The sequence below is a fragment of the Molothrus aeneus genome, chromosome 6 (assembly GCF_037042795.1).
Source record: "Molothrus aeneus isolate 106 chromosome 6, BPBGC_Maene_1.0, whole genome shotgun sequence".
NCBI lineage: Eukaryota > Metazoa > Chordata > Aves > Passeriformes > Icteridae > Molothrus > Molothrus aeneus.
Genome location: NC_089651.1, coordinates 6,762,314 through 6,826,073, shown reverse-complemented (window position 1 = coordinate 6,826,073; position 63,760 = coordinate 6,762,314). Strand labels below are relative to the sequence as shown.

Below are 63,760 nucleotides of genomic sequence, written 5' to 3'. Positions count from 1 at the left end.
GAGGAGGTTCTCCTCTCCCTGCCTTGGGCAGAGCATGGCTGTGCTGACAGATGCCTGTGCCTGCATGTGTCAGGCAAGGGCTGCTGCTTGCTTCCAATGGTTCCTTGATATGGCATCCCCAAAGAGCCTGTAATCCTTGTCTGCTTTGTTCTGCATTGCTTAATATCCAGTGACTCAGCAGCATTCCCTGCCACCCACTGGCACATCTTCCCTGTTATTTTATGCATTGTGAAACAGCCACTGATTTCATTTCATGGGTGAGGAATGAGCCTGCCACTCGTAATCCCCCAGCACCTTATGTGGGATCTTAGTAGGGAACTTCACAGCCCCAGGAGAAGTTCAGCTGGCATCTCAGTAAAGGCTCTGCTCTGTGGAAAGCCCGTTTTCAAGTGTTTATCCCAGTGATCATCCAGGGCCCAGGAAGCCAAGGAAATGGCAGGGAAAGCACCAAGGGATACTTACTGCAGGAGTGATGAGCAGATGCTCCAGGAGAGGCACTGAACCAGCTATGGAGCTGCACTGCCACAGCCTAGAAACTTCTCTGGGAACAGCAGCTGCAGGAATATCCCTGCTCTGTGGGATAGAGAGACCCACCTGATCCACCTTCAGCACTGAGGGACTCCAGAAGGTTCATAATGCTCTGCTTGCTTTGCTCCATGGGATTTTGAAGACTTGCTTGGTGTATTCAGCTGTAACTCTCTCCTGCTGTTTGGAAATAAATTAAAACCTTTGAAGAACTACCTCTCTTACCAACACTTGTGTATGGATGTAGCTCCCTGCTCCAGCCATTAGGATTGTCCCCTGGGAGGAGCTAGCCTTGATAGCTTGCTAGTTTGAGTTAAATGACTTAAAAGATAAGTGGCATTTTGTTCTCATTACACTAAGAAAAGCCAATCAATATAAAGCCCATCAATGCATTAATATAAAAGCAGAAACCAAAGAAAACTGATATTAAATGGAAATTCAGGATCCATTAGATTGAACACTACAACTCAGTTTCCTGAACTAGAGTTGACAAACCAGCAGTAAGTGTCCAGCAGGGAGTAGTTCTGCTTGATTATACTGACTAGATGATTTAATAGGTCTCTTTCCTCTCTAATACCTAGGACCATATGGAAATCAATGGCAGCACACTTAGTGGAAGTACCTTCCCTCCCCTGCTCCAGGTGCATGGCTGGAGCTGCCTGTGCAGAGCAGAGATGCCAGCTGGGTGGCACCTCTTCACACAGAAACTCTAGGCCAAAACCCAAACGATTTCTGCTCAACTCTGAAAACACCACCTCCTTTCCTTTGTAGAACCTGAGGCAGAACCCTGCCCCAGGAGAGGAGAGAGTGCCTGCTGGAACCCAGGAAATTCCTCTGGCTGCCCTGGAGGACTTGAGATCCTGTCAGGGGGCTCAGAGACCTTGGCAGAGCCCAAGACCCCTGTGCCTTTGACCTTGACCCATGAAAAAACAATTAGCCACCTTTATATGAAGAATTACAAGTCAAGTGAGTTTAAGTAGAATGATAGTGCATTTATCACATGGAGAAAAAATAGATTTTTTTGGGTTTTTAGAATGGGGGTTCAGGGGGCAAGATGGAGGGATCTGGGCATGTCCAGCCTCTCTCCTACTTCTTCTTCTTGGCCTCCATCTTCTGCTGTGATGTTGGCACTTACAGATTGGTTGAAGGTAGAAGCTCACTGTCTAACAGAGGTGATAGGTATTGGGAAGGTAATGTAAATAATGTACACATAATTTTTAGTATAAAAAGACAACACCACCCCAAGGACGGGCAGTGTGCCTCTGTCTGACCTGCTGAATGAACCTCGGCTGGACAGGAGAAAATTTTATAGATAAAAACCAATAAACAACCTTGAGAATGAGAAGAGTTCTAACTCCTTTTACTGCTGGGCTGGGAAAAGAGACTTCCTAACACATCTCAGGGTCACTCTGAGCAGCAGGGATTCTGAGAAGTGTCAGCTGTCTGTGGAAGGGCAAGGTGGGCAGCAGCTGGCAGCAGAGTGAGCTCTCTGCCCTGCACCTGTCCCCTTCCAGGACACAGGCCAGGGGACAGACAGCCGTGCAGCTGGGAACAGACACTGAGGCGTCCCCTGCAGGCTTCCCCCCATGTCACAGCCCTGGGAACACCCACCTGAGCCATGTGCCAAGCAGCCCAGCCAGGAGCACTTCCCCAGAGCGAATTCGCTGTGGAAATGCCGTGTCTGAGGCGTGGAAGCAGCTGCGCCCTGGGTATTGCCGAGGTTTCGTGGCGCTTTCCGTTTCTGAGCTGTCATTTCCGCCCATTCCTAGCAGATACCACTCTACTCTAGAGGCTTGCTAACCAGAAATGGCTCTTTACCCAAATGCCAGACCTCGACAGAAACATTTCTTGGTGTATTTTCAGAATACAGGCAAACAGTCTTAATCCATCAAAAGTTGATCAATAGCATAACACATCCAATTAACAAGCAAAAAGGAAGGAGCAAGGCCGTGCCTACCCAGTGAAGCCCATGGCGATAAGCAGAACCAAGCTCAATAAATTAAAAATATTTTAGTACACAGTGGCAGACCTATGAGAGATCACATTATATATCAGCAGTGCTGGTAAAAAGCATAGATGTAGGAGAAGGAATAAAATCTAGGGATTTGGTAGTGAAATAAGGGAAAACGAAATAAAACATCCCTTCTGAAACAATCTTTATGAATTAAAACAACAAATATGACACAAACCTCCCCGGCTCCAAACCCCCTTGTTTCTCACCTAAACGTCGGACAATACCAGCAGAAACCCCAGCGGAGCCAAGCCCTGCAAACAGGACGCTGCTACCTTGCACAGGAGATAATCTTTCTGGAACATTGTGTGTGAGGGCTGCGAGCCGCCGTCAGGAGAAGGACGAGCAAGAAAGCGCCTCAGGAAACCAGGGGGGCACACGGGCACGGGGGTGCCGGAGGGCACGGCCGCGGTGCGAATCACCACCACACGGCTCTGCCATCGCCTGCCGCTCCTCACGGTGCCCCCACACCCCACGGCTGCCCTCGCCGAGAGCCACGGGGGCCACACGCGTACGGGAGCTTCGTGAAGGGAGCGGGCGGAGCGCAGGACGGCACGGGTGGGGCCGTGAAGAACTGAGCGTGGCCAGCGCCCCGCCCCGCCTTTTATAGGGCGCGTGAGGTACGCCCGCTCTGCGCTCTCATTGGTGGAATCTCCACGCCCCCGTCGGATCTGACCAATGAAATGCCCGCAGCCTTAGGAGGGATCTGATTGGCTGAAGCAGCTGTCAATCAAACCCGGGATTTGTTAATTGACAAAGTAGTGACACCTGTGGAATTAATTACAAACATCTGTGATAATTCACAACATCTGCGCTAATTCACGCAAATCTGCGATAATTCACAAAAATCTGTGATAATTCACACAAATCTGATATGTGAAATGTGATATTCACACAAATCTGCGATAATTCACAAAAATCTGGGAAATTCACACAAATTTGTGACAAATCACACAAATCTGTTGTATGTGAAATGTGGAATTCAGACAAATCTGTGATACGCGAAATGTGAAATTCAGACAAATCCATGACAATTCAAACAAATCTGTGATAATTCAAACAGATCTGTGATACGTGAAACATGAAATTCAGACAAATCTGTGATATGTGAAACGTGGAATTCAGTCAAATCTCTGAAATTCAGACAAATCTGTAAAATTCATACAAATATGTGAAATTCAGACAAATCTGTGAGATGTGAAACATGGAATTCAGTCAAATCTCTGAAATTCAGACAAATCTGTGATAATTCACAGAAATCTGTGACAGTTCACAGAAATCTGTGATATGTGAAACGTGGAATTCACAAAAATCTGGAATAATTCAGACAAATCTGGGAAATTCATACAAATCTGTGACGTGAACTGCGAAATTCACAGAAATCTATGATAATTCACTGAAATCTGTGGTAATTCAAACAAAACTGTGACGTGTGAAACGTGGAATTCAGACAAATCTGTGATAATTTACACAAATCTGTGATCTGTGAAACATGAAATTCACATAAACCTTTGGTACTTCTCACAAGTCTGCGACAAATCACACAAATCTGTGATCTGAGGCATTCACACGGTGCTGTGTTATGCTAATCAGGAATTGATATGTGACATGTGACATGTGATTGATATGAGCCATGTGCCATGTGAATTGATATGTGCCATGTGAATTGATATGTGCCAAGATTTCCCTTCCATGCAAACGGGAACCCGGACAATATGCAAACACATCTGCCTCAATCAAAGCAGAATTTCCATCCTGGCCCCTTTGTCCCTGCTCAGGCACAAAGGTTGGCAGCAATTAGGGAGAAAATCAAATCAGAAATCAAACACGGAAAGGAAGATGAGAGGAGGCACACAACTGCATGTTTAAATGAGATACAGTTGGTAAAGGAAAGCAATCTTTCCCAAAAGGTCACCAAATCCACTAGGACAAAAAAAGAAGTACTTGTTATTATTTATTCCATTCTCATGAAAGAGATACTTATTCTTCCACCTTCTCTGGTGTCTGTGTGAGTCATTAATTCTCAGGTAATGAGTGATAAACCAAATGAGACTTTTCCAGAAAAAGGGAAGAGATGGGCCTGATGCCTCACTTATGCTATAATTAAACCAGCAATTACAGCCTGCACTACCCAAACCCCACAGGCCTGGGTTGTTTGCTTTGCAGCTGGATGCAGCATAAACAACATCCCCTGAATGTCTCTGACAGTGTTTTTAATTGATCATGCCATTGATCATCTGCTTGCAGAGGCCGGGGGTTTCCTCTGAGAAGTTTCTGGTGTCTCACAGCGGTGCTGATGAAAGCACAAATGCTCACAAATGTGGCTGACGTGACTCACATCTCAGCTTTAGTTACTCCTCTCCATCCCAGTGGTTCCTCACCCTCTTTCCATCCCCACAGCTGAGCTGTGATGCTGAGCACGGGCCAGTTTGGGGCAGAGGCAAGGGATTGCAGCTCTGGTGCTGGTCACCTTGCCAAGCCAGCAGCTGGCACTTGGGGACCCCAGACCTGAGCTTGCTGCAGCTGCAGCAGTGTTGGAATGTTGTGGAATGTTGGGGGACACAAGGCAGATGATGGCCTTTGGGCCTGCTTAACATAAGAGATTTGATAATAGGATGCCTTGGCAAAAGCAAACGGAACTTTGGAAATGGATTGCTGGATTGCAAGATTGTAAGAACCCCTTAAATCAAAGTGGAAAAAGAAAATCCCATTAAACTCTGCAAGCAAGAGATGTTGTTATATACAGAAGTTTGTGCATGTGATTTTAACCTAATCATTGCAGTACAGATCACTAGTCTCCCTGAAATAGTACATAAGCATTTGTATCCCACAATAAAATCAGATTCTGATCACCCAGTCAGTCTCCCTGTCTCTCTCTATCGCCAGCACAGCAGGATTATTTTTATTTTTAAGCTCATTTCTGTCCATATGTGGGGCTGTCAGGAGCAGCACGAAGCAGATGCTTCTGCACAAGTGTGTGCTGCAGCCTGGAGCCCGGGCTGGAGCGTGGGTGGGGCTGCACATCTCCAGCAGGAGATGTCCTAAGAGCCACAGGGAGGGAACATCTGCTCCTCTGCAGAGCTGGAACATCTGCTCCTCTGCAGAGCTGGAACATCTGCTCCTCTGCAGGGCTGGGACATCTGCTCCTTTGCAGAGCTAGAACATCTGCTCCTCTGCAGAGCTGGAACATCTGCTCCTCTGCAGGGCTTGAACATCTGCTCCTCTGCAGAGCTGGAACATCTGCTCCTCTGCAGGGCTTGAACATCTGCTCGTCTGCAGAGCTAGAACATCTGCTCCTTTGCAGAGCTGGAATATCTGCTCCTCTGCAGATCTAGAACATCTGCTCCTCTGCAGAGCTGGAACATCTGCTCCTCTGCAGGGCTGGAACATCTGCTCCTCTGCAGAGCTGGAACATCTGCTCCTCTGCAGAGCCACAACATCTGCTCCTCTGCAGGGCTGGAACATCTGCTCCTCTGCAGAGCTGGAACATCTGCTCCTTTGCAGAGCTGGAACATCTGCTCCTCTGCAGAGCTGGAACATCTGCTCCTCTGCAGGGCTGGAACATCTGCTCCTCTGCAGAGCTGGAACATCTGCTCCTCTGCAGGGCTGGAACATCTGCTCCTTTGCAGAGCTGGAACATCTGCTGGCCCGTGCTCAACATCCGCTCCTCTGCAGAGCTGCTCCTCTGCACACCCTGGGGCATGCAAGCACCACCAGGCAGGGGCTGCTGGTGGCCAAATGCCCCTGTTGTAAAGAAGTAAAGAAGTTGTCTCTCTGTAAGATAAAAGATTCAACACATAAACTGTTGTGTCCAATCGTACCTAAAAAAATTCTCCCTGCAAAGGCGACTCCGATGGTGGGGAGGGAGAGAGGATGATGCATCTGACTCCACTGATGTCGGAAGGCTAATTAATTATTTATTATAATTATTATATTTATTATACTAGATTATCCTATACATCAAAAATGGAATCTGCCAAGCACTCAACTCTGCTTACACTGCTCAGAATCTCGTGGCTGTCACCCACAGTCCCCACACACACACACACACACCTGGCCCTGACAGGCCAAGGAAACAGAACCCCATCACTGTGGGTTGCACAATCTCCATGTTACATTCTGCTTTGGCACAAACACAGGCACAGCAAATGATAGGAATTGTGTTTCCTTTCTCTGAGCTTCAGAGAATGTGAATCCCAGAAATACTCTGGGAAGAGGTGTGCCTTGGTTTTCTCTGTGAAGAGAAGTGTGGGGCTACAAGCCCTCCTTGGCTGGCCCCCAGAGCCTCCAGCTCACCCTCTGTGCTCAGCAGCATCCCTGCTCTGCCAGTCCTTACAATATTCCAAGGGGAGTGTTTCCCCCTGGCTGGCTGCACTGTTCACATTTCTTTCTCTCCTTCTTGCACACAGCTAACACCAGCTTCCCCAGTTTCTCTGCCTTTTCTTTCCAGTTGTTCTGCCCAGTGCCCCTCAACATCTTAGCCTTGTCTTCCCAAGGCCAGGGGAAGGGGATTTTCTGTGCCCTTCCCCTTTTGCTCCTTTCTGGGGCAAATCCCCTCCTCTCTGCCAGAAATGGCTTTGTGCCATTTTTTTAATTAGTGGGAAGCAGTTAATCAGCCTTGCTTCCTGAGGCACACACCCAGCCAGCCCCCTGCCTCCCCCCAGGGTCCTGCAAGCTGCCTCCTCCATGCAGATGGGCTCTCCAGGGGGTTCTGTTCTGCTGGAGGGGGAGCATCTCTGCTGTCACCGTGATATTTTCTGAAAAATCCCTTTGCCAGCATTCTTCTCCTGAGAAGCTGAGAAGCCTCAGAGGGGAAAAAACCCCAATAATTATCTGCTGCTGTGGAATGCAACAGGTGCATCTTTGATTGGTCCATGTTGGTTATTTCTAATTAATGGCCAATCACAGTCCGGCTGTCTCGGACTCTCTGAGAGTCACAAGCTTTTGTTATTCATTCTTTTCTATTCCTTGCTAACCTTCTGATGAAATCCTTTCTTCTATTCTTTTGGTGTAGTTATAATATATCATTTACTTTTAATATAATATATATAATAAAATAACAAATCAGCCTTCTGAAACATGGAGTCAAGATTCTCATCTCTTCCTTCATGCTGGGACCCCTGAGAACACCACCACACTCTGCCCTGTGCCTGGGGCAGGTTTCTGTGCTGGGCCTGGCTGTGCAGCAAACCTGAACCCACCCCGGGCTCCCCTGCAAGTGAGGAGTTTGAGAAACAAAGAGAGGGAAGCAGAATGGAGAGAATGAGACCAGTGATGGTGTGATCAGCAGTTAATTATCCACAGGGATTTTTGAACAGGTAATACTGATGTCTCAGGTTTCAGCTTTTCTGTTTTTCCCATTCTGTGCTGCTTTAGTGTGTGGGCTTCACACGAGGGGATGGTGAGCTCTGTGCACAGAGCAGGGAGACAAAACAATTCCTGCTCCAGCTGGGCACCAAGGACAAATGATCCCAATCTCAGCCCCAAGAGCACAAACCCTGTGGGCTGGAGAGAGAAAAACAAGCAGGGTGGGACTGCAGGGGCTAAAGCTGGAATGGGACAATGAACTGCAAGATGCAAATGGAGCAGAACTGATCCAAGGCAGAGACCCCGGGAGCGCTGGTGCATTTTGGGGCCATTTTGGTTCATCTTGGGTGCAGGCCTGGCTGGGCTCTGGTGCTGCCCAAGGTGGATCCATGGAGGAGATGCTTTGAGTCAATCCCTGCTTGATTCTTTAGCTCTGTCCTAGCTCAGCCTTCCCAAGGCATCACTACCAACTCCTCACGTTTTTCCCCAGTCCCCAGTTGGCTGCTGCTGAGGGTCAGACACCTGGATCCCTGTGTGAACCCACCTGGTCCCACAGCTTTGGGCTGGAGTGTCTGTGGGAAGGGACACACACAGCCCTGGCCCCTGGCTGGGCTGCATCCAGGACTTCAAAGATGTCACATTTGCTTGCCAGGCCAAAAAAAAAAGAAGCCTGGAACCCATATTTTCCAACATTTCAAGTCTGCAGTGTACTTGAGAAGTCTGAAGTCTTTGACAGGGTTTTATACTTGCAGAGGGGGATTTTATTTTGAACATCCTTTAAATACTTTGTGGGTAGGAGTATTCCCAGTTTTGGAGTGGTACATGCATTCTGATAAATAAAATCAGCCTACAGTGTGTGGACCTTTGCATTGGTAATCAATACAGCTTCATCTGCATCAGTGACTCACACAGCCTGCCACACAGGCTTTGTTCAGATATTTAATGAAAGGTTGCATTTATATCAGCAAATATTTACATTGTAGATATTTTAGCATCAATGGACAGATATTTTGCAATATGTTATTTATTAAAGAATAAGGGTTTTGCATCCTGTGATGTGCTGCAGTCTTCATAAGTGTGTCTCAAACATCAAAAGCTTTTGGCACCATCATCTATTGCTCATCTCAAAAGACAGAAAACTGTAGGTCAGAAGTATGCTGGTAACAGTTGAAAGAAACACTTTTCCTAATCAAATCAGTGTTTATTCAAACTCTGACTTCCCAACCCAAATGATGTGATTTGCCCAAAATCAGGTACACTTTTTATTCCCAGAAGAGCTGTAAGGAATAGCTCTGTGTTTGCTGCCTTGCAGACCAAGCTGGCTGAGAAGAGAAGTTGGTGTGCCTGCCATGTGAGGAGAAGAGGCAGAGTTCTGTCCCTGCAGCTCAAACGTTGTATTTGAATGTCTTGAATACAAATAAATTCAAATAAAACTTGAATACAAATTCTTGTAATTTCCTAGTTACCACTCACAGCAATCAGAGCTTTGGCAGATCTTTTCTGTTTGTGCTTGGTTTTTAAATATCCCTGTTCAGCAGAGTTTCACAGGAACACATTGCAAAACACTGCAGGCCCCTAAAGGTAAATATTTTGGTGACTTTTCATTGGGACCAGCAATGCTTAGGGACAGGAAAACCCCTCCTGGGTAATGGCAGAAAGCTCTGGGTGCAATGGATGGCACACAAAGAGGCAAAACCAGCTGGTGGCCACAGAGCTGGGCCAGAGCAGGGTCTGTGCTCTGTCTGGTGGAGGGGGAGAACTGCTGGGGGGAACAAGCTCATCTGCTTCAAGGCAAAATGGCAATTCCCAGCCAGCCATGGCAATGGGCTTCAAGGCAAAATGGCAATTCCCAGCCAGCCAGGCAGCGGCAGGAGCCTGTGCCCAGGCATGGAGCTCAGCCTGCTGATAAAACAGAACCAGGCACACTCAGAGCAGCAGCAGCAGCAGCAGCAAAACCTGGTGGGAGAGCAGAGCCAGGGAGCCCAGCTGAGCCTGAGGCCAGGGGAAGTCTGCAGCACCTGGGAGACACGGCAGGTTCCTCATCCCTGCTGGGTGCCCATGGCCGAATGCACCTCAAACACATCCCTGAGAATCCACACCAAACATATCCGTGAAAATTCAAACCAAACACATCCATGTGAATCCAAACCAAACACATCCATGTGAATCCACACCAAACACATCCCTGAGAATCCACACCTAACACATCCCTGTGAATCCAAACCAAACACATCCATGAAAAGTCAAACCAAACACATCCCTGAGAATCCAAACCAAACACATCCATGAAAAGTCAAACCAAACACATCCCTGAGAATCCAAACCAAACACATCCCCGTGAATCCAAACCAAACACATCCATGTGAATCCAAACCAAACACATCCCTGAGAATCCACACCTAACACATCCATGAAAAGTCAAACCAAACACATCCATGTGAATCCAAACCAAACACATCCATGTGAATCCAAACCAAGCACATCCATGTGAATCCAAACCAAACACATCCATGTGAATCCACACCAAACACATCCATGTGAATCCAAACCAAACACATCCCTGAGAATCCACACCAAACACATCCATGTGAATCCAAACCAAACACATCCCTGAGAATCCACACCAAACACATCCATGAGAATCCAAACCAAACACATCCCTGAGAATCCACACCAAACACATCCATGAAAAGTCAAACCAAACACATCCCTGAGAATCCACACCTAACACATCCATGAAAAGTCAAACCAAACACATCCATGTGAATCCAAACCAAACACATCCATGTGAATCCAAACAAAACTCCACATCCATGTGAATTCAAACCAAACACATCCCTGAGAATCCACACCAAACACATCCATGAAATTCCAAACCAAACACATCCCTGAGAATTCACACCAAACACATCCATGAAAATTCAAACCAAGCACATCCCTGAAAATCCAAACCAAACACATCCATGAAAATCCAAAAAAAACCCCCATCTGTGTGAATTCAAACATATCCATGAAAATCCAAACCAAACACATCCATGAAAACCCAAAAAACCCCCTACATCCGTGTGAATCCAAACCAAACACATCCCTGAGAATCCAAACCAAACACATCCATGTGAAAGTCAAACCAAACACACCAATGAAATTCCAAACCAAGTACACCCATGAAAATAAATAAAAAAACCCCACTTCCATGTCAATTCAAACTAAGCACATCGCTGAAAACCCAAACCAAACACATCCCTGTGAATTCAAACCAAACACATCCATGAAAATCTAAACCAAGCACATCCCTGGGAATTCAAACTCCTCTGCCAGTCTTCACCCCAAGTTTCTCCTGATTCTGTCCAGAATGGCTTCTGCTAGACTTATTCTCTATTGATTTATTGAGTGCTCTTTAATCCTCCAACTAAATTCAGGAGACACTGAGCTTTTCAAAGGCAGAATTAGGCTCCGTGATTAAGGAAAAATCATCCTATTTAAAGGAGAAAAAACCAAAAGCTCCAAGAATGAATATTTGCAGAGGTCTCTGGGCTTGCAGCTTTGTTCTGCAGTGCCCCAACTTACTGCAGAGGTGGTCATTTCACTGATGTAAATTAGACCATGGTTACAGTCCTGCTCAATACCTGATCCATGCTTTATCAGGGAAATTGCACCAATTCTTGGAAGCCATAGGTATCTGTTGAGTTAGGAAGCACAGAACAGAGTGTTGTGTTTCCTAAGGGGAATTCATGGGGTGACCATTGCATGGGTAGTGGGTTGCAGACCCCCACAGGCTCCAGGAACCCTTTATTTCAGGATCCCTTCCCATTGACATATTGCCTCAAGCAAGGCAGCCCATCCACTACTTTCAGTGACAGGCAGGGCTAATTAGCTGCTATAACTATTGCCTGCACTGCTTGATCTTCATTGTTCGTCTCACTTCGCATGCAGGCAACAATTAGCAAGCCGTGGGGACATGCAGAGCTATGCCTGGAATCTCAGGTTTAATTAGAGAGGGCACAGACAGGAGCAGCACTGCTGACTGCAGATGCCTGCCTGAGAGGTTTGCAGAGGGATTTCATGTTTGTCTGTGTCCCACACTGTGCAAGCTGAGTGTGACAGCTGGCAGGAAGGGCTGTGTGCTCCCTGAAATCACTGAAATGCACACCTGACCCTCAGGTCCCCCATGCAGACAGCCCTATGGACACTGCTGTCTTTTTGGGAAGCTAACAGCCATGCATGTTTAAGGGAACACAGCCTTAAACTGATGCTTTCCTTCCATCAGCCTCTTCCAGTGAAAGAGCTTGAATGAGAGATGTGGGACTCCAGGGGCTCTGCAAAATGCAGTTTATTGTATCCAAGGTGTCACAGCAGCCCAGGGTTGTGGGTGACAGAGCTGTGCCCACAGCTGTCAGCTCCAGCTGCAGGCAGGCCTGGAGCCCCTTGGTTTTGGTTACAATGCATTATAGACTTTTCTTTAGGTTACAATGCATTATAGACTTTTCTTTAGGTTGCAGTGCATTCTATACTTTTCTTTAGGTTACAATGCATTCTATACTTTTGTTTAGGTTACAGTGCATTCTATACTTTTTTTTGCTGAGCATCTTCATACAGTAGAACCAATCTCTACCCTAACTTTTATCTCTAGCCTATCATAACTACTATAATTACCATATTCATGTTACTATTCTCCAATCACTAAAAGTTAGTATGTTAACAGTTTAAGCTAGAAGTTGTTTTTCAGTTTTCTTGCAGTGGAAAATTCTGAGACCTTTTTTCTACTTGCCACTTTGCTGCCTTGTTTGCCTGTGCTATCTTTCTGCTTGGTAAAAACATCTTCTTGTTTGGGATGAGTTTATCCTTTGCTCTAAGCCATAAAACCCCTTCTAACTAACACACCCTCTGCCTCCTTGGTTATCCAGTAACACTGGCTCAGCAATTCTTTCTTCCATATCAAAACTTGCTTCCATCTCTATTCCTTCTTCAGACTCTACATTCAAAAATCTTTCTGCTAAGCTCACATATCTATGATACTTCCCTGTCAAACTTTCATCCTTCCCAGCATTCCAAGCCCTTGCCCTATTTTCCCCTGGGAAGGCAAAGCTGCTGTTTGGCACAGCAGGTGATGAATTTCTGTTTCACTAGACAGCTTTGTTTGCAGCAAGGCTCCTGAGAACAGGGGCATGGCCCGTTCCTCCTGCGGGGCTGAGCTGTCAGGCTGGAGCGCCCTGTGTGCTGTCCTGCAGGGAGCCAGCAGGGAGCTGGGTGACACAGCGGGGCAGGGCAGGGCAGCAGGGCTGCTCTGCTCCCTCTGCTGCCCTGAGAGCTGCTGAGCAGAGCCCTGAGCAGGGTGCACAGCAGCCAGGAGGGATGGGCATGCCCGAACGCATAGCCCTGCCAGGGGAGGAGTGAGTGATGCGCAGCAGCACAGCGAGGAGGGGCAGCTCACAGGGAAAGAGGTGTAAGAGAATAAGGCTGCTCTGAGCAGCTCAGCTGCAGCTGGGTGAGGCTTTCTCTGGACCCTTCAGGCACGTCCAAGACTCATTTACTCAAAGCCAAGGGAAGAGTGGTCACAAGCTGGGAGGTGGTTTCACCTTGGGTGACACAGCCACGTGTCCCCTCATTGCTGCAGCCCTGGCAATCCCCTGTCAGCAGAGATCTGCACGTCCCTTTGGCTCTACCCTCAGGAGCAGGAGCTCCCATGAGGCAAAAAACCCCCCAGTATTAATTTACAAGGTGATGTGGTGATTTGCTTTGATTTTTTTAATAAATACTTGTGTTGCTGAGGCTGTTCTTGCTCACCAGATGGCCTGCATCACACAGGGACATCAAGGACAGACATTTTGCTGAGCCCAAGAATAAAGCAAACCAGAGGGACTAATAATAAAAAAAAAAGCTGCACAGTTTGAGTTTCTTGTAGCTAAACAGGACTTTAGATATGCATTTGTGGCTGCATAGCCAAGGTGGGGATGTCCAGGGGAAGCAGCAGTACATCACCTGCTCTTTGCTCTCAACAAAGCTCCTAGATTTGTTCTTTTTCTATTTCCCAAAGCTTTTTTGGGTATGTCCTTCCATTCAGCTTTACAGCTGTTCCAATCAGAGCATACATCTGGAAGAGAAAGGGCCTCACTGGGCTGTTCCATGGCAGCAAATGGTGACACTGGCAGCACTATTTTTGTAACAGAAACATGGTCCCACATATTTCATATTGTCTTGAAATAACACGTTCCCAAGGTTGGAGTCCAAATACAGTGGAACTTCAATGAAGGGCCATGTTGTGGTTAGAGAAAAAATGAGTCTGAATGGTCTTTAAAGGTCAGAGAATGCTGTAACTGGAAATCTTCTCAAGATAATTTAAAACCCTGGAAGGAATTTAAAACCCTGGACGTTGAAGGAATATTTAGTCCAGCAGGTACCTGCACCCCTGTTTAGAGTCTGAGCAGTTTTAAAGGCTGTTGTAATTAACATAACACAGGAGGAGCAGGCAGCTTGCTTTACACACATCAACTGCAGTTTGAACTTCACAGGCTTTAGGCTACACCAGATTTTTTTACTAAAGGGCAGGAAGGGACAGGATAAGGAAAGGATTCTTCTAGCAAAGGGAGACATTCTCAGAGTGTAGACTCACGAGATGCCGTTTGTGGAAGCGCCAAACTCTGCACTCCCAGCAGGACATCTCCTTCCTTGCAGGCCATCCCTTGGCTGGCCCAGGCAGGACAGGGCATTTAGGCAAGAAGCCTCACAGCCAAATCCTCCTCTCTGCATGAGCAGCCTGGCAGCTGTTGCTCAGATGAGCTCTGAAGTGAGGCAGGGGAGGGCTCTGGGCTGCAGGGCAGCCCCTGCTCCTCCCAGGCACTGCCAATCCTGGGAACCCTGCACGTTGTTCCTGCAGAGCAGGGATGCAGCAGCACTGGGCTGGCTGCAGTCCTGGGGTTGCTCAGCACCCCAGCCTGAGCAGCAGAGACGCTTCAGCAGCACCAGGAGTGATCTCAGACCGAGATAAACACAGCTCCACGTGTGGGACTGCAGCCTGGAGGACGGAGCAGGTCACGGGCAAGTTCTACAGACTGCACAGCAAAGCAAAAACCTGCAGCTCTGTGCCCCTGGATGGGGAGAGACAAAGAGCAGCTTGTCTCCAAGTGCTTTCTGCCACTGTCTAACAGGATTTAAAAGACTTGAAAGACTTACCAGAAGCGTTTAAAGTTCCACAGGTGAGCCCAGATCTTGTGTGGAAAAGCGGGATCACTTGCGCTATCTCCAGTCCATCTCCCACAGGCATCAAAATAAAGCTATCACCCTAAATTCTCTGGTTTGTAGCAACGCCACAGTCTCTGAGTACTCAAAATGGTAGGAAGTTGTTTTAAAAAACCAAACTCTACGTATAAAAAAAGTTCAGGGAAAAAAAAACCTCCTCTTCTTCCAAAACACCACATACAGATACTCCCTGCCTTTAAAATTCCAATTCCTTCACAAGGTCAGATGTCAGTGCTCTTTATATTTACTCAAAACAAGGGCATCAATTACTTTTCCATTTTAATTGACCTGCCAGAAGGTGTCTCCTCAATGAGGACCTAATTAGGGGAAGGAGCCTGTGGAAGCCATGTATTAGATCCACCTGGGACAAACTGAAATAAACATCCTCCCCCCGCCATTACACTTCAGTGTAGCCTTCGCTTCTCTTCAAAAACCTTTTATTGCTTTCTATTATTTTTTTGCTGAGTAATTTTAAAGCCTAGCTATGAATCTTTTTTTTTTTTTTTTGTTCTTCTCCAGGTGAGCAATCCATGGGAATTCCTTTCTTTTCCCCTCCAGAGCTAGGACTCAGTAGAGAGTGGCTGGCTGTATGGTTAGCACCTGTACCTTCCTGTGCAGCTCAAATCTGCATTTTGAGTGTGTGCATTCCATCTCCTGGGCACCCATGTCATACCATGGACACATATTTAATTGCTGAAGCAAATTCTCTGTGCTGCCTCAGGAAGGAGGCAGGGTCCAGGCAGAGGCAGGCACATGGCATGGCCAAAAGGCAGCTCTGCCCATCCACATCCCAAGGGCTGCAGCATCCATGTCAGGGTGACAATAAAAAAGTAATGTGCATGCAGGTGTGTTTCATACCAGTGACCATCTGCAGAAGAATAATTCCCTCAGTTTTTGTGAGATATTGCTGGTACTGGGCTCCTGAAAAATCTGCAGCAATAGGTTTTTTGGGGAGAGTGTGGGTTTGTGCTTCCCCCCACCCCCCTCCTTAAGTTATATGCAAGTTTTCTACTCCTCGTGAGGATTTATTGATTATTAAAGGTCTATGGGATAACTAAATGTACAGGCTTGGCAGTTGTAGTAGAGATTATTTTAGAAATGCCAACAAGGTGTTAAATCCAAGGAATCTCACTCCTAGCACTCTGTAGGGTCATAAATCAGTGCAGGGGATATAAATATAAATTTAAAAAAAATAAATATAAATTTAAAATATAAATTTTAAAATAACGATTTAAAAATCAGGCACATGACTGTAGCTATTGAATTTATGTGTCACTTATCCCTTAGCTACTAAGGGTAGAAACTCCCTCCCCCTTATGCTCTTTATTTTATACTTGAGTAAAACCATATATATGTCATTCATGGGCTTTTAGTTCATGAGGACTTTTGTGCTGGAATTAAATGGAAATGCATCATCCTGCAAGCATCCCCAGCTTTCATGTGGAGTAAATTCTTGCTATCCCTCCCCTCCCAATGCTAGCTATGAAACAGGGGGCTACCTGCCCTCCGAGTGAGATTTTATTGCTAAAATAGAGTAAAAATTGTTTTAAAACAAAGAACACACATATTTATAGTAAAACTCAAGTTTGTTTTACAATTAGAGAAAAGTCACATGGTCCCCCAAAAAACCCCATTTTATATATATATATATGTATTTCGAAAATATATTTAAAAACATAAAAAACTCTAGTTAAACATATATTATGTTAATCAGTACACTTAAATATAGCTCAATTATATTTACAATATGACGCAGTTGCTTTTAAATTTTAATGCCAATTTCAGTATTTTCCCAAAAAACCATAAAATTATATAAATATACAATAAATATTTATGTTACACAAGATGAATAATAGAGAACAAGGCCACAGACATGAACTTACAGTTGCAAGAGTCCTTTAACACAGCACTAGGCCTGCTGACATGCATGGAATACTTCTGTCACCAACAGACCACAGCAAGAGTTAATGAAGTTTAATTAAGAGTTTAATGAAGTGATGTGAAGGAAAACCAACCCTCCCCTCTCTGTCTCTGTGTTAACTAAAACTGCCCAGCCTGTGAGCATGGATGTCTAATGTCAGAGCTGTGGGGCTGCAGCTTAATTGCCAATATCCATAATATCAATATATATCAATCACTATTGCAGGTTAATTGCCAGTATCAATAATATCAATTACTGATCAGTTACTGAGCACAGAGCTGGCATGTTCTGGTGAATATCACTCTGGTGTAGGTACCAGGCACAGTTCTTTGCCAATATCAGTATCAATAATATCAATAATATCAATTCCTGATCAGTTACCGAGCATAGAGCTGGCATGTTCTGGGGAATATCGCTCTGGTGTAGGTACCAGGCACAGTTCTTTGCCAATATCAGTATCAATAATATCAATAATATCAATTCCTGATCAGTTACTGAGCACAGAGCTGGCATGTTCTGGGGAATATCGCTCTGGTGTAGGTACCAGGCACAGTTCTTTGCCAATATCAGTATCAATAATATCAATAATATCAATTCCTGATCAGTTACTGAGCACAGAGCTGGCATGTTCTGGGGAATATCGCTCTGGTGTAGGTACCAGGCACAGTTCTTTGCCAATATCAGTATCAATAATATCAATAATATCAATTCCTGATCAGTTACTGAGCACAGAGCTGGCACCTTCTCAATCACATCTCTGCAATCTCTACGTCACTCTGGTGTAGGTACCAGGCACAGCTCTCTGGGCCTCCAGCTCCACGAGATGTCCTTCATCCCTCTGAAGCCACCATCCCACTCCTCTCATTCTGCCACACCTGCACCACCCTCACTGTGCCAGCTGAGCATTTACAAGCAAAGGATATAGCCACAGTTAACTCTGAGAAGTAAGGAGCTTTATTTCTAGCATGATTTGGGCATTAAGGCTTCTCTTTTGGAAGTTTCTTTGAACTGGCAGTTATTGGATTCCTGTCAGATCCTAGCTATCCCTTGCAGTCTAGCTGAGTGATTTGTTTGTTGCTCCCACATCAGCACCATCCTTTCCTTCCCAGCAGCCAGCCCTTGTTTTGAGAGGAGCCAGCATTAGAGCACTTCTCTGCTGCAGGTGAGCAGTGCTGCTGAGAGCAGCTCCTGAGCCACGCTGGCTTTACCCAATGCCAATTACAACACACACACAGGCGTGGCCCCAGGGCAGTGAAATGCTCAGGTGGAAGCTGGACCTGCCCATGATAAAAGGCATCTTTAAGGTCCCTTCCAACACAAAACAGTCTTTGATACTATGATTTAATTTGCATGAAGAATATCTGAGATGAAGTTTTGAGAATTTCAATAAGGGTTTTTTTTGTTTTTTTTTTTTTTTTTTTCCTGTGTGGGAAATGCCCATCAGCAGTCAATGGGGAAGGCTGAAGTTTGAAGCTCAGGTGGGTCACACAACCCTCTCTTCTCACTCACAGTCTGGCCACTGGCACTTTAACAGGCAGTTACCCTCAGGAAGGGGCTGCCCTTCTACCCAAAGCAGAAGAAATCACTGATGTCGTGTCTGTTAGCTTCCAGCATGGGTTTCTACCAGTGATGACACAAAATCAGTTTTAAATATGCTCTTCAAAGAGCATTCCTGGGGCAAACATATTTCTGTAAGCTTTGCCCAGTCAGAGTTTTAATAAACACAGATTCTACAGCATTCAGAAGCAGATTATATTTTGCTGTATTCTCCTACCTCTTCAGCTATTTTTTATCTCCAGGAGCTACAAATATAGCCTGAGCCTCCAGTGAGCTTTCTAAGGAGCTATTTCAGTGCTCAGCCCACTGTGGCCAGTGTGCTGTGCACAGCTCAGCCTCACAACCTGCCTTCTTAGCAGTACTTCTGTCAGCAGAGGGGGAGCACAGAGTGAGCACATCCCTCAGACCTAAGCAAGCTAAGCCAGCTCTGCCAGCACTTGCTCCTGATTTGCTTCCAGAGTGGATTTTTAGTGGCAGTATTTGTTTCACAAGGTAAGCCTGCCGGCAGAGGTGGAGCCACATGAACACAATGCCAATTTGTTTCTGCTGGAAGCAGCTCCTCTCTGTCCCATTCCCAAGCTGGTTTCCAGGGCTCCTTCAGGCACAGATGCCCCAGGGTGTGCCCACCAGCTCTGCAGGGCTGGGGCTGCTGGCATGCTCTGCAGGGGAAGGGCATCCACGCACATGGCCAAGCTCTGCTCTCTAACGTGATGCACATTCAGTAATGACTGCAACTGGGACAGCCCCAGCCAACCCAAAGCACTGTCATTTGTTCCCAAACTGGCTGAGCTATAAAGTCCCACAACCAGCCTGATTTCAGACCCTCCATCCTCTTTCCTAGACCCTTTTTCTAGTGACACTCTCACCGTGCTTCACCAAGACATTTGATCCAAGCACAGTCTTTTATTATAGGAAAATAATTGCTCGGAACACTATAGAATATTCTCTATATGACAAGCTCCAGTTCTATGGTAAGTGAAATACTTAAAGATCACAACCAATGTCTCTCCAGAGGGAGAAAAGGGGAAAAAAATTCTCAAACACAAGCAAACATGGTATAAGCAAATGCATGTCTCAAAAGACTGAAAATTGAAAAAGAAAGACAAAAAAAAAAAAACCCAACAACAACAAACCACCCCCCCAACAACCAAAAAAGCATGTTGCCATACAGTTAAATAAGTGTTGTCTTTAAGCCTGAAGTTCAACAATGTGAAGTGGAACATCACCATTCTTTTTCAGTTGCCTCTTTTTATTATTTTTGTCAGTAGTCGGACTGCTATTGCAAACACCTTCACAACATACAAAAACCAAATTTTTTTCTAATCCAGAATAACGTAATGATTTTTTTGTTTTTCAATCTGATGGGAGTTCAAAAGTAAAAGAGAAACAGTAAAACTATGACAACAGCACCTTGACATTGTTTTAATTTCAACGCTATCAGAAGTTAGAAGCAGTAAACATATATACTAACAGACTAAAGATACTTACTGTCTAAAATGTAAACAGAATGTTTTGGTTCAATTTATTTTTCTGAAAGAGGACAGTTTATCATTAATTCACAATTGAAGCAGCATGCAATTTTATTCTTTTTTTTTTAAATTTTTTATATTTTCAATTCTTGGCAACGGCGACAAACCACAATGTTATGGAGGAATGTAATGCAGACTTTTTTGTTCGCTTGATTTTCTTTTTCTTTTTTTTTTTTTTTTTTTTGATTTTCTTTTTTGTTTCTTTGTTTAAACTTGTGCGCAAATGACTATTGTTCCCCTTCAGGTCATGGATATGTTCAATAAATAGATTGTGTAACCACTGTACTGTATAAACTTCAGTCATACATGCAGTCCATAAAATTATTTTTTACCGAATAATTTACCCTGTTATGTATATATACAAATAGATAATTTTGTCTCAATATAATCTATACAACACGAATCCACTATCTTCCCCTTTTAATGGTCAATGTACATACACAAGAAGTGTCTATCCTTATGAAGCGCCAGCCAACTCTCTTTTTGTTATCCATGGTGAGAGCTCTCACGTAAGACTGCGTAGTTCGGCACTGCGAGTTCCAGTGCCTCTTGTCTATGCCCCTGCAGCCCTCCTTTGTGTACCCCTTGGGGTTGCATTTGGTCTCGTAGAAGTATTGCTTCAGCTGGCCTTTGGGCACGGGGACTTTCTCCAGCACGGTGACGGTGGCCCCGGACATGTCCACCGCAGTCTTTTTCTCGGCGGCCGTCACCCACTCGCTGGTGCTGTCGCAGACGCTCAGCTCCCCGCGGCGCGCGGGGTCCGAGTGGCGCCGCACGCGCATCGACATGTTGGCGGCATCCAGGTAGTTTTTGTACTCCTCCAGCAGGAACAGCAGCGGGGGTTCCAAAGGCACTTGGCTGCTTAGCATCACTCGGGATGTGTACAAGTCTGCATCCTTGTTTCCCTCGCCGGGCTGGATGTCCTGCTCCTCGTCCAGGAGCTCCTCTATGACGTGCTCAAAGGTGTCTGCCAACGATGTCAGCGCCCTGGAACCGGCACTGGGCCCGTTTATGCTCTCCAGAGTCCCGTGGGTCCGGAGACCTGGGTAAGCCAAGCTGCCTTGTCCTCTTAGACTGGCTTCTTTCATTGGGGCAGCCTTCATGCAAGTGAAGTATGAGATAACCATAGTAAAGAAAAGGATGGTCATCACTCTTCTCACTTGGTGGAACTGTAAAAACCAAGAAAAACAAATTAACTTACGAGGTTTGGAGTAATAAAACTCACAAGACTGTGCGTTTTCTACAGAGGTGTTCTGCACGCAGTTGCAACTCATTACCAGTGATGAAGCATACTCTTGTTAAAGACTGTGCTTTAAATTAGAGTTTCAGAAAAAGCACAGGCTGCAGCGCAGGCAACATTGATCCCAGCAACTCGGTTCCTACATGCTAAAATCATTCAGTGTAAGTATTAGATTAGATACTACAGAGACTCCTTATTTATTGACCAATTACACCTATTCCAAGTAACAGCAAAAGCAGAACTGCTCTTTAGCAATACAACATTTCAGCAATAAAACACAGCTCCACAGCTCTGAGAGGCAAGACTTCCATTTCAAGCGCAAATGTAAATACTTGATTTTGAAGATCTCTCTAAGGCAGAAAATAGCTCATCATTCTGCCCACAAAAAAAACCCCAAACAAACAAGCAGCTGAGCAGCACCAGGATAAACTGCATTTGTGTTTTGAAAGCAATCTTCAAAACACAGGAAGAAGCCATCCAATTGTCAATTTCTCGTCTAAACGTAGAAGGTGTATGTATACATAAATAGAGAACAAGAACATGGCCTGGAGCAGTAAACTTGAGCAGGACAGATGCTTGCATCATGTGAACAGCACGGAAGGGGCGTGCTGGAACACACAGCTGGGAAGAGCTACACTGAAGTGACAGCAGCAGAGCCACTACCCTGTGCTTCTCCAGGGCCCCACAGCACCTGTTCTCAGGTGGCTAAAACATTTATTTACACCTAGATAGAGCCCAGGGGCCATCATGAAACCCAGCATCGCCAGCCCTACTGCCATGCTGAAATACAGCCGCTGGCCCGTTTCTCTCACATTCTGCCCCCAAATCTGGCAGGTGTTAAGGGTGTATGTGCATGCTCATCTCTGTCCTCACTGGGAGGGGAGGGGTAGCACCAGAGAGGAGTGCTGGTCAGACAATTCCTCACCAGGCCTGGAATCAGCACAGCTCACTCCTGTGGGGACTCCCAGCCGCGGGGAGCTCACATGAACTCCTGCCCAAGTGCTTTGCTAAGGCTGCTCAGGTAGAAATTGTTTCCTCCTGAAGGGCAGAGTAGATGCTCTAAGTCCTGTTACAAGAAGCACCCCCAAATCCTGCAGTGACAGAGAGCTATGCCTTCTGTCTGATCCCCGGCACTACTACAACATCTATCATACCAGTTGTTATTTTTTCCCTTCCAATCCCTCTTCTCACCAGTTCTGTTTGCTAGAAAGCAGTGGCATTGTTCACATTTTTGAAAAAGCAGCTAATGCATGTTTCAGAGCTTTTGAACTTCATTTGGAAGTACCTCATACTTGGCAACACACATTGGAGTAAATGCTATTTTTGTTTGCCAACAGGGTGCTATGTAAAAAGGCTTACTTTATCTCCAGCAAATGTACTGTGGGAAATGAGTACTCTTATGACTTAACATGGAAAGGCAATTTATCATAAAACATACAAATAAAATGAAATGTGCACTAGAAAGGCAATGTCCAAGATGTAATTAATGAAGGCAGGGTGGGAAGTGTTCAGGTTTATGCCCATGCCCCCTTCATCTCCAGACTCCCACTAAACAAGATTTTGGCCAGGAATCCTTTCTAACCCAGCACTACTCTTCCTTCATCCCTCCATCCCTCTTCCTGTTCAATAGTGTTGTTGTGGCATAGATTTATTAAGATTAAACAAACCTGACATCTGTGACTCAGAGGAACATAGTGTTTGCTCTAACCATGCAGAACATTAATATTTTGCAGTTTTTTCCTGTTGGAATTTTTAAAACATTCTAAAGGGAGTGTCAGATTTCTTCCTCAAATGAGAGGAAAAGAGGCATTACAGAGGTGATTTACAAAAGAAGGAAAAAGATTGCGAGTCTTCCTCTACCCAATGAGAGACAAAGCAACTCTTCTTGTCTTGAAGATGGGTGGCTCAGCTAACATACAAATGCAGAGCCAGTGGAACAGAAAAATAATATTTATACACTCTCTCTTCAGAGAATTGTTTAAAATGAAAAGAACCCCAAACACACACATCACACTCTGTGGCCACCAGAGCAATGAACAGAAAACAGATCTTCTGGCTCCTAACCAAGTTCCTGTTCTTTTTATGGAAGCAGTGCCCAGAGGTCCCGGCCAGTTCCTGACTCTGTGGGACAGAGTCTCTCTGAGCATGTAGGGCACAAGAGAGAGGGCACAAGGGGCACCAAACAAGCACAGAGCAGGGAGAAGTTTGCCCCATCAGGTAAGCACACCAGCTGGAGCTGCTCTGTGCTTTTCAAGCTAGACAAGTGAACAAAGGAGAGAAGAACCTTGGAGCAGGCCACATCCTTCACCCCTGTCACTGGGCTGCTCACCTCACACAGAATAGGGAGAGAACAGAACAGAGGCTGGGCAGCTTCACTCACAACAAGCTGCAAGAAACTGTGTACAACTAGACTCTGAAAACCAACAATTTTTAGACAGGCATGACCCACATAACATCCTGATGATACACTGCTTAAAAGCCAATCCTCTTCCTCCCATTTAAATCTGTAGAAGAGCATGTCAAACTAAGCTTTAGCAGCACAGATAAAGGAATATTGCCAGCAAGAAACCACAGATCAAACATCTACTGCTCTGCAAGTGAGCCCCAGACTAAGCTGAACTCCAGAAGCAGGATGTAAAAACATTCTTCTCTCTATCTTGACAGCAACTTGAGCACTATACAGAGTCCTTATCTTTGGCAGCAAAATTGTATCAAGTGATTTAATACAAGGGTGTAGTATTTTATCACCTGGGAAATATCTTCATTTTAGAGACCATAGCAATTTGTATTAGCAGCTTATAAATATCAACTAGTTCAACATGCTGTAGCAGAATATGGTATCTCATGTCACAGATAGAATCCCACAACCTTTCAGCTATTGTTGAACTGACACACAAAAGCATGTGTGCTGGTTTTACCTGGCTTGATTTTTTGATGAGAGAATAAGCCAGCCATCGAAGTGATTTTTTAAAATATCTTTTAATTTTTCAGCTTATTTTGCCCTTCAAGTATTTCTTCCCAATCCTTACCTCAACTCATGAGCCCCTTTGGGTTTCCTTTCCCCCTCCTCTGCTCAACTGTAGCAGAGGAGAATGGCTGAAGAGTTTTTCCCAGGGTGCCTGGCATTTAGCCAGCATCAAACCACAACAGCATGGTTCATCTCTTTCTTAATGAGGCAATACTATTATCCCAATGCAGCATCAATAAGGTCACTGGAACACTTTGGATGGCACCTTCCAGTCCTTTTCCTCTCTGTTCTCCAACCACCAAACCTTCACTATATTGCAAAGATTAAAGCTAGTGCCTGTCCTGTTACCTTAAGTGTCTTGTAAACCCCAAACATTAACATATTGCACATCCTTCTGATGATGAGCCAGTCACTGTGCCACCCTGTGGGGAAGGGGAACTGGGCTGGGAACATGGGAGAAAACTATTTTCCTATTTTCCCAGCCTGCTACTACCAAGAGAGGTATTGATCACTGGGCACAGCCAGCAGTGAGAGGCCTTGCATGGAGATGCCCCAGCATTTCTGTGCACATCCATGCCTGAGCCTGTGCTGGCAGACTGAGCCACTATTTCACTATTCCCCACAGAGGCTCACCACTGGAGCAACCTGGCTGATAATGCACGTTCTGAGGGCATCAACACATCTGCATGCCAGACTAGCAGTGTAGCCATGACTTCTTGTAGAAAGACGTGCACCCACAAACACACAATAAAAAAAAATCACTGATGTTACAACATCAGTCATTTTCCCTCCCTTCTCAGGTGTAGGAGGTTCAGGTCTCTACACCACACCTTCTAGAAACAACAAGTAAAGGCTGCAACCCTTCTGCGCTCCTGTTCAGCCACACCTCAGGCCATCAAAGATTGCAGACCTCTCTAGGAGAAGAGATCTTGCTCCAGCTGTTGTCCCAGGCACTGAACACCCACGAACATGTACAACATAGATACACAGCAGCCTCCCTGAGAGCCTTAAGCTGCTCCCTCGGGACATGAGGTGTGCCCATCAGAAATCACATTTGAGACCAGCTTTGGGAACACTGTCCATTCTCATGGCCTCAAGAATGTCCCCTGTGCTTTCACACAGCACTCCGGTGAAGCTGGAGCCATGAAAAGAGGTCACCCACTGGAGCGGATCTCAGGAAGATGTGACCTACTTCACAGCCCAATAAAGTCCAACAGTTACAGCTAGAGCAAGGACACGGAATTGTGGCAGGCATCTCCACTAATGGGAAGCAGGCTCATTAAATGAAGGTCACATCAATTAGCTACAGCTGCTTTACATATACAGTCAATTACCTTGCTGTACTATTTATTTCAGTATTTGTATTTAATGAAGATTCATCAGTTAATTATTTCATTAATTTTAGGTCTTTTAAGCAAAAATCCACCAGCTTAACAGGTTATATTTCCAGCAGAGGGACCTAAGGAATAGCTGTGAACATGTATTTGCTTTCCTGGATCCCAATATGTGCCATGTGAGTTGAAATAACTTTCAGTAGTGAATAGATTCATGCTTTAATCTCCAGAAAGGAGTGCGTGAAGGAAGATAAAATTAGCAGCAAGTGACATTCGTTTTGTGCCTTGCCATTTTCTAAGATCTTTACACAAAAGTTCAATTTACTAAACCCTACTGAATGCCACAGGCATGAGTTCCTGCTTTATGCATCATTACCAGAGTGTGTGAACGGATATCAAAATAGGATGCATGTCAGCACATGATTTGCAAAGACTAAATGTACTGAGAACAAATAGTATTAACCTTTATCACATGCATAACTGGATGTCTGACACACTCTACTCATCCTCAAGGCTATTTATGCAGCAAAGTATATAATTACATTTTATTACTGCAAATAAAGCCCCCACCCCCCAATACATATACATGCACACCATATCCAATTTGTATTCTTCTAAGTTGGTGCTTCTTGTCAGGAAGAATAAACCTATTTTACTTTTATTCCCATGTTGGTTTTCCCTGAGGTAATGAAATCTACTTAGTCTTAATGCCAGAGATAGCAGACACTGTGAAGTATTTTGAAGTCCAAGATAAACAGCAAGCATATTTACAGGAAGTGTTAACTTTAACTAGAACTTTTAGCATGAGAAATTGACTTTCATCTTATGTTGCTAAATATTGTCTGTGGTACAGCTTGTGAGACCAAAGAAACTCAAGCAATGTCTACATTGGCTCTGGAAAACCATGCATCTGTCTAAAGGAATACACGGCATTTTTTGTGGGGTTCCAAGGTTTTATTGGACTTTCTCCTCAGTACATACAGGAATCAGCTTCTGACAACCAGAGGTGAGAAAGCACCCAAAGAAAATAATGGCAAAGTAATAATGCCATGACATCAGAGTCCTGATCCTTCACAGAGCCACGTATCAGAGTTTCCTACAGACTTTGCTCATACCTTCCTTCCTAGACACTCAAGCAGGCCTCAAACACTCACTGAGTGAGAATTCAGCTGCTTTAATGAGTGCAAAGCAGATTCATTGCAAACACACCTAATTGCATTTAAATTGGCTAAGTGCAGGACTGCGAGGTGGTGCTCCCAGCAGGATCTCTGTTGGACACACTCAGACCCAGTCTGCCCATACCAGTAAACAGGAAGGATGAGTTTTGACAGTGTGCACAAGTGAAGAAACAGACCAGGTTCACAGATGGTATCATACATTTTCAGAGAGATATCTTTAGAAGAGATGTGCACTTTTTTAATGCTGTGACAATGGGAACTGATGATTGATCCAGTGACACACTTAGTGCCTTTGGAGCTGTTCATGCAGCCTACCTCACTTGGGGCACTCAAACCACGGGGGAGCTGTGATTCCAGCTGTACTCAAAGAAACTCAGCTCCCAAAGGACCCTCTGTGTGTGCCACCATTCCCATCAAACACAATGTGCTTCACCACAACATTTTTCGGCCAAAATTTCACGTTGAAATCCCAAGCTATTCACTGAAATGTCCTCCACAAATTTAAACACTACCAAGAGGTTTATTTCTGCTTTTCAGAGTACCATGGGTAGAATAACATGCTGCACTTCTAGTCCTATGTCACAAATACTGTACAGTAGGGATGATACTCTAAGCCCAAAACTCGTGCATTAGCAAATCCCAATTTCAAAAATGACTTCAGAAATCTGCATTTATCTCTTTAGAGTATACATCAAGGTATGTTCACGCCATTACTGTGGTCATTCAGAAGTAACATGAAAGCAATCTCTGTGAAAGGAAGGTTCACCTATAGAATAGGGTACATACTCCCCTCCCACTCCCCCATGAAACCAATCCATTAAGTAATTACTCTATGCCAAGATGCCCCCTCCATGGGGGCAGATAATTACAGTTCTCTGAAATCATTTGCTTCAATAGCCACTAGAGCTTTAGAAAATGCTAATTCAACCTGTGTGCAAAAGAGCATTAAGGCAGAACCTCAGACCTTTGAGCAGCATCTGTAGTTTGTCTTCTGTTTCACTGGGGCCCTTTGGTATGAAACACTGCACTGAATCATCACAGGACTAAGCTATTCTGCCAAGTACACACATGAAGCTCACAGAGGAGTCAAGGATAATTGGCACCCAGAAGGAGGAACAGAACAGACCATGTTGTGCAATCTAGCACAAGTTGGATCCCTTGAACAGTGACATGTGCCCAGCATCCTGGAACAACCCAGGAGTTCCTGCACCGGTTGAGCTTGGATCTCAGAGTGCCTACAAACTATTGAACAGCATGTGAAGCATCCCACACAGGCATCAGTTCTGCTGCAAGTGGCAGCTTCCTAGGACCTACAGAACATTAGGCACCCAACAGGAACGAAAGTGAAGATTTGCCAAGGAAAAGAAATGGTTAAAAAGCATGATGGTCAGATGGAGCAGTTACCAGTGGTTTGGGCAGGCAGTGCTTTCACCAGGGTGAGGAGAGGATAGCAAGGGCTATTCCTGCTTGTTGCAGGACTCTTACCTTGCAGAGACCCTAACTGCGTGTGGCACCGCTGTGAGACAATGCCTCGCTTTTAGCCATAGCCAGTACTTGAAATGCAGCTGTACATTGTGATGTGCAGGAACCAGAAACCAGAACTGCTTGTTGTGAGAGCCCTGACAGGTATTAACAGTCCTCCTGCATTTGCTAGTGGAGTTTCAGTCATCTTTTGGCTGTCTGCCCTTGTGTGTGGATTTTCTTGATACATGCTCAGTCCAGCTGTCAGCACAGCATCCCCATGGAAATCATTTCCATACACAGGGCAAGGAAGAAAAGCTTACTCTGAGGTACCACAGCACTTCCTGGCAGTATTCAAGTCCAAAGTTACATGGAGCAGAACCACAGCAGAAGGAGGAATCTGTAGGTTTGCAGATTTCACCTCAATCAATGCTAACAGAATAACGAGGACTTGTACAAGGATGGAAGGATTTGCTTATTGGGAATCCACTGCACTGGGCAGCCAGCCCTGCCTGTGTCTTGCTGTGACAACAGCTTTATCTTGGGAGATAACACTACAGGAAAATTATGTCACTATGTTAACATAACTGCACTGAAAACACTTTGGCAAGAAGTGCTCTTTCACCAATGATATTTTACACTGACAATACAGGTTCCCACAGATTTCAAAGCATTACAGTTTTCAGCTTTTTTTCCCTCACCTTCTAAGTGGTTTCATGTTGAAACAAGACTCTTGCAATTCCTATGGCTGGTACTCTATCCTAATCTATTTTAAAAATCTGGGGGCCAACTTCAGCCAGATTCAGCAGAGGGATACACAGGGTCACGCTGTATGACCAGCATGACAACACCTGAGAGTGACCCAAACAAGCTCTTCTCCTCCTCCATCCTTGGGCAAACACCAGTGTACACTGTATTTTCCCTTTGATTTCACAAGCTCCACTGAGGGAAAGAGTTTGGAATCCCTAGAAGGAGTGAGGAGGGTACATCTGGCAAAGATGCAAGAGTTTGAAAACAATCTTCATTAGCTGTACTGCTCAAGGTACAAACATTTAATGGAACAAAGAGAAAAGAAGCCCCTCCCTGCAGTCTTACAGGAAAAATTAATTTATCCAACCCCTGCATTCTCCCAGCTGTATAATGGTATAATTTCTTTCACCAAGGAGTGTTACACTGTGATTTCTGTGAATTACACAGACATTGGAACCTTCCCTTTCCTAATTAAAAATGAGGTTACATGGTTCCTGACTTTTCACACTTGCCACTAGACATACCAGATTGTGGCATCATGGGGAATTATATCCACAAAAATTATGGAAGCTCCTTGAAGGACTAAGTTCCAGTGGACCTAATTCTAGGTCCCTAATTCTACAGTCCCTGCCTGGTATAAATCCACAGTGTTTCATTCATAGACTTGTATCAGTTGCAAAGGTGACCAGTATTTATGTGGCCAGAAAATCAGATGGGGTCACAACCTAAACTACAGCTAATAGCTGTATCAGAACAAAATGTGACAGGTTCCAGCAAAGCAGCTTCCTCAGGACTCCTGAGGGATACATGGATACTTGGTAATACAGTCTAAAGAGAAAGGAAAAATCCTTTCTAGGTGTGCAGGCTAGCTCTTCTCTTCCCTCACTGATATAAGCACATAAACAGCCTGGACATGTCTATAAAGAGAAGTATGCAAAATCCAGCCCAGCACCACCTAATGTTCCTCACTTGGGTGTCCCATTTCATGCACAACCCCCCACTGAACAAAGTGGCTTTGCTGCCAGCAAAGCACTGTTCTCACTGTAAGAGCCCTTAAGCTCCAAAGGGTAGGTTTGTATATGAGATTTCAGTCTTTAAATAAACACGTCTCTAGAAAAACTTCAATACCTGTCCCTTCATGTAAGCAGATCCCACTATGCTGCAGGGAAGGACAGCTTCTCTTCTAATAGCTGGGGGTGGGGGAGGAAAGAGAAAGTTAAAGCAAGAAACATCAAATTACACAATTAGTCTTGGAAACAGCCAAGTATTCTCCCTCTCCCAAACATCTCCACAACATAACAGAATAGCTGGAAAAGTCACCATCCTATTCAAAATCAAAAGCAAAAATGTCACACAAGAGATAATTAGTAGTTACAGAGAGGCAAAGAGGTTGCCAGAACTAAGAAATCTGGTACTTAAGCTGCTGTGACTCTCCAATTGTACAACATTTTTTGGAGAACGTGCTATCAAAGCCTCCAAAGTGCTTTGCAAACACTGAATCCCAACATCCTTAGGTGAGAAGGAACCACATCAGAAATGGTGTTTCCCCTCTGGGCAGCCTAAAGCCCACAAGTATTTTAAACATTTTACCCCAGATTGCAGCAAGTCACCACTGAACCAACCAGAGGAGAACAGGGGAGCTCTTGCTCACAACCCCTCAATTCAGCCAGTACACAAAGCTGCCTTTACCATGCGTACCACAGGCATATTTTGCTAATCTCTCCACGGCAATTTAGATGCCTGACACAGAAAAGATGCTGATTAAAACCTGAGGGGTATTACTTGGAATACATATGCTAGCTCACTTCCATCTGTGTCATTATTAGCTCCTGACTGTAGGTTAACTCTAGGGCATGTTGTCACGAGCCTAAGGTGGGGTGGCAGAAACTCCTGCTATTGCCATATGGCTTTTTGTTTCTGCTTGCATTTTTCAGCTTTTAGCCTCATGCTTCCAATTTGTGGGCTCAAGCACTACATAACAAAGAGGAACAGGGAAAACGAAAATAGTCTTAAGATACAAATATTCTTCACCGTTAAAACCTCTAAGTTAGATTTGAAATGCCACACAAGTTCCTATCTCATCCAGACCACAGACTGCTTTTACCTGTAGCAAACTTGTTATGAAATTTGGGGAAGACCAATTCCCATAAAGAAGTACTACTGCACAAGCAAGTATTTACCAGCCCTACAAACACAAACCAGGCAGCTTTGCAAGGACCAAGGGTCATCCTTAATTTAGATAAAATGGAGAACAGCAAGGTTATGCCTACTTCTAATAGAGGTAGCAGCACCATCATCATCAAAGCACTAAAAGGAAAAAAGATGACTGAGTTCCAGTTATCTTCATCCCCAATGCACATCTACAGAACCAGCTTTATGTTAAAATACCAATGGCTCAATGCTGTCCTTAAAAAAACTACAGGTCGTGTTTTGAGGTACGCCTGATCATGACAAATTACAAAATATGCAGAGCATCAGCAGTTCCCCTGCAGCCATTTTCTAGTGAGCACAATTTGAATACTAAAAGGTCTGTCTGGTGGGGCTTTGCAACTGAAGACTTGCTCTAAAGTGTTTAATTCAAAGTAGACATGGAAGTTATTTATTGTGTTTTCTAGTCTCACTGCATACCTGTCCTTCCATTAGCTAAAGGCAGGGAAAATGATTTACAGTATTTCCAAGCGAAAGAGTCTGTAACTTCTGTAACCGTTACAGGAATCAGAGCAGGATAAAAATATACAACCATTTCCAAGTTGGACAAAATTGATTAGGAAATAGGCGGTATGACTCCATGCTTGAAGTTTATGAACTTCAAGATGCTGCCTACAGGTTTGTCACTCTCAAAGGCAGACTTCTTGGAGGCTTAGACGTCTAACTAACTTATTCTTAAACATTATTTCTGGGTTTTTTTAATGGAGGCATGTGGATTTCACTCATTCTTTTGCAATGACCTTGTTCATTGGTGACACTGCTCCTACTTTTGCAATTGCAATGGCAAAAAAGTTTTGCACAGGGGACAGCAGAAATTTATCATTAGTGCAAAATCAAGAGAGACAAAGGACTAAAATCAGTCTTTCAACGAAGGCAGCTTCATTCCTTGTTTTAAATTCATGTGCCAATCATTAGCCTTTATGGGGAAAGCTCATTTCCAGACATCTCTTGCCAGTCAAAAACTCTGTATGTCTGTGGAAGTTGTAAAGAAGCACCTGCTGCTTCTCTTTGCACCATTTCACTGGCATCCATTTGCCAATGCCACCCCAGTAAATATTCTGTGGCTGTAATGACACGTGAAGCATCCTTTCTTGCCTCCCATAAAATAAAAACAATCCTTCACCAGTCTACAAGACATAAGATGACAACAACAACAAAAAAACCATGACATTGACATAAATGGTAGTGTTTGTATCTGGAAAAGCAAAAATGCACAACTTCAGATGTGTTTATTTCTAGTGGAGGTTCAACCCATCATAAAGCTGAAGGGGGGTCATGGTGTTCAGAAGGACATTCATAGTTCACCACAGTTTCCTGGCACAGGTTCTGGTTAAATCACTCTTGCCAGCTCCAACTTGTTATTGAATTTGCTTCCTCCTCACGCTGGCTTTCTCAGTACAAATTCTATCAAACAGCATTTCTCTCTCAGCATTTATGGCTCAGTCAAACTGGATTATCAACTCAGAAGGAATGTAAATAGCAAGAGAAGATCCAAGTCTTAATGGAGGCAGCCAGCAGGCAGAATTACCTAGAAATACTTCAAAACAAATCCTGTCACTCATCCCAACAGCATCCACACACCTCTGTGTTGGAAACACAGTGGAGCCACAACCAACACCAAAGAAGGCCTCAGCCATCTGTTCTTTATTGTTCCTCAGTACAACCTTTTATACTCTTCATCCTGCATGGATTCCACCTGTGTGCCCTCTGCTCCCTTTGGGGATTGCTCAGCACCCCTGGGCACCCCATGGCTCATTGCTGTCAGTGCTGCTCACCTGTCCTGCACAGCTGGAGCCACTGGGGATGAGGCTGGGCCACAGCCCCACTCCCAGTCACCACAAACTGTGTGCCCACAACACTCCTGGGCTACACTGAGAGCTGTGACTAAGGGGAGAGGTTGGCTTTACTAACCCAGCTTTTCAACAAAGTTTACATTTCTTTTCTTCTCAGTGTATCATGTACTGAATGCTCTACTAGAGCACCATGGCCAGTGTAAAGATGGATAAACTAAACCATATGAATATACAAGATGTTGCACCAAGCTTAAAAAGTGAATGGCTTAAAAAGTGAATGACTAAGGAATCCAGAGATCAGAACCTTTAATTTCTTGATCGATATGAAACAGCATTTCTCCAGGAGCAGTTAAAAAAAAAACCAGGATTTAGATCACATTAGATAAGGCACAATATGCACACAAGATTAAGCTTAACTCACTTTTAAAAGATATATAGTAAAGGATTCTGGGTTGAGTCTTTTACATGCTGAATTAATAAAGAGCATAGAACAGCATTTTGCTCAAGGTTTTGCCTAGTTCCATTTTTTCCCAGATTCCTCCTGCATTCATGCAAAGCCTACTCGTAACTCGGTGCACATACCGGAAAGGTTGAGGCTGATGTGGAACTCCAGCGGGCCAAGAACAGTTTTTCAAACTCTAGTTTGCTATTACAACTCTCATGCACCCTGATATGCTATAAGCAGTTTGCAGTTGCCTCCTGACTTGTGGCAAATATCCCTGCATCACAGTTTCCCACAGGAGAATTCTGTTCCCTCAGAAGCTTTGGATTAAGCTCCTATCCCAGTCCCACTGACAGACTTCAAATATCTTAAGAAACGTAAAAAATCATCACCTGGGAAGTAACACAGTACATGCAATTATCTAGTGGGTTGCATTTTCGGGGCTCTGTGAGATGATTTCATCAGCTCCAGGTTTAATTATGTTGGTTTGCTTATTCCAGGAGGCATTTGATAGCTGAGAGCTAGCAGTTATAAAAGCTCCAAAACATACTGTGTCTCTAAGAGTCAAACAGAAATAACTGAACATGAGATTAGGAGTTCAGGGGGTAAAAAAAGGCTCATTGTTTCCCTCTGTAATCAGGAAACAAATTAAGTAGGGAACACAGCTTTTCTCTCAAATGCAGAGGAAGAAACTGCTATAGCAATTTGATGTACAAAACAAAAAAACAAGGAGCAGATACTAGTTCATTCCATGTTGTTAGATTTGAGATAGTAATAAATAGCTACACATTCAACTCGACTTTGATACTTAACTTTTAAATTGAGAAAATTCTCAGTCTAGTGAAAGCAGTCTAAAGGCTGCTGAGTTCATACATTTGGGGAAATCACTTTGTTTCTCTTCCAGCAAATATATACTAAAGGACAGTCCCCAACAAGTAGACTTCAAAGATGGGATAGGGAACAAACCAACCTTCAACTGAACTCAAATCCTTAAATCCTAATTCTACACTGCACATTACTGGTGTAAGCTTTACAAAGGCTATGGAGCCTCAGCAGCAGCTGCACCAAACCCTTATAAATTTGACTTGCAAATACTTCTTTAGGTGCAGTCTAAATTAAATCAGCAAATGCTTGTCTGAAAGTGATGCTTCTTTGCTTACCTACTTAAGGCACACAAGGAAGACTGTGTAAAACTTAGTTATCTGCATCACGAGAACAGGATTCACAGGTAATCATCAATTACAGGGCTAAAAAAGTCTGCACTCATACACTAAATCTACACTGTGGAGTAAGGACTGGGATTATGGACTCATTTTCAAGGTGCAAGCTCCCTTGCCAGAGGCAGCCTGAGCACCCTGTGTGGTTCGTGCATCTCTAGGTGGCAGCAGCTGCTCAGATTTTGAGATACTGTAAGATGCTTATCTCAAATTTAGCAACCAGTATCCTTCCATCCTCCTAGAATTGCCTTTCCCAACGCGAAATGTGACCCCCTCCCCCATTTCTTCATAATTTATAGTAGTCTGTAGCTGAGTCACAAGGATTTCTGCATTTTCCTAACCAAGTACACAAGAAAAGAACTGAACTGCCAAAGGATTGAGGTAATTTATAGCGTAAAGCATTGAGAGCTTCTAGTCGATCAAAGGACTCAGAGAAACAAATATAAGAACAATCGTGCCTTCTGTTCTCTACAAATGCCACGGCCAGAAATAACTGTCCTAATTAACTGGTTTCAGAAAATGACTTCTCTGAAAAATACAATATTCTTACCAAGGAAAGTATACAACTGCTACAGCCCCATGGCAGCTGTCAGCAGGGCATGAAAAATCACTAAATCAAGTTTCCTTTTGCTTCCTCTGGTTGGGCATGGTACTCATCTTCAGACAGCTGGATCTCTTCATGGTGCCTAAATGGCGCTGTAAGGAGACATTCCAGTACCCCTGGTATCAGTGTTACCGAGAATTGCAGTCACATCAGGCCAGTACCAGCCCGGCCACGCTCTGTTCACTGGTTATAAAGGGCAGACATTGTACCTGAGATGAGGTTGGCTTTTCTTAATTTTTGGTAAGACTGTTGCCTGGTCAGTCGTGCCCACGGCAGTTCCAGTATTCCAGACAGTTTTGTGTTCCCTGTCGCTGTTGGGCGCAGCAGCGGAACTCCACCAGTCCACAGCTGCCTGACAGTGAGGTCCTGAATGCTGGGAAGGAGAAAAGGCTGAGGCTGACCCTACAGATCACCTACACTTCACACATGAGACTCTTTGCCCTGTTCCACGTGGACAACTCCTGCAAACAGTGTTCCTCCCTGGACTGCTCAGCACCTAGAACTGGAAACAGGCAAGTTTAAAGTGCCATGGCAGAGTTGCACAGCAAAATCTGTTATGTATTGTTTGTATTACAAGAGCATTGGTGAGTTCTTGTTGGGTACCAGAAAGAGCAGACAGGCAAGACTAGCTCTGCCTCAAAGAGCCTGCAGCCAAAGGTAAGAGTGAATGGTAGATGGATAAGGAAACAAAGTAAGTAAGGTTTGTGAGCTGACAGACAGGGACACAGCCTACCAGCCCCCTCCCAACTCAGGCACCAGGCAGTTCACTCAGTGCACACCTGTGCTGCCTCCTCATGGGCTATCACAGCATCCAAGGGCTGCTACAGAGCCTTCCTGCTGGGACTGGAGACAGTGGGTGATTGGTTAACAGTTCACTTCAGCCACACACAAAACCAGCTTAGCTTCAGTGCCTTTAAAAGCTTCCTTTTAAAGGGTGTTTACAACTAAGGATTACCAAGAATGCCAGTGTATGAACTGATTTAAGAAATGATTGAGAGTTTCCCAATTAAGCAGCATTTCAGCTATTTAGAAGAAACCAAGTGCTCACAACATACGCTTGAAAACAGGTCAAGACAAGTTGGCAATTAACCTATTAAAAGCACATATCCTTCTCTAGTGGAGCCTCCAACAATTCACACAATGCCTCATGTGAGATTTCTAGTGTAGGCACGGGGCACATTCTTAGAAGAACTCTTCAGCTTTTTATACAAACCAGGAAGGCAAGTATGATAAATACAATTTTTTTTCCTCTTTTTTTTTTTTTTTTAATAGGACCATACTTATTGCACAAGTCACTCAGTGGAGTGACTTGTTTCTCCTCTTCATGCTGTGCTTACCCATAGGAGGGCTGAGAGGGTCTCCTTATTCCAAGTTTCTTGTGACCTGCTTTTATACGTGCACTCCCTGAGAGAACTCTCATCTGAGCAAAATGTACAGCTTCTGTGTTTTCCTTACAGCAACAGCAGAGTAAGAGTTGCACAAATGCTTCAGCTACTGCAAGGACTTTTTAAGTGCAGCCACTTTCAGCTCAGCACTATCATGTATACAAAGCTTTTAAGCAAAAGCACAGAACCTTATTTTCCCCTATATTTTTTTTGCACGTATTAACGAGCCTTTAAAAACCTTTGCATCTGTGCACTACATTCTGTAGTATTTCAGCATATTGCAGTACTTCCCAAGCACTACTGTTACAACATAATGCCTTGCTGCTTAACAGCTTGAAGTTACACTTTTTTTCAGTTTAGTCCTGCTCTGTCCAAGATAAAAGTCCTTTCCCATCTTCCTCCACCATTATATCTGGATTTATTCAGATGAAATGCTCTTCATCTTTCTGACCTGGTTTACCCTGATTTCACAGCCACATAACAACAGGATCTACCCTGCAGTTCCGGAAAGCAGAGAGCACTTGCAGCACGAACAGAAGGCACACTGCTTACAAATGGGTTTTCCCAGACAAGGTTCAGTGAAGCTGAACATTAGCGGTAGTACTACAGCAGAAAATAGATATGTTAGAGTTGAAACAGAGGCGCCGCTTTGCTCTGAGACCCAGGTGAGGGACGGCACTCGTTCCTGCAGAACATCACTGCCTGTCTTCTCCCTTCCCCGGCTCTGTTTACACAGGCAGTGCCCTGGAACTCCGCTCACAGGAAGCCGCAGCATCCCCCGGCAGCTGCTGCCTCCTCTCACACGCCAAACTACGGGATCCGCAGCGAGCCTGACGCCGAGAGCATCCCCTCTGCTGACGTCCTTCCATCCCCACACCAACCCTGGGCCACCGCTGGGCTGCAGCTCTCACCTGAGGGCTTGCAGGCAGCGAGCAGCTTTGGAAGCAGAGCCCACGACTGACAAAAACACGCTACCCAACACAAAAGAGCGGGCAAGATGATGATCTTCTTACTTAGGACGGCCACTCGTGTTAACAGAGCCAAGTCCTCACTTTTGTGACCAAAAAGCCATTAAAAACTTGGTGCTGTGAAAGTTCCTCCTGCCCACAAGCAGGCGGCTCATTATCCAGCCCTTTGCTCGTATCTACAGACAACCAAGGAAATTCATTTTATCTATTTATCACCATGAATTAAAGATTACAGAAATACTGGCTGAAGAAAAATGTATTGCCAGGATAGATTCTTTGCATTCATTAGAACTGTGTTACTAGAAACATAAATAAGTAATGACTATTGATCTTGCATAACCTCAGAAGAGCAAACTACAATAAACTGAGAGGAAAAGGACAGATCTTAACTGGAATGTACAAACCTAAACACCAACAGCACCTCTTAAAAACAACCAAGCAAAGCAAGCGCGGCCCACAGCTTAGACACCTCACGCTTTTAATCCTAGGGGGAAAAAAAGAATAAATCTATGGGACAGCCCAAGGTTCCCGAAGTATTAATTAAACCTCTTCCGAACAAATTTACCATTTAAGCCCAGGGTTTTTTCCTGGGTGCGAGCGTGTCTGACCCCGATACGAATCCACAGCCGGTGGGTCGAGGCCAGTCGCTGCTCCTTGCCGAGCCCCGACACCTCCGGCCGCTCCGTGCGCCGCCCTGCCTTCCCCTCGCTGCCGGGGCACCGGGGCTGCCCGCGGTGCTGCACCGGGACGGCCGGAGGAGCGGGCGCCCGCGGCACCGGCTCCCGGAGACGGTGCCGGGCATGCTCCACATTCCAGCGACGGTCCAGCTTCAACAAGTGCATCGCGCCCCTCCCTGACGGCGCCCGGCCCTCCCCGCACCCCGGCTGCTCCGCGCCGCCCGCCCCACGGCCGGGCCCCGCCGCTCCGGCCCCACAGCCGCGCCCCGCCGCGGCCGCTGCTGCCGCCCCACGGCCGGGCCCCGCCGCTCCCCCGTCACGGCTCCGCCGCCGCCGCTGCCTCCCCCCGGCCATGCCGCCATCTCCCCCCGGCCCCGCCGCTGCCCCGTCACGGCCGGGCCCCGCCGCCGCCGCCGCGCACGGAGGGAGGAGGCCGGGCCGCCGCCCCGCCGCGCGCCCGCCGCCAGGGGGCGCGCCCCGCCGCCCGAGGGGCCCCGCCGCGCCCCGCGCCGGGCGCCCGCCGCCGTCGGGGAAGCGCCGCCGGGCCCCGCGCTCCGCCGGCCCCGCGCCGCCGGCAGCGCGCTCCCGCTCCCGCCCGCCCCGGCAAAAGCCCCGCCGGGCACCGGCCGCACCGACAGGTGCGGGAACAAAGGGGCGCAGGGCGCGCCGGCCCTCGCCCGCCCTTACCGCTCCCCGACGCCTGTCGCCGGCCGGCGCCCGCCCGGCTCCGCGGCCGCCCGCGCCCCCTGCTCCCGGCCCCTTAAGTTTCCCGGCGGGGCGCCGCGTACCTTGTCGTCCACACAAAGCCTGTCCGGGTCCCCTCCGGGAAGTCACATCCTCTCCCGGGCGCCCAGTCCCACCGACCGCCTCCCGCCGCCTCGACAACACAGGCGGCGTCTCAAGTGTCTCATCAAAGCTTTATGAGGGGCGGGAGGGCAGCGCGGCCGGATCCCACACTCCCGCCGCTCCGCCGGAGCCTCCCGGCCCAGCCCCGCCGCCTTCTCCTCGCCGAGCGGCTTCGCCCCCGGCCGGCGGCTGCGGCGGCCGTAGGCACCGCGCTGCCCCGCTCCGAGTCTCCGCACCGCCTCCCGGCCCCGCCACCGCCCCCGCCCCGCCCGCCCGGCCCCGCTCCGCTCCGCTCCCCCGGCGCTTCCCGAGCGGGGAGCGGGGCGGGGGGGTGCCGGTCCGCCCGCGGCGGGATATTGGTTTACTCCGCCGGGTATTAAGCAAGCCCAATCCATTTAAATATCGCTCCCGCGCTGACCTCTCCGTAGTTCGCCTATTAAGAATGCAATCAAGATAATAACAGGCATTGCTTATTAATGAGCGCCCCAGGTAACGTTACACCGGTGACTTTCTGCAGGCGCCCAGCGGGAGCTCAGTCCCGGCGGTCCCGAGGCAGCTCTGCCCAGCCCGGGACCGGGATGGGACCGGCACCGGGACCGACAGCGGGGCCGCCCGTCGCATCAGCGCCCGCCGGCGGAGCCGGGGCCGAGCGCGGAGCCCGGGGATGTCGGGCGGAACGGGCGGCTCGGCTCGGCTCTGCCCGGCCGGCCGCCCGCGGGGAGCATCCTGTACCCCCTGACAAAAATCTGTTTGGCCATCTCCTCCTCCTCCTCCTCCTCCTCCTCCTCCTCCTCCCGCGCGTGCAGCGAGCACAGTAAATTATTGATAGTGGAAATTGAATGGCGGAGGCAATAATGGTATCCCCTGATTGACCGGCTCCATTTGATCTCGGTAAAGACAGAGGGATGGCACGCTCCGGGCTGGGCTGGGCTGGGCTGGCCGCGGCGAGCGGGAGCGCACGCGTGTGCCGCCGGCTGGAGCGAACCGTGCCGTGCCGTGCCGTGCCGTGCCGTGCCGTGCCGTGCCGTGCCGTGCGAGGGGAGCTGGCTTCACCCCCTGCCTGGCATGGGCTCCGGCAGCCTCGCCTCTTCCCTTCCCTCTTCCCTCCCAGGCAAAATTGGAAACAGCTGATTTTCAGGAGAAGCTAGCGCAACTCTTTCACGAATTGGTTAAAACGCATATTTTTTTTCTACGCCTCAAAGCCTGACTGCCATCTAATTTGCAATTAATGCCAAGGGCCCATTCACTCCACGCACTTGTGAAAATTTATTTATCCTAGGAGAAATGTGTGCAACTCATTGCTGCCCTCAGACAGTCTGATTGCCTGTGTGCTTTTGCTATGAAACACCTGCATTTATCAGTAAAGTGAAGAAAATAACCCAGGTGTTTGAAATTCGAGTACACCTAAGGCCTTCCATATAAATCCAGCTTTTAATATATATTAAAAGAAAGATTCCTGGTGGTTAATAACCTTTGCAGCTTTAAGAACTTAAAAAAAAATCATGCTTGAGTACCACATCACCATCCTTCTTGCACTTGGGGGTTTGGTTTCGCGTGTTTGAACTAAAAATGTCAGCGAGCGTGAAGACAGTTCTACCTCTTTTTGTCTCAGTGTTTTCCAGTCCAAATCTATCCAATTTATGAGAAAGGAGACATTTTCAAAGCCTTCACTAACAGCCTGGGCCTGAGGAATTACGTCCAGCCCTTGCTGGCTGATGGATAGTCACTAATCCAGGTAGCTCTTCATGCCAAGTCCTGCTCTGCTATTTCTCTGTTATTCAAATTCTGCCATTGGGGATACATCAAGCACTCCTTTCCCCAGTATAAGCTTACAAGTCCCAGCAACAATGCCAGGTGGATGTTCCAGAGGTGTGTCAAACCCGTGCTTGTACCTGGAATTTGCGAAGTTAACGTGTACATTTTATTTTCCTGCGTTAGCCTTTGCTCCACAGCACCATTTAACTTTCCAGGTGTGACTGTGTTAGTGTGGGTACCTGATTTCACCAAGGCAGCACGTTTTCAGCAGCCCTTTTGCACAGCCACGAAACAGCACAGTTCCAATACTCCGTGTTTATAAGGTAGTGGGTGAGTGCAAGTATTTGGATGATCTAGCAGACAAGTTAAACAGCAGCAGGAGAGGCTACTTTAATCAGCTGTAATGTAATACACTGCACACTTGTTATTCCTGGAGGAAAGGCTCTTCTGCTAGGACACCAGACATGCAGATGAGCAGCAGCAAATATCATGCTTTAGAAACACTGCTGGCTTTTTCTCAGGTGTGAAGGGGAAGGGATATACTCTGAAAAAAATCTGCTTGCAATCAGATTTTTTTTTTTTTAATTTTGGAAAGGAAGCATGTTACAGACAGCCTGACAAGTGCTCACTCTGTGGGAAGCACTTCAGCTCAGCCCTGCTCAAAACATGAGGACCATTAACTCCATGCAACCATGAAATTCCCACTTTTCTCTGCTCCAAACGTGTTGCCTTTTGCATCAGTGTAGAGATTTTCCCAGGGAAGAGGTGTGGTCAGAGGAGCTGCTGTTTCTTGCTGGTGTAATCAGCCCTTGGAGCATTATTACCAGCCAGTGCTTGATTACTCAGAAAATGAAAAATAGCGTAAATAATGACTTGTTTGGATTTTTTGCTGCACATGCAAGCTGGGTTCCATATTGTTAAATCAGACCCTGACTTCCAAGAGAATTTTTATGAATGAACCCCCTAAAAATTCTGTCTTCAAGGCATTGGTTTGTGAAACAACTGATAGTCCTGGGGACATGGGGACACTGCTCTGGTTGGAGCTCCACTCCTTAGTCCATGAAATGCACTATAAATTTGGAGGTCACATGAGCCATCCCCTTTGGGATTTGTGGGATACATAGGATGCAAAGGTCAGGCATCCTGATGTTTTCTGGGTAGACCCAAAAGGAGTTCTCTCTTGTTGTGTCTTCCAGCTGTGTTTTCCCCATTTGGATTGTACAGATGTCACGTGTAAGAGGCTCTTGAAAAGAAAGTTACACCACAATTGCACGGGGGAGAAAAGGGCAGGCAGGTCCTTTTCTGGTGGTTTCAGATAATTCAGTGTATCAAGCCTCTTGGTGCTGTCCCAGTATGCCCACTTTAGGCATTCACCTTGGAACCAAGGGTTTTTTTCTATTCGTGATGAATTAAAATAATTTTTTGCATACACAAATCCTACTTTGCCATCTTCCAAAGAGCAGCAGGGAAAGATTATGAGTTGTCAATCAATAAAATGTTGATTTATCCCTGAAGTAATATAGCTTGCAGGAGGGTAAGACCATTGCTTTTTGCTGAATTCAATTTAAACTCTAGCAAAGGCACTAATGATGCTGTAGATACTATAAAGAAGAAGGCAGAAGCACGCACACCTGGTTTCTGTCTCAGTGGAGGTTTATGCATTATAGTGATTGATGTATGAGGTCCAAATTTACTGATAAACTAATTATATGATAAAGTAGTTTGTGGGGCTCTTAAATTCCCCCATTACAATTGTAGGAGAAGCAATAAAAAAGTCAATATTTGAAAAGAGTAACATTCATAAAAGGTGCATAATTAGACAAAAGGCAGCGGGTGATTGAGTCTCCCCTCCCCCAGACTGTCTTTACACTCCCCATTTTATTCACGTAGGATCTTGGCCTGTTTTTGAATGAGAAAAAGGTCAAGAAGCTGTAATTTGGAATTCTTCTCACTTGGCTGTCAGGAAATACAAACTAATCCTGATTACAAAAAGGACAATGCTATTGATGTACTCAGGTTTTGATGCTACAGGGTTTTTTTTTCTGTTTAAAATTTTAATAGGCTGAAGTAATTCCTTATATCATTACAAGCATTTTATATTTGATTATGTTTATTCATGTTTCCTAGTTACATTTATTTGCTATTTTTTTCACATTAAAGAGATGGAAAATTCATGGAAATAAACTTTTCCAACTCCAGCAATGCTAAGAATTGCAGTGGATTATATACACAAGTTATATACACAGCCAGGGTTGCAGACATGGTGCATTTGTAGGATGACAGGGCTATGATGCTGCTCTACAACGATTCAGTGGCTGCAGCACACACAAGAGAGCCCCTCATGCCCCACACCAACATCAGTGCCCTGGAAAAACTTCACCATGTTTGAGGACCAAAGCCAAATTCTGCGTAACTTTGTAAAATCTTCCTATTTTAGAGGCTTTGAGAGATGATGAGAGAAAGATGGTGGGGGTGACTTGCCCAGCTTTCCTCTTGCATTCAGGGGTTGGCCAAGCTGTGGGCACAGCCCCTGCCAGCCCTCAATGTTGTGTCAATGCCCTGGGGCTGCTGGCTCTTGGGTCTCACAAGCCCAAGGTTTACATTTGTTCAGCCTACAGAGTTGCTGCTGTTCTGGTCTGCAAGCAGCAGACAGACCCTTATAGTCCTTAAGTAGTGCAGGGTAGCTGCTCTTAATTTCAAGCATAATTTCACCTTCAGTGAACAGCAGTTCTTGAGAGGCCTCATTTTAGCAGGGAAAGTATTAAGTGAAACAGCAAGGATGGGAATACAAACCCAAAGATCTTAGACATGGTTTGAAGGCTGTGTGTACACGGGATAAAGCAGGAAAAGCTACTCTTTGAATCACAGGCACCAAAACCACAACATTTTTCCTGGAGAAAATACCACTTAATAGCTCAGAATTGTCACCCTGCAGCTACAGCAAAAGTGATTTTAAAACTCTAACCAACAATTAAAATAGTTGTTTTCTTCTCATGTCTGCTAAAGGTATGCCAGCTTTCCATCCCATGGCAGGATCTGTACCCTGAATCCCGTCCCATGCCTTCTAATCAGGGATTTCAGCACAATTTATGTGCATGAAACCACTTCTCTGACAGAGTTCTGTGGTAGGTGCAGATTAGCCTTTTGCAAACAAGGAAATGCATGTGTCTATCACATGCATGTGTCTATCACACATCCATCTTTTAAGCTGCTCATGAACATACTTTTTTGGTGAGCACGCCAGGTCTGGGTTTGTTCCTCGCCACTGCTCAGGTAGCTGTCTCTGCTCTGGCATGAAGTGTTGTAGAAATAGAACTTGTGATCTGTGGCAATTACCACCTGCAGTGACGTGCACACACACACACCAAACCCTCCCCATCCAAACCTCTGGGCTTTTCTTTTGGGGTTTGGCATGATCTCCATGCACTGCTGGGACAGAGGGACTCCTAAAGCGCCTGTGAAGGGCTGGGGGAAGCCAGGAGGATAACTCACCCTTCCTTTCTGACATCTCTCCCATGGCCAGTGCTCAGCCACACCAGGCTTGCCCCACACTCTGGGGTGCAGGGGATGTTGAGGATGATGGCACAGAAAAAAAAAAAAAAAGGTGAGAACAAGAAAAAAAAAAAAAGTAAGGAGAGAATGAATCCATGAATCCAACCCCGCAGAAACATTAAAAGTTTGGTTTGTCATTTCCTGATGCTCTGACATTCACTAAAGCTGGCAATTCATCTCCTGGGTGTCTCTGCCTTGCTGCTGTTGTTTTGGAGGCATTAAACACCCACTACCTGAGCAAAGAGGGAAGTGTCTGGGCTGTGCCCAGGAGTATCCAGTGTACCAGGTGTCTGGCATGCAGTGCCTGAGCCTCCTGCCAGCAGCCCTGCCAAGGCTCCAGCACAGCAGACAGAAAAGAGGGCACGGGACAAGAACAACAAAAATGCACACTCTGAGGGAGCAGCAGACATGGGAAGGGAGAAGAAAATCCCCTCTTCCCCAAAGAGGTTGTGTGTGATTCCTTGGGATGGTGGAAACCTGAGCCAGGTGTGGAAAGGTTAGATGGCTAGAGATGCACTCCTGTGACGAATCAGGCCATTGGAGCTCTAGGATTAAAGGAGATCAGAAAACTGGTGGTGCACTTGTGGGTGAAAGGTGTTGGGATTGACTCATCTCTCCTTTCCTCTAAGTATTCAGTGGGTTTCAGTTAGATGCAATATAGTGAATTATTTTTAATATTTAAAGGGATCAGATTCCAAGGGCTTTATAAACTTAGCCAGGCATCTTATCAGAGCGGGTTTATGCCTTAGCAAACCCTGCTCAGTGCATAACTTTGGAGAGCTTGTTTTGAGTGTGTGCTAAAAATAAGCAAACCCCAAAATCCCAGGCCCACAGCCCTATGAATGCTCTTTTACAGCTTATTTCAATTGAAGCCACAAAGATCTCCTCTGGCATCAAGCTCTGCCTTGGCCAGGTGCAGCAGCTCAGCGATACTGCCCGAGGGTGATGGGCGATAAGGGATCTGCGAGCAGCTGGGGAGGGAAGGGGAGGTGCAGGTGGAGCTTGGCACCAGGGCCAGGGGCTGTCCCGGGGTGCCCACCACCCACGGGGTCCCACTCTGCCAGGAGCTGGCAGGAGGGATCCTCCTTGGGTACACAGAAATCCTTGGGAATGCAAAGCATGTGTAAACAGTGAATAGTTCTGCCGGCTCTCCTGCCCTCCAGGACTTTCAGATTAACATATTTTATGCTGCACTTAGATGGTTGTCTTCCTCTTTCCGAAGGGGTTAAGGTACTTTGGCTCCATCCCTTTTCAAAGCAGAGCCACACCAATGCTTTAAACAAGCTGATGTGTTTAAAGATAAATTCAGGATACTTTTTCTTTAAATACCATATTGAGCTATTTCGCCTAAGAAACAAAACATAAGAGTTCAAAACATTTTCTATGTTACGTTTTCTATGTTAACCACCTAAACCATTAAAGACAGAAGTATCTGCGGAACAGTAGATATTTTTGTTAATTACAAACTAAAATTATCAATGCAGAAATAGACATTAAAAAGAGTCTCCTCAAAATGAAACTCAGACCCCCTTAGGTTCTCCTCCTCCAGTCAGTGTGACTTGTGGCTCAAGAAACAAGTACTGGATTAGTCACATTAAAGCAAAAGTTTCCCTTGACTGAAACATGTCATTTGTGTGGTGTAATTTCTGCGTGTTGAATATTTGGGATTGTTAATCCTCGGGTAATTTAATGGCTGGAAGCATGTTGTGTGTTACTGCTTTCCCCTCTGGAGATCAATGTGTCTGTCCAGGAATGAAGGAAGTGAAGTGTCCAAGTGAAAGGAATGGTCTGCTCATCCATGGCAGAGGGGTGGTGCTCACCCACTCCTCAGGGCGTGCTAATACACAAAAAATGCAACAAAGAAGGTGCAGTCCTCACTTCCTCTGTCCTCCCACTGCAACACCCGGCTCCAAGGAGCAGGAATTGCACAGGGGCTGTTATTAACTCTGCACTGGCCAGGTGAAATTATTTCACTGACTTGCATGGCAGGTTTGCTTTAAATAGTGCCAGTACAGCTGGGTTTTTGGTACCACTATTAAAACCTTCTTTTCCTCCTCACTAGCACAGCATGGGGGTAGCTGGAAGCGTGGCTGGTTCTCTCTCTACAGCATGTGATGTGCTCAGGCTATCATTTCCAGATGCAGAGAGAGGGGAACAAAGCCCAGGTGGATGTATGACTACTTGGGAATTCAGAAATCCTGAAATATCGACCCACAAAATCAATACAAATTTGAAGCTATTTTTAAAATAACTTCCCTCACGTTCCACACCATTTCTCAAAAGGGGAAACACATTGATTTCTCTGCCCCAGCCTGCACAAGGTCAGGGTGGCTTTTGAGGGGTGGGCACGTCCAGCAGTGGAGACAGGGCCACCACCACAAACCTCATTTGAATATAATCCGAAGCAATCCTGCATTCTGATGCTCAAAGGCCCTGTATTTTTAGTGTTGGGTATGACTCAAAGAATACCCAAGTAAAATCTACTCCTGGCTTTGGCAAAACATTTAATGGGGCCTTGGTGGTTCAGGACTTGTGCCATTAGAGTATAAACTCATAAACAACATAATATACGCTTATTTTCTGGACAATGTTTATTTTTCACATAGTTTATACATCTGAAACGTAAATGCTTACAAGGGAGTGTTTTAAACACCTCTTTGTATTTCATTAGCTGGCTGTTTAATCTGCTATAATTTATTGCAAATTGCAGTTGTACTATATGGCCTCATGGTGCCTTTACTTATTTGAACATAAACACCACTGAAGTCAGCAGGAATGCAAAGTTTTTAAATCAGAAGGGAGCCAAATGCTAGGTTTTCAGCAAGGACTTTGCACCAAGGCATGAAACCCCTTATTTTAGACTTTTGTTATGTTTCAGTTTGATGCTTTCCCCTGCTATGTGCTCCAAGCAGAATCATTTTCCCCTACAGGCATGTATAGCTCCTTCCCCTTTGGTTTCTTAATTTGGGTTAGATCCCGTAATATGAAAAATATACTCAGATATTGCACCTAGAGCACATTGATGAGACCTAAAGAGCTCTTCTGTGAAGGGAATTAAGATCAAAAAGAATGTGGAATTTAAATATTCAACATTTCTTCTTGGATATGAAACAGAAAAATTGTTTTGATGCAAAAGTTCTTGTGACAGAATACGTTACTTAGACTCTGAGACCATATTAGGATAAAATGCCTTTTTTATATAGGAATTGCACTCCTTCATATGGAAATTATGACATTTTGTCTATTGCCTCTTACTACAAATGTTTAAAGGATCTGTTAAAAATATTCTTTTAAGAAATTGTATCAAGATAAAAGAAAGTAAATAAGAGCCAGTACAATTTTCAGGCTTATTTCTGATTAGTTTCTGGATTTAGACCTCATTAGCTGCCAGAAAATTGCACCAACTCCCAGAGCTGGGGAAGCATGTAGCTGACACCACAGCTCACTTTGCAGTTGGGGTTTGCTGTGCTTTTGCCAGAACCTCACCCTGTCAGAAAAGGAACACTAATTACATGAATTAATGTTAATTCCATGAACTGATGGGCTTACAGAGACCCAGGAAAAAGAGCTCAGCCTGAGTGCTGGCACAAATGAAAGACAAGCAGATGAAATACTCATTCTCATGGGCTGACAAACTGCTACTAGACCTTCATCTACATTTAGTTGATGGATTTTTGACTGACCATTCATCTTTCCTCACACCCCACGAAAAGCATGGGGACTGGGAGGGAGGTGGGCAGCTTCCCCCAGCAAGGCTTCAAGTAAAGGGGGCAGGACGCCTGCAGGTGGCTGAGGGATTCCCAGATTGCCTGTTGGGAAGGCAAAGGCAAAGGGAAGAGCCTTCTCCCTGTGCTCTTCCACACTAGAGAAGACTCACTGCTATTCCTTTTCCATCCAAGCACTGCTCCCCTAGTGTGGGAGTGCTCCAGCCAGGACTCCAGCACTCTCCATCACTTCTGCTTGCCCTTCCCACACCTCCTCACTGGCAGAGCCCCATGGGGGCCCCAGGAGCCCTGCAGGAAGGATCTGAGGCCAGTGAGAGCCCCAGGCAGCTGCCAGGGCCGCTGGAGGGTCAGGAGCTGAGCAGGAGCACAGCTTTGGTCCTGCCCTGCTGCTCTTGGACAGGCTGATGCATCCAAAGAAAAGCATTTGGAAGGGTCCATCATGGGATGCATCACACCCATCAGCCATTTCAGAAACTTTTTCCATCAGGGGACTGTGAGTTTGCACTCTGCATCCTTTCTCCTGGCCTGAAGTGAACGCCTCACATCAGTCTGAATTTCTTCCCTCTTTGTCCCTACAGAAAATGAATGGGAAATTCTGAACATTCCAAATGAACTTCCTAGGTTTGTCTTTTTTTAAGGACTTAGCCTTCTTGTCAGATGTTTTGGCTTCCTTAAAATTTGGGAGCCAGCAGAATTTTCTTAAGGGACTGCTGCAGAAATACTTTGATGGGAAAGTAGATGATAAAAATAACTATTAGGTGCCAAAGGCAGTGGACTGGGAATTAAAAGCTCTTCTGAAGTCAGAGACATTTGTGTCTTTAAAAGAGCTCAGAAAAAGAGGTGAGAAAAACCATGAGCGTGGCTGGACAGCTGACTGAGTCCAGGTGAAGGATTTGGGAGAGGAAAACAACAGGTGGTGGGCAGGAAGGGCCAGAGAATCAGATCTGCCTGGGGAATACCCTGTGGATAGAGTGACTGGTGCAGGAGCAAAGACAGAAAGAAAAGAGGTGAAACTAGGATTAAACTTTACCTCTTGCTACCAGCAAGATCTTCGTCAAAGACTTATGCACAACAATTAAACCCCTCAAAAACCAAAACTAGGGAAAATCCTAGAATTAGGTACTTGTTCCCTCAGAAGAGGATGAGAACAAAACCTGTGACAGAGGTTATTCATGTCACTTAAAAAAGTGTTCAAAACCAGTGATCGATGATGAATGTGCTGCAAGCACTTAAAATATCTCAGTAAATAAACCAAATTTGGGGCACAAAAAGACATTCATATGGAAAATACTGTAAGATTCACTCTTTCTGTGGATGACCAATGGACACAGTAGGTTTTTTTCCCTCTCTGATGCAATAAATTTTCAGCAATATAATAAAGGCTATCACACTTCAGACTACAGCAAGGGATTGGTACAGTAGCAAAAGACATTTGAGATGTATCAGCATCCACTGAAAAATTTCAAACCTAGAATTTAGCCTCATTTAAAAACTGCTAAGTCTTTTTGTTTTCCTGGTCAATGCTGTATTATCAGCTATGTGTTCACAAAACTCAGCCAAATACTCTCTCAGATGGTTTTACAGACTTTTGGCAGGCGTGAGTGAACATGTATTTTACAGAGCAAACCAACACATGAGCAGCTCCAGCCTCCTGACCTCTGCTCATGTCTCTTGCTTCATCTCATTCTCAGTAGAGTTGGTTTGGTTTCAAAAGCTATTTGCTGTCAGAAAACAGCTGCCTTTTTTTTTTTTTCTTTCCTTTGGTAGCCACCTGTTTACCTGAAATCCATTAAATCCATTGTCTTTTCATGATATTGTTTGGGTTTGAATCTGAATATTTTATCAAATGTCATTGTCAGATTATTGAGGATAGCTTTAGACAGAAGTACTGAAAGCCTCTTTGAATACTCTGTTAAACAATAGAGAACTCAGTTTGTGCTGAAAATACTGGAAAAAAATTAATTTTGAAATGTCAAATATTTTCCCAGCTCTGTCTGCCTTGACAATGTGTGGCCTTTTCTGATTCCTGAGAGGAAATCTGAATGGGAGCTAAGTGACAGATACAGCACTGCTTGTGGGCCACCATACAACCTCTTCCTCCTGCTGCTGTTTCAAGGGGTGAAACATGTCAAAGGATAAAGAAACCTGAATGCAGGATCAGGGCTGACGTCAATATTTTGACATTTCCCTGGCTGTACAGGTTTAGTGGCTCTAATATTAGAATAATACGCTGCAAGAGGTAGCATGTGAAGCTACTACTGTCTTAGACTTGAGCAGTAACCACCTAAACAGCCTCCATCATTCTCTTCCCATTCTCAAATGTTTCTTAAAAACAAATCCCTCAGACAAAAGGTTGTGAGCTTTGTGGTTGGGTTTAAATTGAGTGGCATATTTCCCCTCAGCCAGTGCTCAGGGGGGAGCTTGGTCCCACCTCTGCACGGCTGCTGAGCAAATGGAGGTGAAGGGGCTGGGAGGATCTGCCACGCAGCACAGGAGCTGCACAGGAGCTTGGCTTTGCTGTGGCTCATCCAAGGAATCGACCTGGCTGCTCCTCCCTCCTGTCTGCCTCTGGAGAGCACACACACACACACAGAGAAAGGCAGCCCCCTTTCACAGACACTGCCTATGTGCCACTTCTACTCTTGCCAAACAGATGAGAGAAAAGTTTATCCGGAAGCCTTCCCACTGCCAGGGTCCCTTCCACCTCAGCATGCCTCACCCATTTTTTTTTTTTTTAACTGCTTCAATTTGCAGCACACCATTTGTTATAATAATGGAGTCTAGTGAGAAGCTTGTGGCCCCATAAACTTTGGACATAATTTTAACTGTGTCAGCTTTAAAAAGTCAGTATCTGCCTCATCAAAGGGCAATCATGTCCAATGTGGGTGTCTCTGTCAATTGTGTTCTGAACTGCAGCAATAATCCAACCAAACCGTGCAAAGATCTTTTCTACACCCACATTTCTTAATTATCATCATGAGACTGAGGTAGCTGAGACCAGATCTATAATGTTTTCTGGATGTCAAAATGCCCACACACCTTCTGTAATCCTTGTGCTACCAGCCCCCTTTCATATTGCTTTTAGCTGGTCCATCTAATTATCTACTACCATAACTTTTTACTGCATTATTCCCAAATCCCACAAAGGCTCTGTTTAACAAAGAAGAAACAACTGGTCTGATGAGACCTCCTTAACTGAACAATCCTATTAACATTTTAGTGGATGATAAACCCCTCTTCACCCCTTTCAGAAATGAACCATTTTTCTTACATTCAGGGAAGACCTAGGCCCTTAAAAGTCTCTGCATATATTGCATCCATAAACAATGCAATTTCTTGGGAGTTTTGGGGTCTACTGTCCATTTGGAGAATAAATAACTTCGCTATTTTCACATGTGCTACAGTCAATAAGGATCTGGAATGAGAAAGCAGCAAAAATGTTATGACTTAATGAACACGTCGCAAAATCATTCTTGCCAAATGTCAAAATAAATTGGAGGCCAGAGTGCGTGGTTTATGCTTGTTAAATTGGGGGTTTGTGTGCTATTTTGGGAAGGAAAAAAACCCAAAAACAAGACAGGCCACACTATGAAAAAGCAGGGGAATAGAAAGTGAACACTTGGCCACTCATGGCAAGAGCTTGGCCCACTGCAGTCCCTGCACCAGTGCTCCCCTGCACAAGAGCCAACACAGCAGCTGTGGCTCTGGGGAACCCCTCCCTGACAGCACAGCTGGCTCTGGGGCACTGCCCTGGCCCCAGGGCTCTGCCCCAGGCCCCACAGCCCAGCTGGGACCACATCCCTGCCCCTCTGGAAGCATCAGTGCCAGGGTGAAGATGCATCACACAAACCAGCCACTTCAGAGACTTCTTCCATCAGGGGACTGTGCATTTGCACTCTGCATGGGAGCCGTGAAGTTCAAAGGACAGCAGGGATAGCGGGACTGGAAGCAGATGTACTTCTGCTGGAGACTCCTGTGCCATGTCTGGTCATTGCCACAGGAATCCCACTGATGCCACTCCTGGCACAGACGTGCTGAGAAGAGCAGGTTGTGCCTACACTGCAGAGAGTTTTCTGTTTGTCCAAGCAATGAGCAGCTTCAAAGGTCTAAGTTTAGAAATACCTACACAGCTGAGGACCTGATCCTTTGAACACCAAAGCATGTCACCAAAGCTATTTTCCCTTTGAGATTGCCTCAGGAAAAGACCAATTAGGATTACATGATAAGTAAAATTATTCCCATACTTACATGGTTGGGAAAATAGGTCTCTCCAACTGCATATTCAAAAGGAGATCAAAGCAACATTGTTCTTTTGCAGTTAGATTTTGACTTATTTATGTTTTTCCCCGTTATGTGCCTGTTCCAGCAGCACCAAGAGGCCACAGGCATGTGCTTCTTACTTCCCCTCTACATCTAGTAATGGGAGTGCCATGAAAGTGCCTCTATTTCTGGCTGCCTGCACGAAAATGTGTGGATACATATATGTGGCTTTCACTTATTTTACTTCACGACACAAGGAGGGAGGGAAAATCTTTTTCATACACCTACATCTATCACAAAGCAACTAAGAATAGAAGCAATATTGAGACAGATGGAAATGTTAATGGTGACAGCTCACAAGCAAGAATCACACATTTGTGAAATAATGAAATGGGTGGGCAGTTGTTATATGAACTCCATGTCAGTCGATATGTTTTCCTGGCTATCATTTTGCAGAAGTATGTCTCAGAGATATTTTCAGTTCATGGGAGAAGCCTGTGCCCTACCCTACACCTTGCTGCTGGCACGTGGGTGTAGGAATTCACCAAAGGTGGCGAGCAGCTTGCCAGTGACCCTGTCCATCACGTGCCCTGGGGGCTGCAGGATGCTCCCTGACATTTCCCTGCCAGGGCACTTCACTACTCCCAACAATGTGGTGGGAGAGATGCAGAAGGGAAGGGTAAAAATATTTGGAAAACCAAACATGAGAGGAACATGGGATACCCACACGTGTTGCAAAATCTTACTTCCAGGCATACAAGCATTACCTTTGCTTTGACATTTCATCTGGCCATCTTCTGCAGGTCTTATTGTTAGCTGGACTTGCTGACCACAAATGAAAACGAGCATTACAAAACCAGCCCTGCATTTCTCCACTCTTTCTTTCTAGCTCTCCATGCCCCAAAAGCCATCAAATCCATTTTAAGGACCACTTTGACAAGCCTGCTTTTGCTAGCCCCAGTTTCTTAGCCCCAATCTAATGTTAGCTCAAAGGGGAGGGAGCCGTGAAAGTGTCTTTTCAGACATATTTTACCTTGCACTACCTGTCTCATTCCCAAGGTCTGGGGAATCTACTGATTTTCAACAACTTTGATAGGCACTGTTTCTTGCAGATGCTGTTTACTGACTTGACGTTACTATTTTTTGCCAGAGGAATGAACTAGTTCTCCTGAAATCTTAGGGATGCTCTCTTTGTTTGCGTAGCTGATTTAAAAAAAAAAAAATAAAAATTCTAGCAGCTACATCTTCAAGTGCTTAGTGGTGATTTACTACAATGATTCATGGTAAGACTTACAGCTCCGAGGAAAATCTGTCCCTCGGGATTTATCCACCTTTCCAGAATTTCTCATGGCAGGGCAACCATATGCCACTGTATTTAGGAAGCAACTTAGGGTTACTGAATGGCAGCCAGTCTGCATTTTCTTAGTGCATTTCTAAGAGCTCAACAGCATTAATGTGATAAAGAAAGGAAAAAAAAAAAAAAAAAAGGACTCTGTACAAAGCCAAATGTATGCACCCAGCCACCTCAGATTAATGAAATGCTAGACATTAATCCACTGGCATACATGCCTGCGAATGCTGGCCACTAAAAATAAATAGTGAGAAATATCAGACCGTTTGAAACAGGAAATTGTTGAGCAATCCTGAAAATCAAAAGGTTATCCAAATGGTGAGCTGCTGAGAATGGCAAACTTGCATAGAGACAAGGCCTGTGTCAAACACCATGTATTATAAAAACCATCTCAGCTGGACGCAGACACCTGACACTGAAGCCAACACTCATGGTACCAGGCAAAAGAAAACCTTAAAAAAGAGGCAAAAAAAGACTGCCACACCAAAACTTTGGAGGATGAAGACATAGCCCAAGGACACCGGCCATTTTACAGTACCAAAACTGTAAGAGATGAAAGGTGGTGATGAACCACCACCAGAGCAGTGACAGCTCCTGGAGAAACAGGAGATACTAAAATCAATAGAGCTACTTGCAGATGAAGGTATGAGTCACCAGGATGGGACCAAAACCGGCCCGTGTCATTTGTTAGCAGCCGTCCATCCCAGGCCTCTCTGCAGAGAATGATTAGAATTCCAGAGAAACATGGCAACAGAGGCAGAAAGGGAAATGCTGGAGTTTTTTAAGAGTTGGCAAGAAAGTAATGGGTGCAAACTTAAAATACAGGAAGATACACAAAATTATGCATGGAGTGGAAAATTCATATAACTAGAAGCTCCTTGACAACCTCCTAGATAACAGAAAAAAATACTTTGGGAAGTGGGTAGATTTTTAGTAGGGCTCATCAACCTCTAGTTCAGAGTGGATGTATTGAAATATTGGCTCTACCACATTACTTTTTCCTAAGTGGAAAAAGGTCAGAGGGCGTTTCAGTATGAATTTAATGAGACCAATACTGCAGATCATGAGTGTTTGAGTGTCACCCAGCCTCCTGACGAAGGATGCTGCCGAGGCCTGGCTCTTCTCTGGCTCCTCTCTCCTCGCCTTTAGAACTGCCTCCTACGGCACCCTGACAGGTATCCCCAGCAAACGCGAGTTCTCCAGGTGGAAATGGAAAAATCCACGGAGGGACGCTGCCCGCTCCCTCCTCCGGCCGGCCTGGGCGTGTAAAAGGGGACGGCGCTAAGCCAAGGCCGCCGGTAGCGCATCTCTCGGGCAGGAGAGCGGCTGCTCCCCGCTACCGACCGGACCCCGGAGCGGACACGGCCGCAGCACAGGCGGCAGATGCCCGACTTTATCCGGAGCGAGCCCCTCCGGAGCCGTCCTGCGCCACCTCCATTTTGGCTGCGCCGTGCCCGGTGCGGCTCCGCTGCCGCCGTCCAGGGGCCCGGGCCGCGGGGCGGAGGGGGCGGCGGAGGGGCGGCATCCCCGGCGCCCCCATCCCCGGGCACCGCGCCCCGTTTCCGCAGCACGGAGCCTCCCGGGGGGAGGCGGTCGCTGTGGCAACCGCGCTGGGGAGGGAGGGAGGGAGGGGGGACCCGGGGGACGCCGGCGGGGGCGGCCCGGCCCGGCTCGGCCCGGCGGGCGCGGTGCCTGCGCGGCGTCTCCGCCCTGCTGCGCGCTGGGGACGCCGCCCCCTCCCCGCGGCGGGCCGGCCTCTCTCCATCCCTCCCTCCCTCCTTCCTTCCCTCCCGCCTGCCGGGGGCTTCCCTGCCCGGCGGCGCTACGTGCGAGCCGAGCGGGAGGGAGCCCGGCGGGAGGCGGGGGCGGCGGGGCCCCGGGATCCGCCCTCGCTCCGCAGCGGGGCCGGCCCGGGGCGCTGCCGCAGGGAGGGCCCGGGGGGCTCGGCCGGGCGGCTCGGAGGGGGCTCCCCGCGGCCGGGATTCCCCGGGCGGAGGAGCGCGGTGTGTGCGGAGCGGGCACGGCGGGGCTCCGGGCGGGCTCTGCTGGCGGCAGCGCGGGCAGCGGGGGAGGGGGCGATGCTCGGGCTCCGTGCGGAGCCGGAGACCCCCTGAGCCTCTCTACCTGCGAGCGCTGCTGCTGCCGCCGCGGCTCCGCCAAACTGCTGACTTTCCAGAGCTTATTTTTAGCCCGGAGACTAAATATTATTAGCTACATTTCTACGTAGGAAGAATCGGAAGCGCGGGGAGGGCTGGGGGGAGGCACTAGAGATAGGGAGGGAGATGAGCAGAAAGCTTATCCGAATGATCTCCAGTTGGGGGGGCTGCGTTTGGGTTTCAGCCTTGCCAAACGCGCGCACACACACACGCACACACACCATTAATTATAGCAAAGTAGATGCGGATATTGGATCATCAGCAATACATGCACGGCTCTCCCTTTGAGCCGTAGGTTGCGTACACGGAGGGGTCAGCTAATCTCCGTGTAGGTAAAGATCAGCTGCGTCCCTTTATCTGTGAAAGATCAGTCCTGCACAGTGCCGGCTAGCTGCATCTCTTTAGCTATGCAAAATCAACTTGCATCCTTAGCCAGGGGAAAAAAAAAAATCCGTCGCATCTGCTTCTTTTGGTAAAGATCAGTTGCATCTCTGCCCAAAGCATGCACACACACACAGACGAGATTCCCAGGTTAAATCAGGCACAACTTAAGTTAACTCGTGGTTAAATCTCATCCAGCTTTTCCTTCCTTCCTCCTCTAGCCCTCACACACATCAAGCAGCCAGCAAGGTAACAAAACTAGGCGAAGAGCAGGCACCCATCCCCGCACCACAGAGAGGGAGAGGCAGGAGCCAGAGGGGCCGCCGGGGCTGTCCCCCCGGTGCTTACCTTGGTTACAGCTAACACCACGAGCAGTGGCTAGATCGCGGAGATAAATACTGGCATTTCCCAAAGTTGACACCGTCAAACCAACCCCCGGAGCTTGCAAGACTCTTTTTTTTTTTTTTTTTTTTTTTTTTTTTATATATCCCTCCTCTCTTGTTCCTATTCCAGTCCGCACCGCTAGGAATTCAACTTCGCCCAGCTCCAGCTGGGGCGAGAGGGCGGCGGGCGGGGAGGGAGGGGAGGGAGGGGAGTGGAAGAAGGACCGGGGCTTGGCGGGGGAGGGCAGCCGGCACCCAGCGCCCGCCGGGTCGCGGAGCACTGCGGAGCCGGCCCCCGCCGCCGCTGTCCAGGGTGCTGCCGGTGCCGCCGCCGGTGCCGCCGCCTCCCCGCTCCGCTCCCCGCCCCCTCCGGGGCAGCCCCGAGCCCCCGGCCCCCCCGGTGCCCGCCGAGGGACGGACGGGAGAGCGCCCGGCGGCAGCCCGGCCGCCGCAAGCTGCAAGTTTGTGGCTCAGGCGCGCCGTTTCCATCGCAGCCCTAAATCAAAGAGCGCCGCAATTAAAGTTACACCGTCTAAAGCACAATTCCGCCGGCCTCCGCGGGTTACGCTCTTTGGCGTATTAAGTACTAGAAAGCCGAGCCCGTGATATCAGATCCTGTCGGTTAAGCAGCATCTCGAGCTTTTTGGTGTGGTTGTTTTGTTCCTCTCTCCGGGTATTAAAAATAAGCTTTTTTTTTTTTGTAGGTACTCACCATTGTTTCTTTGCTGTCCTGGAGACAGAAGTGGTTTAAAATCCAGTCTCTCCAACAGATGCTGGAAGGTAATGTGTCTTGTTTGAAGTCATCATGTGAGAACTTCTGCTTTGCTCAGTGGATCGCCCACCACTTGGTGTGACTTATGAATCTAATAACCCTTTGCAATATCCGCAAGCTTAAACTCTCCACCACCTTGGTGCCTACAGAAGACAGAAAGCAACTGGCAGGGAGTTTTAAAAACCTATAGATTTACGCAAACGCCTTAGCTCAGAGTCACGTTTCCCTCTGAGTTCTTACGTGATCTTAATGAATGAGAGGGGTTACCAACCAATACAGTATAAAACGTGATCGCAGCCGCCTCCCAGGAAACCGGAGCGGGACACCAAGTTCCCGAGTGAAGTCCTGGCCGGCCGGGCGCGCTGCGCAGCCAGCCCTGACTCCCACCGCCCTCCTTCCACCTCCCGGCTCGCACCCGGGGCCGCGCAAGGCGAGCCGGCGCTGCAGATTTACGCTCGGGACAGGTAAGTCAGCATTCGGGGGGCTGTTTGTCTGTTTGTTCGTTTGAGTGGCACCTTCACCGCGCTCTCACGGGAAGTGCTCCAGGGACTTGTTGCATACTAGGTCCTGCCACAAGAGGAGCGTGGCACAGTTGCCAAGACGAGTTCCTTTCCGAAACCCCTGCCTTTCCCGAGCTGCAACTTCCCGCACGCTTCTCCTCCCCCTCCTCCCTCCGCCCTCGCCGGGAGGCGCATCCCGAGGGCGGGATGCTCGGCCGGCCGGCACCGAGCCCCTGCCGCCGCCAAGGCACAGCCCGGGAGGGGAGGGCAGCGCATCCCCGGCTTCTGCCTTTGCTCTCCCCCTTTCTCCCCCAGCAGCGCCCCGGCTCCGCCCGTGATTTCGGTGGCCAAGCCAATTCCGGTCTGCTTGCGCTGGGAGAACGCCCGCACACCTGGGCGCCACTGCAGCCCCTTTCCCCGAGAGAGGTGGCCGAGCCCCAGGGTTACTCGTGCCAAGGCTGACAGAGTCCCCGTCCCCATCTTGTCTTGGCATCTGGGGTTTATTCTCAGCGGCTGCCCCGCCTCCCCGGCTCCGAGAGCCCCGCGGGAGCGGTGCGGGAAGGGCTGTGGGAGGTGGTGGGGAGGGTTTCTTCGCTTCGAAGGCGAATTGCAGTCAACTGAACCTGGACTTGCCAAAGTTTATGGGCGCTGCCTCTCATGAGATAAAAAAAGAGACCAAGACCGAGGAGCTCCTCGTCCACTCCCGTTCTCTCCTGACTGAGTGTTGGAATTACACTGACGGGTCATTTCTCTCCCAAGCGCCCGTTTCTCCCGCCCCCCAGTCCCAGGTACCTCCGCCTGGGAGCCAAAGCAAGCAGCCTCTTCCATGACAACCATCTATGTTGATCCATGCAATAACCAGCAGATGCTGCCCTAAGACTGGTACAGCTGGTACTTTCCTGCCTCGGCTGTCCTGGGGACAAGGTGTTAGAAGAAAAGTCCAAGTGGCATCCAGCAAAGCTGCCCTGAGGAGAGCCACGGAACCCCCTCAGTGCACCACCCCCTGCCCGTGTGCCATGTGCAGGCAGAGCCTGCTGCTGGTGAAACACTGCACCCGGCAGATCAGCCTGCCGCTGACACCCTGTCACCCGAGACACGTCCTCAAGGGCTGAGCCTCAGGCAGGAAGCTGAAGTTTTCCCCCAGCAGTTGGAAGTACTCATAGTGAGTGTTAATACTGGTCAGGAACACCAGTTTTAAGTGGCATTAAAGTTGAAAAAATAAATTAAAAAAAAAAAAAAGCCAAAGTGTTTCAACAAGTGGTAAGACTGCAATGAGTTGGGCTCTCTCCCACATTCTTCTAAGCAATTTGCTCCTGCCTCTTCCTCAGGGGAATAAAATAATTTAGTAGTATCTACTTTGGTTAGTAAATTCACGTTTTGACTACATAAACACATATCTAAATCTTAAAGGTTTCTGACCCTGTGGAGTCCTCAGTGTTTTATAGAGAGAACTTCACAAAGTTATAATTTAAAACATATTTCTACATACTTATTTTAGAGCTCAAGAAACATAGTCTTTGATTGAGAAAGTAATTCCCTCTGTAACACTTGTAAGAAAGTACTTTGCAGCACTGTTCCTCCCCTACTCCTCATTTCACTAACTTCTAGGTATCTTCATTTTCTGTTGAAGGTCTCAGTTGTTAGAGATGCCCAGGAGAAACCTTTGGTGGGTCATAGCATCATATTGATGTAATAACGTTAAATTTACAACAACAACAAAAAAAATCCTTCCACAAAGCTTCCCAGGAGGTCCAGAGCAGGAAGTAGCCTGGTGTCATTCCAGCCCCGTGCTGATGCATTTTCTACAGGAGACTGATGGGGTTTGCCAGCAGTGATAAGGCGGGGCCCTGACTGGGGGAACTTGTGTTTGCTGGGGATACCACGCGGGACAGAGCCACAAGCAAAGTTACTTCTTTGGGCAGCCAACTAGGAGGGCTCCTGGTCAGTATTTCTGCTGAAGGACAGGACTCCACCCACCTCCCTGGGGATAGGTGACCACTGATAACACCAACATCACATCTCATTCTCAATAGACCAAATTAAACGTGTTTGCTGAAGGGTTTGCTTTAGATAGTGTCAGTGTAATCAATGAAATAAACTGGGCTGCAATCAAGGGAATGGTACAAAACTCTATGGAAAAACAAAAGGTCGTTGGTAGGGTAATAGGGGGTGCTATGGAGAATGGGGATTACCTGGCAGAAGATGAGTTGGAGGAGGCAGTATGAAACAATCAGAGTTCTTGCCTTGTAGTGGCCCTCACACGTGAGAGAAGAGCCCAAGTCATTCTGCTGGGCCAGAGCTGAAGTTGAGACACCAGTCAATGCACCAGTCAATCCTCTGTCAGGGATTCCTGCAAGAAGGGCATTAGAAAGGGGATGACTAGAATTAAACCTAAATGCCTGTTGAGTTTCAAGGCATTTCCTTTCCCAATGTCTTGTTTCCAGCTATGTTTTTTTTTATTTTTTTCCTTCTAGAACACCTTATCCCCAGGCCATGAGAGACCCAGCCATGAAAAATCACTGGATGTGATTTTTTTCTTAGCACCATAGAGGGGCACAAGTGACTCAAAGTTACTCACCTGACAAGTCATATACTTCACTAAAAGCTGGAGCAGTGAGTAGAGCTTAGCCCATTATTTCCAACTAATAATCAGGTGGTCTGTTTCCAGGCTGTTGAAATAGAATAGCTGCTAGCATTTGCCAGAATGACACGGCACAGCATTGGCTGCAGGCAGGTAGTTCATACATATAAGGCAATGTACATCTCTTGTTCCAAGTCTGTTTATCTTGGAATCACATTGTTACCAGATGAAGTATACAGCTGCAGGACCCGACTTCAGTGGGGACTACTCCTACGTAAATAGTGACAGAACTGTTTAGCAGATGAGGCCTAATTAAGTGGGAATCAGCCATACATTTTCCTTCTCTTAGACAAAACAAAGTGAAGAATCCTGCAGGAGCATTGCTGCGAAGTCACAGTGCCTTGAATCAACTTGTGAAGCATCCCAAAATCCTAAGCAAGCCGCAAATGCTCTTTCCCTGCCTTAAAACACCTTAGAAAATGATGAGCTGTTACTGGTTGGCTTTTTCATGTAGTTGAAAGACTACCAAAGTACGTGGATAACTGCTAAGCACCTAACTGCTAAGGTGCTAAAAGACACCTTCCATTCATTATGTACAGCTGCTCCCTCAGGGACCACTGAAAACCTGCCTCAGCCACCAACATTGGCAATCTGAGCAGAATCAGAGGAGATAGCTGTCAACTTCACAGAGATGCTTCTGAAATAAGAGCTGTGTGACATCATCGCTGGTGTGAAACGGGGCTGCCAGCTTCTCTCCATGCCAAAAATCTAATGGTGTGTTTGCAAGAAAGGTCCCCCAGGGTTATGGTGTGCTAATTCTGCTGGTAACCTCCTGCTTCTTCAACAGGCGGATTTGGCACCTGCCCTGCTACTGCCTGGAGGGTAAATACCAGCCTCCCAGTAGGTATTTAGGGTAGCCTCCCATCAAGTGTTGATTTTCTGTGCCTGATTTCCTCCTCCTGCAGATTATCCTGCTCTGATATTTCCATCTTTCCCCTGATCTTCGCGCTGCAAGTGTTAGCAGTCTTTCACTCTGCCTCCTCCCTCCCTGGAAGTTTTCCTTTCTTTCTGAGCCTACTTGTCTTCAAAGTGCGTATATTCCATGCTGGTAACATGCAGATGAACATCGTAGTCATGATCCCACTCAGATACTAAACAAGCCTCCCACCAATGCCTTGTCCTCCTTTAGAGTGCTGGAACATTTCAGCTTGCTTTCAGTCTCCTGCAAGCAGCAGGAAATCCTCTGGAGCAGACAGGCAGCAGCACACGTGCTCGCTGGGGTTGTACCTCCGAGGAGGGCTCAGCACCGACTCCTCTCCAAGTGTCTGCAGGGAAAGGAGGCTGAGATCCCCTCAGGAATCCCACAGAGCCAGCACAGAGCCTGGGCTCCAACCCTCCTCAGCCCACAAGAGCAGGGCTTCAGTGTCACCATCAACGGGAGGTATCCTGCACGTTTTTAACATCACAAACTGTGCCGAGCTCATATTCACATTTGGTAAGAGAGGAGAACTCCCTATGCTTAAGGAAAGCCAGCCCTGCTACAAGCCAGGATAAATCAGGGTTTCCATCATCCACAGTGTCTGAAGCAAACACCCTGGGACAGATGCCTTGGCCAGCATTCCTGATCTGTGGAGGCAGCAGCACAGGTTACAGGGGGAGGACATGCATCAGGGCTGTCAGCTTTGAGCCAGCCACCAATTTGCTGATCCTGGGGAAATCCTCTGTCCTGCACTTTCACCTGTCCATAGGTACATCCCTCTCACAGGGGAGTGGGACTGTAGCAGGACTTCAAGGACAGGTCTGAGAGTTTTGCTTTAATTAATTATTTGCCATCAGCTTACAGCAAAAAAGCACTATTGTAGAAAAGTTTTGCCTAAACTGTTTCTGTCATTTATGGAAAAGGTGTGTTTCAGGAAACCTTCTAGAATTAAAGTTTTGTTTTTCTCAAAATACCACACATGCAAATGTAGTTCAGTACTTGCATGGCACTCATTTAGGTTAGCTGGAAAAGACAGGAGATGAGATAAATGTAATGGAAACTATTGGCCCATGTAAGTTCTCCTGCCTGACCTGAGCAAAATGAGACACCGGGTATCTCTTACGAGAAGAAAACCAGAGATAGGGAGAGAAATCAGAACCTGGAGAAAAAGAAACATGACAGCTGTAATCTGTTACTATTGCAACCTGATTATAGGATTCATTGACAAGGTGGGGGACCCTTTCTTTTGGCATTAAAGTCCACACCTTGCTTCATGTAACCACAAGAAAACATCTCCAGGCATCAGCCTTTCTTTAAAAGAGATTCTTTCTTCAAACTTCTTTAAAGAGAAAACACACAGCATGACCACGAACAAAAGAAGCTACACCCCTGCCTCATCACATTTTTAAATGCTGTTATATGCAGACCTGAGTTAGTAGAGAAAACCAGCACTCCCAGTACAGATGTACAACTACAGGGGATTGGCCTTAATTGTACTTACAGGTGAAAAGTAAACACCTTCTCTCCCAAATTTGCTCTGAACCAGGACAAATACCTTAATTCCCTTCCAAAGTTAATGTTTTGTAAGGAAACTCCCTTCCAAACCACACGAATCTACTTCTCACCAGTCAAATCCTCCCTCAGCTTCCATGGGAGCTCACTGTCACAGCTTGGTGTCTGAGCATGGCAGAAACCTGTTATTGTGAGGAACAAAATATCTGCTGGAGGAATTACAGCCTGAGTCAGAGAGAGCAGGAGGAGCTGGATGCCTGTCATATGAGGGTTATTAAGGGATACTGGCAAGCTCTGAGTAAGAGTGACCCTTGGCTTTGTCCCTGCGCTCACCTGATGAACTCTTTCAAACAGAACTGCATTCTCTGCAAGGCCCTGTGTGACAGAGGAAGAGGGTGAGATGACAGCTGAAGAAGAGAGGAACAGGCAATAGTGGCATGGGACAAAAATGCTGAAGGAAAGTAGAAAGACAGAGAAGAAAGAAAGTAGAAATACAGAGAAAGTCTTACAAGGCTACTGCTGAAGCAGGGGTATTTAATAAAATAATAACCTCCATCCAGGCTCTTGCAACAAGTTAGCTAAAAACACCTCCCTACCAGTTAGGTATGAAATTGTCCCATCTATTTTTATCCTGGCATTTTCAGACTAAAATGACAAATTCTCCCCTGAGATAGTATTCACAACAACCAGGAAAGA

At 46.5% G+C, this 63,760-nt stretch overlaps 1 protein-coding gene across 5 annotated transcripts; it reads right to left on the bottom strand.

The window, feature by feature from the left end:
- Positions 1–19,785: 19,785 nt before the first annotated feature.
- On the bottom strand, positions 19,786–57,616 carry BDNF (brain derived neurotrophic factor). 5 transcript variants are annotated; one of them, XM_066552029.1, is made up of 2 exons: positions 57,433–57,616; positions 19,786–21,255 (listed from the first exon to the last, which is right to left on the bottom strand). In XM_066552029.1, exons 1-2 carry the CDS (start codon positions 57,433–57,435, stop codon positions 20,494–20,496), a joined length of 765 nt encoding a protein of 254 aa, XP_066408126.1. In that variant the 5' UTR covers positions 57,436–57,616; the 3' UTR covers positions 19,786–20,493. The 5 variants fall into 5 exon arrangements, with proteins under 5 accessions (XP_066408126.1, XP_066408129.1, XP_066408130.1 ...); XM_066552032.1 differs by lacking the exon at positions 57,433–57,616 and adding an exon at positions 56,686–56,765; XM_066552033.1 differs by lacking the exon at positions 57,433–57,616 and adding an exon at positions 39,100–39,298.
- Between the last annotated feature and the right edge of the window lie 6,144 nt (positions 57,617–63,760).